The sequence below is a fragment of the Xenopus laevis genome, chromosome 2L (assembly GCF_017654675.1).
Source record: "Xenopus laevis strain J_2021 chromosome 2L, Xenopus_laevis_v10.1, whole genome shotgun sequence".
Lineage (NCBI taxonomy): Eukaryota > Metazoa > Chordata > Amphibia > Anura > Pipidae > Xenopus > Xenopus laevis.
The window spans coordinates 182,984,289-183,056,377 of record NC_054373.1 but is presented as its reverse complement, the minus strand read 5'-3'; the positions used below and the strand labels follow the sequence as shown (position 1 = coordinate 183,056,377).

General features: G+C 42.1%; 2 protein-coding genes across 2 annotated transcripts; one reads left to right on the top strand and one right to left on the bottom strand.

Annotated features, from left to right (window-relative positions):
- Positions 1–2,028: 2,028 nt before the first annotated feature.
- Positions 2,029–20,958, bottom strand: p4ha3.L (prolyl 4-hydroxylase subunit alpha 3 L homeolog). Its single transcript, XM_041582786.1, has 13 exons — positions 20,008–20,958; positions 16,463–16,605; positions 15,830–16,053; positions 15,135–15,284; positions 10,793–10,844; positions 10,462–10,628; positions 10,203–10,379; positions 8,647–8,711; positions 6,866–7,025; positions 4,857–4,919; positions 4,573–4,641; positions 4,123–4,219; positions 2,029–3,580 (listed from the first exon to the last, which is right to left on the bottom strand). Exons 1-13 carry the CDS (start codon positions 20,208–20,210, stop codon positions 3,510–3,512), a joined length of 1,641 nt encoding a protein of 546 aa, XP_041438720.1. The 5' UTR covers positions 20,211–20,958; the 3' UTR covers positions 2,029–3,509.
- A 5,654-nt stretch (positions 20,959–26,612) lies between these two features.
- Positions 26,613–63,739, top strand: LOC108708826 (protein Atg16l2). Its single transcript, XM_018247890.2, has 18 exons — positions 26,613–26,878; positions 40,735–40,804; positions 41,106–41,196; positions 42,532–42,605; positions 42,877–43,119; positions 43,297–43,362; positions 44,787–44,867; positions 45,215–45,277; positions 48,360–48,468; positions 48,562–48,667; positions 48,762–48,832; positions 52,190–52,258; positions 52,454–52,574; positions 58,054–58,159; positions 58,754–58,903; positions 59,451–59,498; positions 59,770–59,871; positions 61,759–63,739. Exons 1-18 carry the CDS (start codon positions 26,680–26,682, stop codon positions 61,850–61,852), a joined length of 1,863 nt encoding a protein of 620 aa, XP_018103379.2. The 5' UTR covers positions 26,613–26,679; the 3' UTR covers positions 61,853–63,739.
- Positions 63,740–72,089: the final 8,350 nt, after the last annotated feature.

The following is a 72,089-nucleotide window of genomic DNA, read 5'->3' as shown; positions in this document are numbered from 1 at the left end:
AAGTAGTAATAAGGTTTGGCCTAAACTTAGAGTTACCAAACCATTTACTGAGAACTGATAAAACAAGCTGTAATGCCGTAGGCAGACATTCAGAGCACTGCTCTTCTGCAAAATGCATTGTTATGTGAATATTCATGTCTGCACTGCAGGGGTTAATATGGCCTGTGGGTTAACATGCAAGATGCAATACTAGTCAGCAGTTCATATGCACCGGCACCTGCACAAAAATCAAATCCTCAAGATGTAGAACTGTTTAGTTATTCCTTCTAATGCCGCTGCGTGACTGCTAGACACCGGTGAAACCAGTAACATGGAGCAGATTTGAAGGTAAAACCTTCAAATGCAGGAAGAGGTTTCTCCTGTTTGATCGGTTTAAAACTCCAGATTAATAAAGGATCAAATATGGGTCCTTATTTGGGTCAAAATTTATGGCACGAGTGCAACCGCACTTGCTGCGCAACCTAAGCCAGTGGCACCTACAGCACCTAATGCTCGTTACAATGGGGAGCAATGGACCTTAAATATTAAAGGGGGGCTGTATATTGGACTTGTCATCTCTGATTGGATGTCTGCAGCCCTTTAAAATTGTTCCCCCACTACAGCCTGATTAGACTCTTTGTTTCAATGGAGAATGGTCTTCTCTACTCTATGACCCTCTCATTCAAACCTTAATATTTGGGAGATGGAGGCCACCAGGAAACCCAATTATACCAGTTATTGATTATTTAGTGCACCTATGAAATCGGAATGGTTTTTATTGGCCAGACTTAGAGTTAAGTACCCAGGGCAAGAGGGGGTGCAATTATGGGAGAGGAGCAAGTGGTTGGCAAGAGGGTGAGTTTGCCAGTTAAAGGAGAAGGAAAGCTTCAGAGACAGTTTATTGCTAATAGATTAGCCACAATAGTGCAAGCTGTAAGACTTTATTTATTCTGCAGAAAGCTTTAACATATCTGAGTAACAGCTCTAGACACTCTCTCTGTTTGTTTAGGATAGCAGCTGCCTTATTAGCTTGGTGTGACATCACTTCCTGCCTGAGTCTCTCCCTGCTCACTCATAGCTCTGTGCTCAGATTACAGCAGGGAGGGGAGGAGGGAGGGGGAGAGGAGCAAACTGAGCATGCTCAAGCCCAAGCCCTGGAGGTTTAAGCTGAAAACAAGAAGTGTGATACAGAAGCCCATGAGTACACAATAGAAGGAAAGAAATGTGGTGTTTCTTTTGACAGAGGACTCAGAGCAGCATTACTTTGAGGGGGTAACTGGTGTATTTATATAGACCTTTCTGATAAAGCTTACTTACTTTTAGCCTTTCCTTCTCCTTTAAGGCCTGTGGGGGAGGGGCTTGGCATTGAGAACAATGGAGACCTGTGCAAGACTGAAACTACAAGCTAAGGCAGTAGCACGTTCATAGAAGCTAAGGGAGACATAATTACACACAAATAATGATACATCACCCAAATATATTACATAGTAACATAGTAAGTTAAGTTGAATAAAGACACACGTCCATCAAGTTCAACCTTTTGACTTGTTTTTTTTAACCTGCCTAACTGCCAGTTGATCCAGAGGAAGGAAAAAAACCCAACTGAAGCCTCTCCAATTTGCCTCAGAGGGGAAAAATCCCTTCCTGACTCCAAAATGCAATGGGACTAGTCCCTGGATCAACTTGTACTATGAGCTATCTCCCATATCCCTGTATTCCCTCACTTGCTAAACACCATCCAACCCCTTCTTATACCTATCTAATGTATCAGCCTGTACCACTGATTCACTTCCCAGCTCTCCCTGTAACACCCCTTTCCCTCCTCTAATCTCATTGGCTCCCTCCTGTCTGCTGGGAGGAGCTACTGGTAAATAAAGCATCCGACCCTTCCTTGTACCTATCTAATGTATCAGCCTGTACCACTGATTCACAGCTCTCACTGTAACAAACCCCTTCCCAATATTTAGCTGGAACCTCTTTTCTTCTAATCGGAATGGGTGACCTCGTGTCAGCTGGAAAGACCTACTGGTAAATAAAGCATTAGAGAGATTATTATATGATCCCCTTATATATTTATACATAGTTATCATATCACCCCATAAGCTCCTCTTCTCATTGGCCAAAAACAAAGGGGAAGTTCAAAATGACTTTTCTCTTCAGTATTGTATCAGTAAATGGAATGTGACCCCATAGATGTTACACTGTCAGTCTAATGGCAGCAGGATGGCAGTTGCACCACTGACAAACGAGTGACAAAAAGAGTCTTCACCAGCAATAGACCCCAGATATCCAGTCAAGGTGTCATTGCTTCTCCCCTCTTATATCTGTAGTTTATATAAAGCCCTGCCTGGGCTCAGCAGCTTAAAAACAGCCCATAATGACAATGGGGCAGGTATTCGGTGCATCACTACAGTCTCTTGTGACTGGCATGCAAAGTCTCTTTAAAAATTGGGGGCAGCTTGAGGCTGATGGAACTACATGTCTCTTCAGCACTGCTCATTCCTTGTCCATGACACCCACTTGCTTCTCTCTCATTCCTTGTACATGATAAACAGTGGGATTCATCTTCTCCCTCGTTCTTGGAAGATGATGAGCATAAGGTTCTTTCTAGAAGATGCTATGGTCTGTCTTCTCCATGATCTCAATAACATACACAGCTTCTCTCCATTCCTTGTTATATCATACGGCCGCTGCCTATGTTTGTCCCATGATGCATAGACCAACTTCTCACATTCCTGGTTTGACATACACATGATCTGTTTGTAGATGTTTTTGTCACCAGCTTCTCTGTGTCCCTTGTTGGATCATGTGCACCAACTTCTCCTCATTCCTGGTACATTCCTCATACATACCATCTCTTTGAAGTTTTTCAGTATAAGCTTCTCTCCATTCCTTGTTATAGTAATGTCTATCAACTTCTCTCTCATTCCTTGCTATAGTGTTGTCTAGCAACTTCTCTCCATTCCTTCATCTCATTCCTGGTTTGACATACACATCATCTGATTGCAAATGTTGTTGTCTCCACCTTATCTGTGTCCCTTGTAGGATTATGTGCACCGGTTTTTCCCTCATTCCTTGTATGTTATACATACCATCTCAGCTTCTCACCATTCCTTGTTCTAGTAAGGTCTACCAACTTCTCTCCATTCCTTGTTCTAGTAATGTCTACCATCTTCTCTCCATTCCTTGTTCTAGTAAGGTCTACCAACTTCTCTCCATTCCTTGTTATAGTAATGTCTACCATCTTTTCTCTATTCCTTGTTATAGTAATGTCTACCAATTTCTTTCTCATTCCTGGAAAATGTTGACCCCCGAGTTCTTCCTTGTTTTTGGGTAGATATTTTCTTCCCAACCCGTCTCATTCCAACCTGCCAGATGTTCCTCAGAGTCTCTTGATTTCCAACTGGGTCTTTATCTCCAGATTCTCTTTCCTCTCATGATGTTTCTAATCTCTCTCTGATACCATCACTGAGCCGTACTATGTTGCCTGTCCCATCACTTGTGTTACTGGTAATCAAGCCTCCCTTCCTTCAGTCTTCTGGGCTCAGCCCACACGGGCGCTTGAATTCCTGCCCATAGTCATGGATCCATTTATTGGCAACTGTAGGAAACATGATATCGCAAGTCACACACGAGTTACACCGGATCCCAATATCAGCCCCTGCCCCTGACAATAAATAAAGTTCACTGTTAAGGAAAGATTTGCCAAATGGAACAATGGAAGCTTACGCAAGACTGAAGGCATAAGCCAAGGCTGTAGCCCTATAATACACCCCGGGGGAAAAAGTGGGGGTGAATTAATTATACATCAATAATTATACAATAGGGCTATGGGAAGTGGTAACGAAGGCTATGGCAAACAGGGGAACAACAATGGAGATTTACACTAGACTGAAACTGTACGTTGAATGAGTTACATAGACATTAGGAAAAACAATGCAAGAGTGGAATAATCATACATTTGCCTCCAAATATAGTGGCCCTCCCATTGGCAAAATCAGGCAAAGCTATTTCCAATCACATTCATGCTTTTGTTATAGTTGCACTAGACGAGTAGTTGCCTGCTGATTGGTTGCTTTGGGTTACACAGTGACAACATTATGTGTTTGTTGGTTACAGTGATAGGGAAGAGACATCACGTACCCCACTTGTTCCCGATGATCACGGGGCACCCGGCGTGGAGAGTATCCTCGTCCCCCTGCCCATTCCTGCGCAGATTCCACCAGAAAACAGCAGTGTTCTATAGAACAAACACCAATACAATGAGAATACTTCCCCTTTAGATGCAGCTTCTATTCCTTAGTGTGTTTCAGAGAGAGATACTCGCACCCTTCAATATAATAATAATAATAATAATAATAATAATATTAATATAAAGTGATATTTCACTTCCTCTCTGGCACTTAGAAACCTTTACAGTCAAAGGGGTTACTATTGGGGGGACAGGGTGTAAAGTGCTTTCTCTGCTTCTGCACTAGACTTACATGGTGCCAATGGTGCCAATTTAATGGGGCAGTAAATTAAGACAGGGGGTGTAACTCATTTCTTCATCGGTCCCTGTTCCACCAGCAGCCAATGGCATGCTAGACTTACCTTGACCACAGGAGAGCTGAAATTGGCATAGACAAAAGCCGTGGATCCCCCGAAATCTACATTGCTGAGCTGAAAGAGCAGAGCAGTGGGTCAGACACATCTATATAAATATATATATCATGGGTGGGAAATACACATAGAAAGCCTCCCATTACCAGCTCATATGATCAGTCAGATCGTGGGATAGTACTGTGGGCCAAAGCATTCCTTCCCCCCTTGTATTTGCAGGTGGGAGCTGCCATATTGTTTCTTAGGAATGTTATAATACCCAAAAAGAGACTTACATAAATCATGAACGTGGCTAATCTGTTCCCAGTGTTGGTTCTGTAAAGGGGACTTTTTCTGGACTGAAACAAAATAAAAGATAATAAAATAGAACAATAGAAATTATGATAATTCCTGTGGTTCAGGTCAAATGCCCAAGAAAGAGAAGAAACGCAAGAGAAAGAGAAGAAACGCAAGAGAAAGAGAAGAAATGCAAGAGAAAGAGAAGAAACCCAAAAGAAAGAGAAGAAACACAAGAACAAGAGAAAAAACACAAGAGAAAGAGAAGAAACCTAAAAGAAGGAGAAGAAACCCAAGAGAAAGAGAAGAAACCCAAGAGAAAGAGAAGAAACCCAAGAGAAAGAGAAGAAACCCAAGAGAAAAAACCCAAGAGAAAGAGAAGAAACCCAAAAGAAAGAGAAGAAACACAAGAGAAAGAGAAGAAACAAAAGAGAAAGAGAAGAAACCCAAAAGAAAGAGAAGAAACCCAAAAGAAAGAGAAGAAACCCAAAAGAAAGAGAAGAAACACAAGAGAAAGAGAAGAAAACCAAAAGAAAGAGAAGAAACACAAGAGAAAGAGAAGAAACCCAAAAGAAAGAGAAGAAACACAAGAGAAAGAGAAGAAACCCAAAAGAAAGAGAAGAAACACAAGAGAAAGAGAAGAAACCCAAAAGAAAGAGAAGAAACACAAGAGAAAGATGGCGCTCACAGGACTGGCAGAAAATATTCAGACCCTGTTATACTGCCCCGTAGCCAGGACGACCTAAATACAATATTTGGCTCTATAGAGAAGGAAACGGCTCTAATGTAAGTGAATGTTTGGGGGTTCAGTGGATAAAGGGCAGTTGGACAAGTTGGGTTTACATGGACCAGTGCTCTTAGAATCGTATAGATCAGTGTGGGGGTGCCCTTCTCGGGGGAACTTGAAACAGGGTGAGAATTCGGGAGAATGGACATGTGATCTCCTAAACACATCTGAGAGGACAGTCTGAAGTTCAGTTAGGGTGACATGCATTTGCACCCTACATATCCTTGGAACTATGGATAAATGACTGTATTCTACATACAAACCCATTTTATGAGCTGGGGGACTGGCTAAAGGCTGGGCCTTCAAAGGAGGTTGTGACCAAAGTTTGACCTTCAAAGAGGCCCTGACCATTGGATGGTTTGAACTGAACTGGGCATGAACAGTGTATAACAGGGCAGGGTATAACAGGGAATAACAGGGCAGGGTATAACAGGGACTAACAGGGCAGGGAATAACAGGGCAGAATATAACAAGGCAGGGTATAACAGGGAATAACAGGGCAGGGTATAACAGGGCAGAATATAACAGGGCAGGGAATAACAGGGCAGAATATAACAGGGCAGGGAATAACAGGGCAGAATATAACAAGGCAGGGTATAACAGGGAATAACAGGGCAGGGTATAACAGGGCAGAATATAACAGGGCATGGAATAACAGGGCAGAATATAACAGGACAGGGTATAACAGGGCAGGGATTAACAGGGCAGAATATAACAGGGCATGGTATAACAGGACAGGGTATAACAGGGCAGAATATAACAGGGCAGGGTATAACAGGGCAGGGTATAACAGGGCAAGGGTATAACAGGGCAGGGATTAACAGAGCAGGGTATGACAGGCCAGAATATAACTGGGCAGGGTATAACAGGGCAGGGTATAACAGGGAATAACAGGGCAGGATATAACAGGGCAGGATATAACAGGGCAGGATATAACAGGGCAGGATATAACAGGGCAGAATATAACATGGCAGAATATAACAGGACATGATATAACAGGACAGGATATAACAGGACAGGAATAACAGGGCAGGGAATAACAGGGCAGAATATAACAGGGTAGGATATAACAGGACAGGATATAACAGGACATGGAATAACAGGACAGGGAATAACAGGGCGGGGTATAACAGGGCGGGGTATAACAGCGGGTACAGGCGGGTCAGAAACCTCCTGGATCTTGGTTGTGTCTGGAAAGAACGTCACACATTTCCAACCTACCGTGGCATGGTCAAAATGAGGCTCGTAGTGGCCCCCTAGTCCATAATTCACCACCTGCAGGTACTCGGCATACGGGGGCTGGACGTTTAAACCAGTCACGGCCGAGATCCGAGTGTCCAGATTCCGGACAATGGGATGGACAGTATCCTTCAGCCAGGCACTAAACACAGCAGGGAGAATATACAATTAGCCATCTGATCGACCCCCATGTACAGCGAAGCACCAACGAGTAACAGGCATTATATAGTGAATAAAATACCCCCTCTTGTAAAATATAAGGATATTATAAGTTACCGAGGAGTTTCATGACCATATAAAAACACGAGGCTGAAGGCCGAGTTATACAAGTCATGGAACTCCAAGGTAACTTATAATATCCTCATATTTTACAACTGGGGGTACTTTATTTATTATAATACACAAGTTTCAGTGAGTCATGTGACAGAAATGACATCACTACTCACCGTTTATAACTGATGACATCAGAACTAACCGTTTATAAGGATATAATTTACAGGCTATTCATGGCTTTTGTGTATTATATATAAATATAGTGAATAAAGTACCCCCTTTACCAAAGAGTTCCATCTAAAAGGGCGATTATATATATATACACACACACACAGGTCAGGAACTTCAAGGTAACTTCTAATATCCTCATATTTTGCATCAGGGGGTACTTTATTTATTATAATTCACAAGTTTCAGTGAGTCATGTGACAGAAATGACATCACTAAGCTCCGATTATAACAGATGACATCACTAAGCACCGTTTAACAATCTTGTGTATAACATACAGTATATATATATATAATACACAAAAGCCATGAATATCCTGTAAATTATATCCTTATAAACGGTGAGTAGTGATGTCATCAGTTATAAACGGTGAGTATGATTCATTCTGTCAATGACTCTCTGAAACTTGTGTATTATAATAATAAAGTACCCCAATTGTAAAATATGAGGATTTATAAGTTACTCGGAGTTCCATGACCTGTATAAAAACACTCGGCCTTCGCCTCGTGTTTTTATATGGTCATGAAACTCCTCGGTAACTTATAATATCCTTATATTTACAAGAGGGTACTTTATTCACTATATAATACACAAAAGCCACGAATATCTTGTAAATTATATCCTTATAAACGGTGAGTTCTGATGTCATCAGTTATAAACGGTGAGTTCTGATGTCATTTCTGTCACATAACTCACTGAAACTTGTGTATTATAATAAATAAAGTACCCCCAGTTGTAAAATATGAGGATATTAGAAGTTACCTCGGAGTTCCATGACCTGTATAAAAACACTCGGCCTTCGGCCTCGTACTTTTATATGGTCATGAAACTCCTCGGTAACTTATAATATCCTTATATTTTACAAGAGGGGGTACTTTATTCACTATATATCTGTACAAGGTAAAATATTGCATTGCACCTGTCAGCACCCCAATAAATGGAGTGACCCCCAAACAATCCAGTCTGTGCAGGAGTCTGATCCTTACTGTGCATTGTGTTTCTGTAGGGGTTACACTAGATACAGGAGGTAAATATTTACCTACAGACGAGTGTCAGTTCCTTGGTGTCACTAGGGTGGGAATTTGACTCCTTATGGCGGATATTTATTATTTGGGGTGCAAAGGGGAGTCGGCGGCCAATGGGAAGAGGAAAGAGTTAATTGTAGGACTCAGGCCTGGGAATATAACCTCGTTCCTATGGGCATTAACATCAATCTGGGGCAATAAATAAATAGAATTGAAGGAATGAGGGAAATAATTACCTTTTACTTATTCGATATTCAGCCTCTGCCTGATTCTCCCCCGAGGCCACCACTGATCTGTGTAACTGGGAGACACAAAGGAATATCAGTGAGTGGGTTCAACTCCCCACAGGTCTCCACTTGCCATTCAAACATTTATTATTATTATTATTATTATTATTATTATTATTACAATATGTTCTACATGCAAAGTCCAGTTGGTCCCAGAGAGGTTTAATTGCAGCTTTTCTGGGGCCCAGTGTCCCCCTCCTGCTCCATCACTTCCCATATCTCCCCCCTCCCACCCGCAGATTTGCTGGCAGCCAATGAGAGCAGGGAAAACGCTAGTCATTTTGGGAAAAGTTTCCAAACTTCTAAGAATGTGAAATTAAGAAATTTTATGAGCTGTTTTTATGGCAAAATAATTTCATCAGTACCAGATGTGAGTTTGTTTTGTAACCATAGCAACGGGATTAGTACTTACTATAAACATTATTAAATGCTTCTAAATCCTCATCCAATCACTAATATAAGGTGGCTGGACATGCTGTATCCATGAGTCATAATATCTTATTTATGCAAATGCATAACAATATCTGCAGATTTATATAATATAACTTCAGAATAATTTATAGTTTAAGAAACACAAATTCACTGCAGAGAACAGTCCCTAAGTTTGCTCATAGTCTGTACAGAGAGATCCCATATAAAACAAAATATGCAGCATAGGTATTCCCTGTACTAAGCACAATTCAGCAGGAACAGTCCCTAAGTTTGCTCATAGTCTGTACAGAGAGATCCCATAAAACTATGGCACATAGGTATTCCCTGTACTAAGCACAATTCAGCAGGAACAGTCCCTAAGTTTGCTCATAGTCTGTACAGAGAGATCCCATAAAACTATGGCAGCATAGGTATTCCCTGTACTAAGCACAATTCAGCAGGAACAGTTGATAAAATTGGGGCCCTGTGAATAATGTTCCTCTCTGTGTGACTCATGAATGTCTCTTTGGTACAGTCTGAAGCTCTTTCCTTATAAGCTCAGATTTGGGTCCCATTACTCATGTTCAGTATAATGATTAGTAATTAGTATTAAGATGGAATCCTTTTTATGTTTTCTTCAACATGAAAGGCCCTTTAGATTTAGGTATTTGCAGTATTTTGTAGGAGAGGCTGTCTGACCCGGAGCAATGTTATATCCTCATTATAATTTCCCTTCAGTCTGACAAATAAGACATTAAGAACTAAAAGTGCAATTTTGGCAGTGAATACAGTTCTGCTGGAATGTGGAGCAAATAGTGTTGCATTGTGGGAAAATAAACATGGCAGATTGAGCTGCACAATTGGGCACTTTTCCAGCAAACTGAGCCCTATAGCCCAATGGACTCTAATAGTCACATGACTGTCTGTACAGGAACAGCAATCCTTACCTGCTTTATGGCAGTGATTGTGACCATACAGTCTGAACGTGAGCTCACAAGACACACATAATGGAATGGATAATAACTATGGAATGTGGCAGTTAAAGCTATAGAGGTGGGAGGGGAGCTATAATGTAAGTGAGGAGGGCACCTTACCCAGGGAGATGCCAGGTCTTTTATCGTCTCTGCCTCCGAGTCACTGACAAAGTCATGGTAGAGGACTACAAGTGGGTGGAGACTCACAATCTCTTTCTTCATTGGCTGGAGGACTAGGTGAGGGTGTCTGCTTGTGTCGTACATACACAACATATTGGGGTCTTCATAACTTGTTGGCTGAAACCAAAGCAGATTTTCAGCATTTAACACAAAGTCCCACAGGGTCACCCATAGGAGGCAGTGCAGGGGGGGTTAATACCTGGGATCCCAGAGTCTGACACAATCCTTCATACAGGTCCCTGGTCCTCAGGTGGGTGACGTTGGGTCTCTGCAATTTTATCTCCTCTACATCATTGCCAGCAGGTTTCTCATATAATATCTGCTCGTACTTGCCAATGTTCCGTGCCACCCTGCCATTGTCTGGATCTGGGGCAGAGTAAGAGGTGCAGAGTAAGAGCCTGATGTACAGAGCAGTAATGAGTATTTCCATTAATTTAGAGCCTGATTGGCTCTATAAACAGTTGTACTGTTCTACCAAACCCATTCCAGCAATACTGTAGCAATACTGTGAGGAGCGAGGGGCCACATACCATAGAGGAGGTACTCCCTGGAGAGATCTAAAGCGTGGGATATGTTTCCTGCCTGGGGGGAAGAGCATATTATAATGTAGGTTAATATCTCATTATTGCAACTGTTATTAATGGCAGTGTCACTTATGTAGAGATATGGGGTTAGGGGTAGACAAGAGGCAAGATGAAAGAAGGAAAGAAGAGATATGGGGTTAGGGGTAGAGAAGAGGCAAGATGGTTAGGAGGAAAGAAGAGATGGAATAAGGGGTAGAGAAGAGGGTTAGGATGAAAGAAGTTACATGGGGTTAGAGGTAGAGAAGAGACAAGACTATAGAAGGAAAAAAAGAGATATGGAGTTAGAGGTATAAAAGGGTCTAGATGGTTAGGAGGAAAGAAGAGATTTGTAATTCAGGGTAGAGAAGAGGCAAGAGGGTAAGGAGGAAAAAAGATATTGGGTTAAGGGTAGAGAAGAGACAAGAGTATAGAAGGAAAGAAGAGATATGGGGTTAGGGGTAGAGAATGGGCAAGAGGGTAAGAAGGAAATAAGAGAAATGGGGTTAGGGGTAGAGAAGAGGCAAGATGAAAAGAGTAGATCTGGGGCTAGGGGTAGAAAAGGTGCAAGAGGGTTAGGAGGAAAGAAGAGATATGTGATTTGGGGTAGAGAAGAGGGAAGACGATAGAAGGAAAGAAGAGATATCGGTTTAGGGGTAGAAAAGGACCAAGAGTGTAAGAAGGAAAGAAGTGATACATGATTTGGGGTAGAGAAGATACAAGAGGATAAGGAGGAAAAAATATATTGGGTTAGGGGTAGAGAAGAGACGAGGCAAGAGGATTAGGAGGAAAGAATATATATGTTATTAGGGGTAGAGGAGGGGCAAGTAAGTAGGAGGAGAAGGGAAGAGGTAAGTGGGTAATGTAGGTGGGGTAACTGTCAGTCACTATGAGAGAGGGATGTGATTGGGGCAGATTAAGCAGATAAAGTTGGGAAGATTTTCTCAGGCAACATGAGGAACAGAGGCAGGGGGGGGGGATGCCTGAGGGAAAAGTATTACCAACTAGGGGCAACAGTGGGAGTAAGATAAAATTAAATAAATCTTCTGAAAAGGTAAAAGAGAGACATGTGGCTGTAAGTGAGTGGTACAGACACATAAATAAACTTCACACTATTGTTCTTGTTCCTTTTAGTTCTCTCTTGTGTCATTACTACTAGAATTGCCCAGGTCTCTCCTGAAACTCAACTGTCGAGCCAAAGAGAAAAAGAAGAAGAAATCGAGTGAAAGGAGCTGCTCTGTATTTTGGATGTTACTGGATCGGAGCATTTGCCAGAGGGAGCGCAGAAGAAACAAGATATTTTGCAATATGGAGAATTTCCCCCATATATTTGGCAGAGGGACAAGAATGAGCGAATGGCAGGGGATTATTTAACATTCAGAACCCGAGCTCAGTCCCCTGGATCTGCCTTGGATGAAATTCCTGCTCTTGCTGCTCCCAGGAGTCATAACAGAATTCTGTCTCGGCCGCTGCCATTCCCTATACATTAACTGCTTGTTCTCCTTAGAGGGGAAATAAATCATTTCTATACGTTTATAATTTCTCCCTTCCTCAGCTTCCCTGAATTTCATCCTGAATCCTTTCCATCCTCATCCACCTTCTCCTGCCATTGTTATTTGCTCCCACTTTCTATGTTCTCTTTCATCCCTTTCCTTGAAACATTCTCCTATTCACATCTTTCCTTTTCATCATCATTTATTTATATAGCGCTGTCAAGATACTTTTCCCAATCAGTTTCATGTTCCCCTGTAATATTCCAACACAAATATTAAGCTTGTGCAGTGTAGGCTGCAGCAGCACCTAATGCCAAAGTGATCGGGGGGAGTCTGCCCCCATCATCTCCTTTCCCACGTCTGTCTGTCTGTCTCCCAGAACTGACATTTTACTCAGCCAACTAGCTAACCACAACTGCCATTTCCCCTTTAACCAAAGCAACTAGAGAGGCGCGTAGGAAGCAGCCCATGGTGATACTCAGTACTCACTGCCTCTGGAACTGGGCCAGGCCTTTCTTAATCAACTCCATTCTCCGCCGTGAATATGTTCTGAATTTATCCAGTGGCTCTAAAGCCCTGTCTTTCCACAGCTGTCACTAATTAAAGCAGATAAAGGATCCTCCATAAATAGAGCACCCCATTTAATTTCTATTATACCTATAAACTTCTCTCTCCTTTCTATATTTCTCCTCTCCCCCATTTGTCTCTCTACTCCCTAACCCCCTTTCCCTTCTCTCCTTCTGTCTCTCATCCCCTCTCCTTTCTTTTTCTATTCCCCCCAACTGTTTGGCCTTACTCTCCCCCATCCTCCCTCTTCTCTCCCCTTCTATATTTCTCCTCTCCCCCATTTGTCTCTCTACTCCCTAACCCCCTTTTCCCTTCTCTCCTTCCGTCATTTACCTTTCTGTCTCCAATACCTTCTTATTTTTGTACCCTCATTCGCTCACCCATACTGTTTCCCCATGAGTTTTTATTTCCTTTAAGGCACATTCAGCTGTACAATGTCCATCATCCCTGGGGCATGTAGAAATATTACTTTAAAACGTCAGACACCCAGGTGTCTAAATGGACAGCAAACTGTGATTGTAAAGTTGGCGGCAAATCTCCTCTTCTTCAGGGGCGACTAATTTCCCTGAACTGCCTCCCGCCTGCTGGAATGTAAATCACCGGCGGGATGGAACTTGGAGCATTTAGTTTTCGCTTCGAGTTGCCTCACGAGGAAACTCTGGGCGACTTTGGAAAATGAAGCTTTCCGAGTGCCATCCCACTGGCGATTTACATTCCAGCCGGCGGGAAGGCAGTCCAGGGAGATTAGTCACCCCGAAGAAGAGGAGATTTGTCGCCGGGCGACTAATCTCCCCAAATCTGAGCTGACCCCCTGACCCTAAAAAGTGTTTTGAGAAGAAAAAAGTTGAACAAGAAGGGAGAGAGGTGGTAAAAGTACCAAGAGATGAAAGCGGGTGTAAAAAAGGTGTAATTATGGTGAATGGGGGAGAGAGAGGGAACGATTAGTGATGGGCGAATTTGCCCGAAAATTTACGAAATTTGCAAAACGGCGAAAAATTTGCGAAATGGCACCAGCGTCTCGTTTTTTGACGCCAGCGCCCATTTTTGACGCTGGCCCGTTTATTTACGCCGGCATACGTTTTTTTTCGACACGGCTAAAAATTATTTTGACACCGGCGAATTTTTTTGGTCGAATTTTGGCGGGCGTTACGCAAATTTATTCGCTGACGGATATAAATTCGCCCATCACTAGGAACGGTAAAATGGAAATAATCATCCAGTCCTGGTATTTTTAAGACCATATTCCACACCAAATAGAAAAATGGAAGAAAGAATAATCTCATAACTGGATCATTATCTGCAGATGATATTTAGGTTTTTGGGAAGTAAAGTGGAGAAGGTAGAAGAGAAGGTGAATACAAATAATGGGCCTGTGACTCTCAATGCACTATAACCAGTGTCCTTCCTTGAATGTTCTTCATACAACCTCTCAAATGGAATGTTCCACACTTATATTGCAAATATGGGGCAGACATTAACCATTTTACTTTTGCAACTGAGTTTTCCCTGAGTCACTAACCAGTTTGGTTCCTTTACTTAACCCCTTCCCCTCTAGCCTTGACCAAAGCCCCTTCCATTTGTTCCTAATTATCCTCTTTCGGCCTCTGGTTCCTCAGATTTCTGCAGCTGGAAATCTGATACGTTCCCCTTCATAAAGTGTCAGCGTTGGAGGAAACAGAGGGATCGTCTTTCAGGGAATTATATGGGAAAGCCATGAGGTTTATGGAAAGTGTTGGCCAGGCAAAGTAACCAATAACATCTGCAGGGCTGAGTTGGGGTTTCCAGGGGGGACACGTGGAGCAAACTGTGATTTATGGGACAGACTGAGCCATATGTTGCTTGGGTGGAACAGAGAGCAATGGAACAGCCGCACATAAAGATCTCACAATCTATAGATAAACTTTAGGTCCCAAGGAGGCAGGTGGAGAGAAGCTTTGTCCCTGTATGAGACCATCTCTTATATCTACTCTTATCAAGGACAATTTCTGGCCAGGGGGTCAATGCAGAGTGTTAGTTCTATGGCACAAGGAAGAATTCTACACTCAATCCTTTATAGTTGATGGCCATGGCCACCTCTAATTTGGCCTAAACTCTAGTGAGAAGGAACCAAACTCTATCTGCCCAACCATGAAACCAAGCCTGATCCCAGAAAGCCTGTTAGGGTGAAAGTGTTGAATAAGGGACCATACAGTATTCATGACATTTGACAAGAATATGATATAAAGCAGAAATCTCATGGTTTTGTAACTTACTTTAAAATAAGAAAAGGCCAAGTAATCCAGAGCTTCCTCCAAACTCCCTTCGTCCTCTGTGAACCAGTCCCCATAAGAACCATGAAACAGACTGACGGCCTCCTCCAGCCACGGAATGGAGTGGTAATAATCTTCCATGTCATAGGCCACCTGCAAATCAGGGAGGTGCCTTATATGAGATTGATCTAAGCCATTTGGGGACTAGATTGGGACAATAGAGAGGGTGTAGGGTCCAGATGATCTTAAGAAGGTTCATTTGCAGATGCAAATCGTCATGTTTTTACCCACAATTCAGTGGATTTTTCCCAGTCTGAAGGTGGGTCATACATAAGCTCCCAAACGAAGGTATACTGGGGTATCAGTCATTATTATAGATGCAGGAATATCTTAGATACAACATAATGTTACACTCATTGACTACAGCCCTTTAAAATGTGCTTCATGGAACACCCAGGGCATCAAAAAATCAATCACCCTAAATATAATTCTAACTGGTCTTCATGCTGGGTCTCCTATCAACTACATGAAGCCTCTAAAGGGGGCACATCCCCAATTGTTGGTAGGTATATGCAGTTTGGGTCCATGTGACCTTTAACTGAGCAGGTTATTGGAGTGTGTTGTGGAGTGAGTTGGCAGTGAGGAAGGAGGCCATGCATTAAGAGATGAACACCCCGTTAGTAGGATTCTGCTTGTACCTTGCCAATCTGGAAGCAGTCATCAGCAGACATTTTGGAGGGGCGCAGAGGGGTGTACAAGAGCTTGCTTTCCGAGCTGCTCGATCTTTGGAATATTCCCTTCACCAGTCCATTCACATTCAATGAGTAGACGTCTTGTAACCTCATCAGAGCCTTGGCCGCCCCTTCCACATCCTCAGATATGGGGAGGTTCTTCTTGACTTTCTCGTATCCATCCCTCAGTGCTACAAAGAAACAAGACACGAATTCTTAACCAACGGGTCAGGAGTCAATAGGGGGTCCCCATGCTGCTTGGGGTGGGTCCTCTCGATCCCCACGGCTTCCTACCACAGCAAATACCCAATAGAATTAGCTGCATAACTGATTTGAAACCAGTATTTGGGTCACAGAGCTAATTCCCAGACGTGATTTGGTTCCCCCAACAATAAAGATTAACAAAGCCTAAAATAAAATTTCAGAACCAAGACATTGATACATAATAAAAAACTACAAAAGGTGAACTCAAATAGGTATTTCTACATAAAGTAGGAGCGAGTAGCCCCCAGCAACTGGACCATGCAATAAAAGGATGCTGTGAGTTGTAGTTCTGCACCACCTACAAATTGAGGAGGTGTCTTGGCTGAACCCCAGTACCTTGGATATTTTCATCGGCTTCTGAACTGTAAACCACATTCATCCACTCTGACTGCAGCCTCTTTAATAGGGTGTAGGCAAGAATGGGGTCTTGCACCGGCGAGTGGGAGGCTTGGTGGGAGGCCTGAACCTTCTCATAGAACCTGAAAACCAGAATAAAAACTGACTGTGACTCCATGTTTGTGACTTGCTAAGCCTCCCTCACACTTACTATAGAGTGTCACCCCAATCCTCAATCATTATTGCATGCAAACAGAGCTCACAATCTAAAATATGATTTTAACATTATGCATTAATGTGAAACTGGCTGTTTCTGTCCTGTGCACTGCTGGTTCTGACCAGAGAACAGAGAGGAAGAAACAGAAACTGATTTGGCAGTTTATTTCATTAGACATTAATCAATGTCTGGGTGCAGTTCCCCTTTAAATGTTATAGGGCTGTATATGCATGCAAGGGAAAGTCTGAGGCTTTCACTCACTGATTTTAATAGGGCCACCAACTCACTCCTCTAATACCAGCCACATATTGGATCCACATTCTGCATAGCCAATAAGCAATTCATTTAGATTCATGCTGCAGACTGAACTGATTTATGTGCGGCTATGCAGCATGCATTTCTATTAATTGGTGTCCCACAGGCAGGGGTAACTCAGATGGAGGGGCAACAACAATAGAGCAATGAACATAAATAACCCAGTTCCACCCACTGCAATGGGAATGGTAATTGTACAGATGTCAGTGAGGAAGGGGTTAAATGCTGAGAGTCTGAGTCTGTTCCTGCCAGAGTCTCATTGACATCAGATATGAGGAATCTCAATGAGTCACTGGCACAAAAGCTTCTTCCTATTGCAGATTGAGACAAATGTGGCCCCAGAGGAACAGGATCCGGGGACACAGATTCATTGGTTACTTACACTGATGTCACATGTGAGGGTGCCAGGGGGCAGTGACAAGTGGGTGGCACAGAAGTCAGGAGTGTGAGCTTATTGGCTGGTATTGGTCTCTTCACTGGCCAAAAGCACATAACACCTTTAGAATCTCTAATTGCCCCGGCCCTTACTGTCCCTTTAAGGACTATTCCATTCCAGTCCTATAAAAAGTCACCTAAAGGCTCAGTATTTAACTTTAATTTACCCTTTGTACTGATGTGGGATCTGTTATGCAGAAAGAATGGGGCCATTGTCTCGGGTGTCTGATAACAACCTTCCCTCCCAGAGCCCCCCTGTAGTGTCATAATATTATTGCCAGCGGGGGGTGTCACCCCAGGTACAGCCTGACATCTCCCACATGTGGCCAGTATAAAACTGACAGTATCTCACAACACAACACAGTACTGAGGGAGAAGGTAGAGTTACTTTAGCACCATGAGATACTGAGAGAGAGAATGAGAGTTACAGTTGCCCAATGAGATACTGAGAGAGAGAGAGAGAATGAGAGTTACAGTTGCCCAATGAGATACTGAGAGAGAGAGAGAGAATGAGAGTTACAGTTGCCCAATGAGATACTGAGAGAGAGAGAGTGAGAGAGAGAGAGAGAGAGAGAGAATGAGAGTTACAGTTGCCCAATGAGATACTGAGAGAGAGAGAGAATGAGAGTTACAGTTGCCCAATGAGATACTGAGAGAGAGAGAGAGAATGAGAGTTACAGTTGCCCAATGAGATACTGAGAGAGAGAGAGAGAATGAGAGTTACAGTTGCCCAATGAGATACTGAGAGAGAGAGAGAGAGAGAGAGAGAGAATGAGAGTTACAGTTGCCCAATGAGATACTGAGAGAGAGAGAGTGAGAGAGAGAGAGAGAGAATGAGAGTTACAGTTGCCCAATGAGATACTGAGAGAGAGAGAGAATGAGAGTTACAGTTGCCCAATGAGATACTGAGAGAGAGAGAGAGAATGAGAGTTACAGTTGCCCAATGAGATACTGAGAGAGAGAGAGAGAATGAGAGTTACAGTTGCCCAATGAGATACTGAGAGAGAGAGAGAGAGAATGAGAGTTACAGTTGCCCAATGAGATACTGAGAGAGAGAGAGTGAGAGAGAGAGAGAGAGAATGAGAGTTACAGTTGCCCAATGAGATACTGAGAGAGAGAGAGAATGAGAGTTACAGTTGCCCAATGAGATACTGAGAGAGAGAGAGAATGAGAGTTACAGTTGCCCAATGAGATACTGAGAGAGAGAGAGAGAGAGAGAGAGAGAGAGAATGAGAGTTACAGTTGCCCAATGAGATACTGAGAGAGAGAGAGAGAGAGAATGAGAGTTACAGTTGCCCAATGAGATACTGAGAGAGAGAGAGAGAGAGAGAATGAGAGTTACAGTTGCCCAATGAGATACTGAGAGAGAGAGAGAGAGAGAGAGAGAGAGAGAGAATGAGAGTTACAGTTGCCCAATGAGATACTGAGAGAGAGAGAATGAGAGTTACAGTCGCACCATGAGATACTGAGAGAGAGAGAATGAGAGTTACAGTCGCACCATGAGATACTGAGAGAGAGAGAATGAGAGTTACAGTTGCACCATGAGATACTGAGAGAGAGAATGAGAGTTACAGTTGCACCATGAGATACTGAGAGAGAGAATGAGAGTTACAGTTGCACCATGAGATACTGAGAGAGAGAGAATGAGAGTTACAGTCGCACCATGAGATACTGAGAGAGAGAGAGAATGAGAGTTACAGTCGCACCATGAGATACTGAGTGAGAGAATGAGAGTTACAGTCGTACCAGGAATGTGACGTGGGGATGTGATTTCTGACAGTTTAGTGAGAGACACCATGCAAGCAATACCCGTGAACTTCCCCTTTAAGGAGCATGTTGGTTTATTTCATCCCTACATACAGACATTCCCCACTGGCATTTCACTAACAAGGAGCTGAGCTGCAGGTTGCGATGAAATGAGATTCCTAGTGAGGCATAAAATGTAACCGACTGTATTTTTGGGGGGATATTAATGGATCTTCTTATTACCCCCCCACCCCAATATAATGTAGTTGCCCCTGAAATTAAAGGAACTATTGCAAAAATTAAAATTTAAAATAAGATGCAGCAGTTGGGTGTCAGATATTCACTGACAGTTAGATCCAATATATCTTATAGGGGGGCTCCTTTCCTAGCAGATGAATTAGAGCTCACTCAAATAACTGATTCCAGTACAAACAAAATGTAACAAAATAACTGCCTTTTGCACAAATCCTGCATGTAGAGAGACATGATGTCTGGTGAGTTTAATAGAGTGAGCTCTAATACATCTTCTAGGCAAAAGGAGCCCCCCTATAAGATATATTGGATCTAACTGTCAGTGAATATCTGACACCCAACTGCTGCATGAAGAGAGAATGAGGAGAAACAGATGCTGCGAGAGGAATAGTGAAGATAAACTTAATTATTTCAGAAACAGTACAGAATTTTTAATTGATTGTATTTAGAAAGTTTCTTATTTCAGTATGATGAAGCTTATATTTTTATATTATTTTTATACTTTTCATTTTTGCGATAGTTCCCCTTTAAGTAGGAAGACTTAACCCTGTAATGACTGCTCGGGAGTTAATGCCATTACCTTGTCAGGTGGTTGAGTCTGTGGTTCTCCTGCTGGAGGTACAGAGTCAGATGCTGCAGGAGGGCCTGCTCCGTGCCCACTGCCTGCTGGATACTCTCCATAGAGCTGTACATATCTGCCAGGACAGGCTGGAGACAAGCCAAACACAGCAACAAGGGCCACAGGCTCACCCTGGGCATCAAGGGGCCACAATTGGAACCCATGTAAGAGATGAGGCTGATCAGGAACGTTGTTCCCTCTTGGAAGAACAGTCTGGGAATTCTCTGTATCTGCAGCCAGACTTGCCCTTTACTACCTTTCTGTCAATCACGTCTGTCTTTGCAGGGAGTTGCACTAATTGCAATGGAATCTCTTCTCTTTCTGCAGGGAGTTGTTTCTTGTCATGCCTTGGAGTGTAGCCTTAATAAAGTCAGAGTTGCAGGGAGTTGCACTAATTGCAATGGAATCTCTTCTCTTTCTGCAGGGAGTTGTTTCTTGTCATGCCTTGGAGTGTAGCCTTAATATAGTCAGAGTTGCAGGGAGTTGCACTAATTGCAATGGAATCTCTTCTTTTTCTGCAGGGAGTTGTTTCTTGTCGTGCCTTGGAAATGGAACTGAGCGTTGTATTAAAGTCAGAGTTGCAGGGAGTGTTGCCTGTCGTTGCTCAGCCAGGTGCAGGGAGTGTTAGTTTTCAGCTAGTGATGCTGCTCAGGGGGAGGGGTGGGATTGTGCTGCAAATCTCCGTCTCCTCCATTCACTCCCTGTCCCTCTACTGCCCCCACACCCACTGTGATCCATTGAGTGAGTGTCCGTTATCCTACAGTCTTGCACTCGTGTCCCTTCTTCTCTATAATAGACTGTGACCTGCCTGTGTTTATTTGGGGTGTGGGAGGAAACCGGGGTACCCGGAGGAACCAACACAAGCACAGGGAGAATATACTCACTCCTTGCAGATAGTGTCCTGACTGGGATTGAACCCAGGACCCCAGTGCTGCAAGGCTCCAATGCAATTTCAGCAGTCTGGTTGCTAAGGTCCGAATTACCCTAGTAACCATGCACTGATTTGAATAAGAGACTGGAATAGGAATAGGAGAGGCCTGAATAGAAAGATGAGTAATAAACAAAAGCAAGAACAATAAATGTGTAGCCTTACGGAGCATTGGGGGCAGTGACCCCCATTTAAAAGCCGGAAAGAGTAAAAAAGAAAAAGGCAAATAATTGATAAACTATAAAAAAATAAAAAAAAAATAAAAAATGAAGACCATTTGAAAAGTTTCTTAGAACTGGCCACATACTAAAATTTAATTTAAAGGCAAACCACCCCTTTAATAAATGTGACAAATCTCTGATCATTTTAATTACGTTGCCTATTCTGGGCTTCTGATTGGCCACTGACATTTTCGACTTTGGCTGCACAGCAGTGCCACCTTGTGAGTGTTTTAGTGTAACACATGTACAGCACACGCGTGATCAGAATGTGCTCAATGTTCTGATTTACCCTCCGCGGCTCTATAAAGAGGCGGCCTATTGATTCCAGCAACTGATGGTATGTAAGTGTGTCCCATTCCCTGCGACAATACCATCCATGTGACTCGCAACAGTACAGAACGATTATCCCTATACACTAGCACCTCTATGCTGACGATACTCAGATCTATCTCTCATCTCCTGATCTCAACCCAGAACTCCTAACTCGCGTCTCCTCCTGCCTGTCCGCTATCTCTACCTGGATGTCGCAACGCTACCTTAAATTAAACCTCTCGAAAACTGAAATGGTTCTCTTTCCTCCAACTAACACCAGTAACATCCTGGAAGTATCCATCATAGCTAACAATTCCACTATCACCCCCTCTCCCCAGGCCCGGTGCTTTGGGGTTATCCTACATTCTGCCCTGTCATTCACTCCTCATATCCAGTCACTTATTAAATCATGTTACTTCCACCTAAGGAACATCTCCAAAATACCATCATTTATCACCCAAGATGCTGCCAAAATTCTTATTCACTCTCTCATCATATCACGTCTAGACTACTGTAACTCTCTTTTAATTGGCCTTCCCCTCCAGAGACTGTCACCTCTCCAGTCCATAATGAACACTGCTGCGAGGCTCATACACCTCAGCAACCGCTCCTCCTCTGCCTCGCCATTCTGTCAATCTCCCTGCACTGGCTTCCGCTACCTTTCAGAATCAAATTCAAATTAGAGCCTGACATTCAAAGCACTTCATAACTCTGCCCCACCCTACATCTCTGAACTCATCTCTATATACTCACCCAACCGCTTACTATGCTCCTCTACTGACCTGCTACACAACTCTTCTCTCATTACCTCCTCACATGCTCACATTCAAGACAAGGGCTGCACTGGTGATCAGCACAATGTACCAGTAAGGGGCTTCACCAACGTGCTCCTGTCGACCCTACCTGACCCCGCCTCCTTGTTCTGGTCTTTGGTGGAGGAGCAGCGCCTGTGCTTCTCTGCAGCTCCTGCTGGTGGTCGCACAGCTCAGCGCACAGAACGGGGTCCCTGACAACTCAAACCTGTCCTATGGACCCCTGGAATACGAGATCCTTGTGAGAGATCAGGGAAGACACAGCACAGGGAGTCTGCCCAAGCTTTTGGGAACACGAAGAAGGAATAATTGCTACACAGTTACACTGATACAGTTCCACTGACACTGCCTTCAATCAAACGGGGAGCAGATCATTGCAACAAAGTATCCCCCACAACTCAAGCAGCTTTGTTTGTTTCCCTGTAGAGCAGTTGTCGACTGTGTAGAGATTTGTATTGGATTTTATTTTTGCCTTTACATCCCCTTTACTGTTTACAACTCCAGCTGCAGGGACAAAGATCATGGAGCCAGATTTAAACAGATAAACTGGGATTCTATTTGGAGGATTATTTTGAGTTGGAGAAAGTTTATATTAAACAATACAAAAATGATAAAATCCACATTAGATTACATGACAACACAGGACCCAGTGCAGTCTGTATATTCTGATTATTAATCGGTCTTGCTGTATTGGCTTCTGGCAGATATTATTTGACTTGTGCTGTTTTGATAATTTATGATGATCCCTAAGCAGCCCAGACCACACTGAGCATGTGCACAGTCTTGGTCTTGCAAAGATGTATAACAAAGTTACAAGATGGTGACCCCCTCTGACTAACTTTGAAAGCATAAATCATTTGTTTGATTAGGCTTGTGGTACAGTTAGTTCATGTTTATGTTTAGTACACAAAATACAACATTTCTAGCCTTATTCTATTTTAGACTTTACTTCCTCTTAAATGCGCTACCAACCCATAACTGTATCAAATGAACAGCGTCTGTCTGTGGTGCTAAGGCTCCTGCTGGGGAAATGCGGCATTATGGGAAAAAATGGCAGTTGCTCAGAAAATGTGCACTGCTGGGGTGGAGGCTAGTGGCCTTTATAATGTTCTGTACCCCCCTGTACAATGGGCAGCACTTCTGACACAACTGGGTAGTTAATTTCCTATAGAGATCATATGGAGATCAAATAGAGATCCTATAGAGATCATATAGAGATCATTTAGAGATCATATAGAGACCATAGAGAGATCATATAGAGATCATATAGAGACCATAGAGAGATCATGTAGAGACCATGTAGAGACCATAGAGAGATCATATAGAGATCATATAGAGACTATGCAGAGATCATATAGAGATCATATAGAGACAATAGAGAGATCATATAGAGACCATGTAGAGACTATGCAGAGATCATATAGAGATCATATAGAGACCATATAGAGATCATATAGAGATCATATAGAGACCATATAGAGATCATATAGAGATCATATAGAGCCCATATAGAGATCATATAGAGACCATAGAGAGATCATATAGAGATCATATAGAGACCATAGAGAGATCATATAAAGATCATATAGAGACCATAGAGAGATCATGTAGAGATCATATAGAGACCATAGAGAGATCATGTAGAGACCATGTAGAGACCATAGAGAGATCATATAGAGATCATATAGAGACTATGCAGAGATCATATAGAGATCATATAGAGACCATAGAGAGATCATGTAGAGACCATGTAGAGACCCTAGAGAAATCATATAGAGATCATATAGAGACTATGCAGAGATCATATAGAGATCATATAGAGACAATAGAGAGATCATGTATAGACTATGCAGAGATCATATAGAGATCATATAGAGATCAAATAAAGACCGTATAGAGATCATGTTCTGCATGATGGGGCTGCCCTGCCTGATGTCACTGTGTATGTCCCAATCTACTGCTTTGGGCGACATTGGAGGAGTCACATGTTTATTCAGTGGATTTCGATGGAGGGGTCAGTTAGGTGCAAATTACAGTAACAGTGGGTGACGGGTGAAAGGGGCTGTCCTTATAGTAAATGTTGTGGGTGAGTGATTCATTGGTACGAAGGAAAGGAGATCTCACCATCAGCATAGGAAGGGGTTCTTTACTAAGGGCAGTCAGGTTGTGGGATTCCCCCCGTTGGACAGCCTTGTGCTAGAATAGAAACTGGGGATAAAGGAACTTTAAGTAAATCCCATGGCCCATATATGTGTCATATATGTGCAGCTCATGCATCAGAATATAGCCAGTGTATGAGAAGTGTGTGGCCTACAGGGCTGCTGGGAGTTGCAGAGAGTTGTACAGCAATATCTCAACCAATGCAGCTTGTGCCTCCCTCCTCTAGTTACCCCCCTGGGGCAGATTTAATTCATGGGCATAGTTTATGTTTTACATATAACAGTGACCATTGCTGGTAGAAGATGATATAACAATCATTTTATGATTTGCTCTGTTCATATATAAAATCTGTGGAGCTCCCAGACACAGTGGATGGTGATGTTGTTTAGGCTGCCTGTGCATACCTCCCAACTGTCCTGTTTTTTCGTGGGACAGTCCCGATTTTGACAGCTCAACCCCGCAGTCCCGGATTGTTACTGAAATGTCTTGACTTTCTCTTTGATCCCCTGCACTGAACAGCCAGAAAAAAAGATAAACGTTTCTAAAACTTCATTGGCTTTTGACAGAGAGCCCAGAATACGTGACAGATGCACTTAGATACTTAGATATTTGTAACAATTTAAGATAAGCAAAGAAACAACTGTAACAATTTAAGATAAGCAAAGAAACAATTGTAACAATTTAAGATAAGGTCTCTTGGGGAAACTGTGACTTGCAGCTTAAAGGAGAACTTAACCCCCTTGCTAATAAAAACCGCTCCCCTCCATAGTCTCCCATCCCTGCTCCCCCCGCACAGGAGTTAACACAAGTAAATGCCCCTAAGCCGGTAATTACTCCTCGTTGTAGAGTCAAAACAGCATCTTCCTGCGGTTCGGTAATTTTCGCCACTTTTGGCGCATGCGCAGTTGTAACAAAATCAGTAAAATGCAGCAACTTCGCATGTGCCGATACGGCGCTTACTGAGATTACCGAAGCGGCTAAAGGTGGCGCCCGTGAGCTCTGCCAAATTTTGTAAAATTAAAATGGTAAGTAGGGGGTGTGGCCACAAAAATAGGCGTGGCAAATCTTTTTGTCCCTCTATAAGCGGCAAAGGGAGACGAAGAAGTTTCATGTGCTCCACTTTGATGGGGGGCCCTGACCCTCAATATTTTTTTAATTTGTTGGGGGACCCTGGCCGCCAATTTTAAAAAACTTTTTATTGGGGTCCTGATTACCAAAGGTTTTTTAACTTATAGGGGGGACCCTGGCCGGCGTTTTTTTTCTTTTAATTTTGTGGGGACTCTGACCACTAATCTTTTTTTAAAAAAAAGTTAAAGGGGGGGGGGCTGACCGCCAATTTTAACTCGTAGGAAGTTTGTTCCCTGATGTGGCTGCAGATTTAATAATAAAAAGTGTTTTTATTGTTTTGGCAAAGAGTTTGGTGCCGGGTGTGATTATCTGTATTCAGAGAACTAACATGAAAATAATGTGTACGCCACTGACTGCAATTAATGGGGTTGTTCACCTTTAAATTAACTGTTAGTATGATATAGAGAGGGATATTCTGAGACAATTTGCAATCAGTTTTAATTTTTTATTATTTGTGGTTTTTGACTTATTTAGCTTTTTATTCAACAGCTCTCCAGTTTGTAATTTCAGCCGTCTGGTTGCTAGGGTCCAAATTCCCCTAGCAACCATACATTGATTTGAATAAGAGACTGGAATATGAATAGGAGAGAGGACAGAATAGAAAGATGAGTAATAAAAAGTAACAATAACAATTCATTTGTAGCCTTACAGAGCGTTTGTTTTTTAGATGGGGTCAGTGACCCCCATTTGAAAGCTGGAAAGAATCAGAAGAAAAAGGCAAAGAATTAAATAAATATAAATACTGAAGACCAGTTGAAAAGTTGCTTAGAATTAGCCATTCTATAAAATAGTAACAGTTAACGTAAAGGTGAAGCAGCCCTTACACCCTCTGATTAGTGATAATAATAAAACTGTCCCTCTCTCTCCTTCCCTCAAAACTGTAACAAAGTGGGGAAAACCACGCAGGACACCTAGGGGAGATACGCGCTATTATTGACTCAGCCCTGACATTAGGAGAGGCCACTGCCTTTATTGCACACCCCCGTGCAGTTGGTTTTGTCCGGTGACTGCTCTGCCCCCTGGAGATGTCAGTCGGTGGGCGTGGCTCCCCGCCGGCCCGCCCCCTTCCCCAATGTGTCAGCTCTTGTTGTTTCCAGGTGGGACGATGTCTGCGCACGGGGGGGAGATCGGGAAGCGACAGCAGCAGCAGCAACAACAACCGGGCGCGACATCCAGGGGCACCGGCGCAGGCTGGAAGCGCCACATCATTGGGCAGCTCAAGCACCGGGACAGGAACCAGAAAGGCCGCTTCCAGGATGTCATCCAGTCGTGTAAGTTCCCTACCCGGAGCGAGAGTGGTACAGTCTGCCAGTCGTGCCCAGCAATGCCCGGGGCTGTTACACTGCGGGTCGGGGGGGGGACTGTCACTGTCACACGGACAGTCCCTGTATCTGATTCACTCGGCAGCATTTATTTGTCACTTCCTACTTGCCCTTTAACCCCTGTCTCGGACTAGAGTGTCAGCTCTTGTGACCACAAGCAACTCCTTCCTGCTTAGTTATATCTGACAGGAGCCAGACTCACGCCCACTTTCTGTTTCTCTTTTGCCAGCGCCACTTCCTGTCCCTCATTGAATATCCTTCTCATTCCTCCTGGCCTTTCTTATCTGCAACTCCCAGCACCCTCTGATGCTACAATTCCCAGCATGTAATTGTTTACTGCAACTCCCAGCACCCTCTGATGCTACAATTCCCAGCATGCCATTGTGTACTGTAACTCCCAGCACCCTCTGATGCTACAATTCCCAGCATGCCATTGTGTACTGTAACTCCCAGCACCCTCTGATGCTACAATTCCCAGCATGCCATTGTGTACTGCAACTCCCAGCACCCTCTGATGCTACAATTCCCAGCATGTAATTGTTTACTGCAACTCCCAGCACCCTCTGATGCTACAATTCCCAGCATGCCATTGTGTACTGCAACTCCCAGCACTCTGATAATCCTTCAGTGATTGACTTGATTTACTTACAGTGACTCTGACTTTCCAGCTGCTGAACTACAATTCCCAGCAGGCCATTGTGATGTCGAGATGTAGTTCATCCGTAGCTGGATACTGGCAGATTGAAGACATTTATGTTTTTAAAGGGGTTGTTCACCTTTAAATTAACTGTTAGTATGATGTTAAGATTGATATTCAGAGAGAATTTTTAATTGGTTTTCATTGTTTTAATATTTGTGGCTTTTGAGTTATTTAGCTTTTTATTCAGCAGCTCTTCAGCTTGCAAGTTTAATAATGTGGTTGCTAGGGTCATAATTACCCTAACAACCATACACTGATTTGAATAAAACACTGGAGCATTTGTTTTTTAGATGGGGTCAGTGACCCCCATTTGAAAGCTGGAAAGAGTCAGAAGAAGTAGGTAAATAATTTTAAAAAAGCCTAAAAAAAAAAAATGAAGACCAATTGAAAAGTTGTTTAGAATTAGCCACTCTATAACATACAAAACGTCAATTCAAAGGTGAACCACTCCGTTAATTGAACGAGGTGCAGGTTGCACCACCCACTTGCACTGGAACTGGAATTCATCCCATTCTCCTATAATAAAAGGTGGTGGAGAAATGGTGGGAATTGTAGTTCATCAAGTGCAGAGTTGCAGGTTGCACTATAACTAATGTGGAACTGCAGTGACAGGTAACAGGTGTGTAGAGGTGGGGAAGAAACTGGGACACATTGGGGCAGTCTAACAAGAATCCTCTATCTTTTGTTGTACTACAACTCCCAGCATCCTTGGAGCTGTTGTCTGCCAGGGCATTATGGGAATTGTAGTCTGACAGCAGAAGAGTTGATAATAATACTAATGCCCCACAGCAACTGCATTGCCCCAGTACTGAAAGCCTTCTGTTGAGAACCCTATTATATACAATTATTCCCCATCCGTTTAAATTGTAAGCTCTTGTGTGCCAGTATTTTATTCTGTAAGCCTTATTGGTTAATGTAGGGTAAAATCCCTGTTTGTGATGATCTGGTAACATGACAGTGTGTGTCGCAGAACAGTGCAACAGTCTCTGTGCATCACCCACTGTGCACTGCTGTGCCTGACTCAGTAGCAGATACACTGTGTGTGGCCATTAACATGAGGAACCTGCAGTAATAATATTGTGTGTGACTGGCAGTTTTACTAACATGACTCGTTTATAAGTGATTTTAATGGGTGGTAAATATCCCACAATCTGATCACAGTGTGACCTTTCCCTGCGGCGCTGAAATCAGACTCACAGATTGGGTTTTAATGACTCCTGTGCTCGTTAAACCTGTTTCCTGGCTGAACAATAAGTCTGAGTGTAGTTACCTTTTAATTGGCACATATTGTAGTAGCTACATTCTGAGGAATTCCTCTAGCCCTGCTGTCTCCACCTTGTCCTACTCTCTCCACTTCTTCCTACCTTCTCCACCTTGCCCCACAGTCTCCACCTCGCCCCACAGTCTCCACCTCGCCCCACAGTCTCCACCTCGCCCCACAGTCTCCACCTCGCCCCACAGTCTCCACCTCGCCCCACAGTCTCCACCTCGCCCCACAGTCTCCACCTCGCCCCACAGTCTCCACCTCGCCCCACAGTCTCCACTTTGCCCCACAGTCTCCACCTTGCCCCACAGTCTCCACCTTGCCCCACAGTCTCCACCTTGCCCCACAGTCTCCACCTTGCCCCACAGTCTCCACCTTGTCCTACTGTCTCCACTCCTTCCTACTGTCTCCACCTCTTCCTACTGTCTCCACCTCTTCCTACTGTCTCCACCTCTTCCTACTGTCTCCACTTCTTCCTACTGTCTCCACCTTGTCCTACTGTCTCCACTTCTTTCTATTGTATTCACCTTGTCCCACTGTCTCCACCTTGTTTTACTGTCTCCACCTTGTCCTACTGTCTCCACCTTGTCCTACTGTCTCCACCTTGTCCTACTGTCTCCACCTTGTCCTACTGTCTCCACCTTGTCCTACTGTCTCCACCTCGTCCTACTTTCTCCACCTTGTCCTAATTTCTCCACCTTGTCCTACTTTCTCCACCTTGTCCTACTGTCTCCACCTTGTCCTACTGTCTCCCCCTTATCCTACTGTCTCCCCCTTATCCTACTGTCTCCACCATATCCTTCTGTCCCCATTTTTTCCTACTGTCTCCACCCTGTCCTACTGTCCCTAATTCTTTCTACTGTCTCTCGCTTGTCCCACTGTCTCCACCTTGTCCTACTTTCTCCACCTTGTCCTACTTTCTCCACCTTGTCCTACTTTCTCCACCTTGTCCTACTTTCTCCACCTTGTCCTACTGTCTCCACCTTGTCCTACTGTCTCCACCTTGTCCTACTGTCTTCAACTTCTCCCACTGTCTCCACCTTGTCCCACTGTCTCCACTTTGTCCCACTGTCTCCACTTTGTCCCACTGTCTCCACTTTGTCCCACTGTCTCCACTTTGTCCCACGGTCTCCACTTTGTCCCACGGTCTCCACTTTGTCCCACGGTCTCCACTTTGTCCCACGGTCTCCACTTTGTCCCACGGTCTCCACTTTGTCCCACGGTCTCCACTTTGTCCCACGGTCTCCACTTTGTCCCACTGTCTCCACTTTGTCCCACTGTTTCCACTTTGTCCCACTGTCTCCACTTTGTCCTACTGTCTCCACTTTGTCCTACTGTCTCCACTTTGTCCTACTGTCTCCACTTTGTCCTACTGTCTCCACTTTGTCCTACTGTCTCCACTTCCTTCTACTGTCTCCACCTTGTCCTTCTGTCCCCATTTTTTCCTACTGTCTCCACCCTGTCCTACTGTACCTAATGTCCTAATGTCTACACTTTTTCCTATTGTTTCCACATTTTCCTGCTGTCTAAACCTGTTCTTGCTGTCTCCACTTTGTCTTATTGTCTCCACTTTATCCTACTGTCTCCAACTTGTCCTACTGTCTCCACCTTTGTCTTCTCCTTTATGATACTATGTTCAGAGAAGTCACACTACCTTGCACCCCTAAACTCAGAACACATCTGATTCTTTGTGTCCCCGGAGTCCATGGGTGGTGGGTGCTTGACTCACACGTGTTCATGTCCAACTTGTTGTGAAGAGACACCTGTAAGAATGTGTGTGTGTGTGTGTGTGTGAATGTGTGTGTGTGTGTATAGGATGCTCCTGGATGTGCATATGACACACAGTTGTTAGGAATAGTAGGTAAGTGTCACTATTAGACAAGACACACCAGAAGCAGAAGCAGCAGCACAGAGGCAGGTTATGTCCCATAAAATCTACTAAATAAAGGCAAAGTTGTCCCAAACCCTGTCCTTATCTGCTGCTCGTGGTTCTTGATTGGTTACATACAAGATTAAGGTATCTATATATATATATATATATATATATATATATTTTTTATTTTTATTTTTTTTTTATTTCCCCTTTAAGTCGAGCATGTGGTGCTGTTCCAATTGCAGGAAAAATCAGGCCCCCCAACAAGTGCTGGATCTGCTTCCATCGTAATTTGACTCTTGGGGGCATATAGCGGCCTGAGCACCAGTTTATTAACCCTCTGCTGGTGTTAAAGGGGTGGTTCCCCTTTAAGATAACTTTTAGTATGTTTTAGTATGGTTGCTAGGGGAATTTGGACCCTAGCAACCAGATGGCTGAAATTACAAGCTGGAGAGCTGCTGAATAAAAAGCTCAATAACTCAAAAACCACAAATAATAAAAAATGAAAACCAATTACGAATTGTCTCAGAATATCCCGCTCTACATCATACTAACAGTTAATTTAAAGGTGAACAACCCCTTTAATACACTTGCACTGCTGGGGGACACACTAACACTCTTTGGGTACAATGTGCCCATTTATCCACCAGGCAGCAGCTGAAAGACTCTCTGTATAAGGGGGAGGGGCAACCACAGTGAATTTAACCCCTTCTGACCTCTCATTTTTGTGTTTGTTGCCCATTGTGTTGTACTTACACACACTGCATGTGCAACAATTTAGCTTTACTTGTCTCCATATTCTTGTCCGTTGATAACCCTGACACCCAGATGAAAATTAGGGACAAGTCAATGAAATGTGAGCTAGTTAGTAATGTATGTGTTGCCTTTCCATTCTGACTCTCTTCTAAGGTAAACTGTCAGGTTGCTAGGGTCATTGTCCCTGGCAACTAGTAAATAGAGAGGCCACAAAGCTGCATTTCTGTTATTAATTTCATTGTTTGCCTTTCTTTCTATTCCTCTCGTCTCCATTGCTTATTCTGCCACTCACTAATGCCTGGTTACTAGGGTCCTTAGCAACCAGGAGGCAGATTAAATTCCCAATTGCAGAGTTAATATATATCAAGTCAAACAATGTAAAGACTCATGAATTGTATTCTTCTTCTGTTTCATTGTTTCAAAACCTAGAGTACAGAAAGCACCAGACATAAAGTGAGAGACCAACAGACAGACACATAATAGCAATGTCAGTTACACAGAACTATAAGAGTACGAGGAATGAATGGATATTGGGAAGTTGTATCAGGAGTCAGAGGCAGCAGTGCAGAGAAAGGGACAGACACAATGACAGTTACACAGAACTATAAACCCAGTGAGAATGAGGAATGAATGGATATTGGGAAGTTGTATCAGGAGTCAGAGGCAGCAGTGCAGAGAAAGGGACAGACACAATGACAGTTACACAGAACTATAAACCCAGTGAGAATGAGGAATGAATGGATATTGGGAAGTTGTATCAGGAGTCAGAAGCAGCAGTGCAGAGAAAGGGACAGACACAATGACAGTTACACAGAACTATAAACCCAGTGAGAATGAGGAATGAATGGATATTGGGAAGTTGTATCAGGAGTCAGAGGCAGCAGTGCAGAGAAAGGGACAGACACAATGACAGTTACACAGAACTATAAACCCAGTGAGAATGAGGAATGAATGGATATTGGGAAGTTGTATCAGGAGTCAGAGGCAGCAGTGCAGAGAAAGGGACAGACACAATGACAGTTACACAGAACTATAAACCCAGTGAGAATGAGGAATGAATGGATATTGGGAAGTTGTATCAGGAGTCAGAAGCAGCAGTGCAGAGAAAGGGACAGACACAATGACAGTTACACAGAACTATAAACCCAGTGAGAATGAGGAATGAATGGATATTGGGAAGTTGTATCAGGAGTCAGAGGCAGCAGTGCAGAGAAGAGAAAGGGACAGACACAATGACAGTTACACAGAACTATAAACCCAGTGAGAATGAGGAATGAATGGATATTGGGAAGTTGCTTAGAACAAAGTTTCTTTTGCTGGAGAAACACTGTACTTTGGGTTTATATCCATGTGAATGTGATTGCAGTAGAAGTGTCATCTTACAATTCAGGGAAAGTTCTTCTCATTGAGACACATTCAGTTTAATGAATAACCCAGCACTTTGGGTTTGAGATTTTATTTGAACTTCACTGACACAATGTTGCACTCACTCACTGAACCCCATACACTTTCCTTTTTGTGTGGGTTTCCACATTTCCTTTACATTCCACATTCTGCTTTACTGCTTAACGCTGTCAGATATGTATCCCTGCTTTATGGCAGCTGAGATTCTAGCTATCTGTATAACAGAACATTCTGTACAGTGGCTGCACAGATCCTATCTGATCCCCATTGTAAGCAGCAGTCCTGTCCTGCTTTATGGCAGCTGAGATTCTAGCTATCTGTATAACAGAACATTCTGTCCCAGTGGCTGCACAGATCCTATCTGATCCCCATTGTAAGCAGCAGTCCTGTCCTGCTTTATGGCAGCTGAGATTCTAGCTATCTGTATAACAGAACATTCTGTCCCAGTGGCTGCACAGATCCTATCTGATCTCAATTGTAAGCGGCAGTCCTGTCCTGCTTTATGACAGCTGAGATTCTAGCTATCTGTATAACAGAGCATTCTGTCCCAGTGGCTGCACAGATCTTATCTGATCCCCATTGTAAGCAGCAGTCCTGTCCTGCTTTATGGCAGCTGAGATTCTAGCTATCTGTATAACAGAACATTCTGTCCCAGTGGCTGCACAGATCCTATCTGATCCCCATTGTAAGCAGCAGTCCTGTCCTGCTTTATGGCAGCTGAGATTCTAGCTATCTGTATAACAGAGAATTCTGTCCCAGTGGCTGCACAGATCCTATCTGATCCCCATTGTAAGCAGCAGTCCTGTCCTGCTTTATGGCAGCTGAGATTCTAGCTATCTGTATAACAGAACATTCTGTCCCAGTGGCTGCACAGATCCTATCTGATCCCCATTGTAAGCAGCAGTCCTGTCCTGCTTTATGGCAGCTGAGATTCTAGCTATCTGTATAACAGAACATTCTGTCCCAGTGGCTGCACAGATCCTAGCTGATCCCCATTACTGGATGAATATACACTGGGGCTCATTTATCAACACTGGGCAAATTTGCCTGTGGACAGTTACCTATAACAACCAATCGGTGATTAGCTTTTTAAAGCCAGCTTCAAGTAGAACAATGAATGCAGCAATTTGATTGGTTGCCATGGGTTACTGCCCATGGGCAAATTTGCCCGGTGTTGATAAATGATCCCCACTGTGTTTATTTGCAATTGAAGCAGAGGTGCATCTGTGAAACATGTATTAGGTTTGCTGCTAATGTGAGTAAAGGGGTGGTTCAACTTTAAATATGTTATAGAATGGCTAATTCTAAACAACTTTTCCATTGGCCTATGTTTTTTATTTTGTGTAGTTTTTTAATTATTTGCCTTCTTTTGACTCTTTTTACAGCTTTCAAAAATCACTAACCCCCATCTAAAAACAAATGCTCCGTAAGGCTACAAATGTGTTGTTATTGCTACTTTTTATTACTCATCTTTCTATTCAGGTCTCTCCTATTCATATTCCAGTCTCTTATTCAAATCAGTGCATGGTTGCTAGGGGAATTTGGACCCTAGCAACCAGATGGCTGAAATTACAAACTGGAGAGCTGCTGAATAAAAAGCTAAATAAGTCAAAAACCACAAATAATAAAAAATGAAAACCGATTACAAATTGTCTCAGAATATCTCTCTCTACATCATACTAACAGTTAATTTAAAGGGGGAACAACCTTTTTAACCATTTCCAGTACTGAGATTCCCCTACAGTTTATAATTTTACCCCTGTGTTATTTGAACTGAATTGCCCCCCTGTATCTTTGTTATGGTTCATCCCTGGTCTGTACTATCAGTGCAGGGGATTTAGACTAAGGGTCACTGCACATTGAGTTCTTTCCGGCACTTTCAGCTCACAGACCTGTAACCCGTCCGATACTAAAGTTCATTGTAAATTTCCAGTGTCTCCCTGCGGATTCTATGGCCCATTATAATGGAGTCTCCTGGTGATTCCCCCCAATACTCCTTATCTCTAGAAATATCTGAATTTGTCTTCTCAAACGCTTCTGAGACTGAGTACAATAACATTTATAGGATGGATTTCTGGAGATCTTTAAATTTCTTAGATGTGTAAATTTTAGGTTCTTATACGATCTTTGCTCAATATCCCTCCTTTGTGCTGTTACAACATCCGAGTTCCCTTATAGAAATACTGGTATAACGGGGTACCCAGGGCACAAATAAGCACTCACCCCAAATCTCCCCCTAACTGACCTTCAGACTGGGCCCCCTTAGCTCATAACAAGGTTACAGATATATAGAAACATTGGGGTGTCACCCTGCTATAGTTCAAGGGGTACCCAGGGTACAAATAAGCACTCACCCCAAATCTCCCCCTAACTGACCTTCAGACTGGGCCCCCTTAGCTCATAACAAGGTTACAGATATATAGAAACATTGGGGTAACAGTCACCCTGGGTACAAATAAACACTCACCCCAAATCTCCCCCTAACTGACCTTCAGACTGGGCCCCCTTAGCTCATAACAAGGTTACACATATATAGAAACATTGGGGTAACAGTCACCCTGGGTACAAATAAACACTCACCCCAAATCTCCCCCTAACTGACCTTCAGACTGGGCCCCCTTAGCTCATAACAAGGTTACAGATATATAGAAACATTGGGGTAACAGTCACCCTGCTATAGTTCCAGGGGTACCCGGGGTACAAATAAACACTCACCCCAAATCTCCCCCTAACTGACCTTCAGACTGGGCCCCCTTAACTCATAACAAGGTTACAGATATATAGAAACATTGGGGTAACAGTCACCCTGCTATAGTTCCAGGGGTACCCGGGGTACAAATAAACACTCACCCAAATCTCCCCTAACTGACCTTCAGACTGGGCCCCCTTAGCTCATAACAAGGTTACAGATATATAGAAACATGGGGTGTCACCCTGCCTATAGTTCCAGGGGTACCCAGGGCACAAATAAACACTCACCCAAATCTCCCCCTAACTGACCTTCAGACTGGGCCCCCTTAGCTCATAACAAGGTTACAGATATATAGAAACATTGGGGTAACAGTCACCCTGCTATAGTTCCAGGGGTACCCGGGTACAAATAAACACTCACCCCAAATCTCCCCCTAACTGACCTTCAGACTGGGCCCCCTTAGCTCATAACAAGGTTACAGATATATAGAAACATTGGGGTGTCACCCTGCTATAGTTCCAGGGGTACCCAGGGCACAATAAACACTCACCCCAAATCTCCCCCTAACTGACCTTCAGACTGGGCCCCCTTAGCTCATAACAAGGTTACAGATATATAGAAACATTGGGGTAACAGTCACCCTGCTATAGTTCCAGGGGTACCCGGGGTACAAATAAACACTCACCCCAAATCTCCCCCTAACTGACCTTCAGACTGGGCCCCCTTAGCTCATAACAAGGTTACAGATATATAGAAACATTGGGGTGTCACCCTGCTATAGTTCCAGGGGTACCCAGGGTACAAATAAACACTTACCCCAAATCTCCCCCTAACTGGCCTTCAGGCTGGGCCCCCTTAGCTCATAACAAGGTTACAGATATATAGAAACATTGGGGTGTCACCCTGCTATAGTTCCAGGGGTACCCAGGGCACAAATAAGCACTTACCCCAAATCTCCCCCTAACTGGCCTTCAGGCTGGGCCCCCTTAGCTCATAACATGGCTACAGAGTCAGATATAATATTTGGTGGCTGGGCAGTATGGCAGGTAGGATGTGATTATGTTGTTCCTCAGTGAGTTGCGACTCAGTAGTGTAATTTAGTAAAACTGTATTTGGGATTTCACATGTGGGAAAAGCAAAGTCTGCTGAGAGTGAGAGTAATAAGAGTAATAATGAGAGAGCCTGACACTACATTACATTGTCCCTGGCAGAGAAATAGAATGTACAGCTGTAGGACTGTTTAACCCCTTTAGGTGGCGCCAGTGGGTAGTTTCCATTGCACAGGCGTTTGCACTTTATCCTTAACCCACAGTTGCCCCTAGTTGTGCATCTCCCTCACTGTTAATTTGTTATTATCCCTTTGAGCCCTAAACTGCACAGTATATTCACTATGGGACTCACTAGTGTAAAGGGGAAGTATAACCTTTTCCTCCTGTAGGTCGATACCCTGTTTAGTACAGGAAAATGCTGAATATACAAGTACTCCCAGGTCCTTCTGCTTCAAGGAGCAACTCCCTGCGGGGCCAGATTGCTGCTGACAGTCATATAACCTGATGACTCCAAGTTGTTGTTGTGCAAGCAGAGAGAACTTGCAATTCAAATGCCACGGGAACTGGCAAAGCTCTTCCTTTTGGGGCCCGTCTGGTGTCCTGGGGCGGTTTATTGACCCCCAAGCAATACCTGGGCCAACTCAATAGAAGGGAGTCGCGTCGGTAACATCGTGTGCGCTTCATGCCATGGGATTTTCCACGGGTGGAGTTGTCCTTTAATATGTTGAAGAACAAAAGCCATTGGTTCACTTCTGGTTTCTTTTGACACATTTTGTAACTAAGATGTTTATGCTATTTGGAGGCAGTGGCCGGGCTGTTCCTGCAGATTTTACCATAAAATGTAAAGTAAAATTTATGCAAAAACAGAGAAAGAATTTATTGCTGTATCGTCGGTTCCTGCACTCAGTAGGCCAGTTCTGGCTGTTTCTGGAAAAGCATATATACTGAGATGGATTATTTAGGGGCAAAGTTTGGCCGTACCTCAGATTTAAAAGCCAAGAAGTAGCTGGTTGGGGCTAATGCATGTTTTCTGCATATTTCAAGGGGAAGTTAACATTCTAGCTTGAAGGATGTCCGGTGGATGGAAAATACTGTAGCATTTGGGCTTATAGCTTTTTACCTTTCAGTGTTACAACTGCCCAGTTTGGCATTTAATCTGCTCTGTGGTTGCTGTGGATGCAGAGACCATAGCAACCAGGCAGGTCTGAACACAAAGTCACTATTATAATGTAGATGCTGCGGCCGCATCCCCCAGACAGATCTGCAGACGCTTTACTCTAGAGCTGAATGAGGATTAAGAACAAAACCCACAAAAACCTCAGTTGCTCAGATCACTTCCAGACTTGCCAATTTCCCCTTTAAAGGGGTTATTCATGTTCAAGTTAACTTTTAGTATGTTTTAGAATGGCCAATTCTAAGCAACTTTTTAATTGGTCTTCATTATTTAATTTTAATCATTTTTTAATTATTTGCCACCTTCTTCTGACTCTTTCCAGCTTTTCAAATGGGGGTCACTGCCCCCATCTAAAAAACAAATGCTCTGTAAGGCTACAAATGTATTGTTATTGTTACTTTTTATTACTCCTCTTTCTATTCAGTCCTCTCCTATTCATATTCCAGTCTCTTATTCATATCAATGCATGGTTGCTAGGGGAATTTGGACCCTAGCAACCAGATGACTGAAACTGCAAACTGGAGAGCTGCTGAATTAAAAGCTAAATAAGAAAAAAACACGAATAATAAAAAATGAAAACCAATTGCAAATTGACTCAGAATATCCATCTCTACATCATACAAACAGTTAATTTAAAGGGGAACCACCCCTGGAGTGAGAATAGTGAGAATAGTGTCGTTCCCCTCTAGTCACAAAGTAGGTCATGTGAGTCTGTGACTTCTGAGGTCTCTCTCTGAGAAAAACCACTTCCCCCTGCACCTGTGAAGCTGGAGGGCCACACGTTGCCCCGTATCGACTGATTCGCTTGTGGTGTGTCGCCTGTGAGCCGCAGTCCTGCAGAGAATCGCTCCGTTATCGCTCAGTGATGTAAAACTGAAACTCACTTAATCGACAGCTTTTATTTTTAACTAAACCCCCCGGGGGTCCCCCAGGAGAATATGGGTCATAGTTAAACATGAAATAACATTAAAAATGCTGAAGAACGCATGCAGTCTTGGAGCTGCACTAGATTCTTAATCTGAGCTCAGTTTGCCCAAATTCTGTGTGTACATATGGACATTATTTTCCTGAGGTTTTGTACCACTCATAATCCGGTCCATCTCTTGCACAAACCCACAGCACCCTGTCCTGCATCTCTCCTTCAGGCATTAAGCACCAGAATGAAAGCTATTGGGGCATTAAACCCGGGGTATTTTCTACCAACCTGTAAGTGGCCACTTTCTCTGCAACTGCCGACTCTACTTGTAGCCAAACAGCAGGAAGTACAAGTGAGGTCAGTAGAACTGGGGAGGGCAGAACCGATACAGAGAAAAACCACTTCCCTGAGGCCAGTGTAAATCAACTCTTTAAAGGGGAACTAAAGCCTAACTAAAGAAGTGGCTAGAAATGTTGTACATGGTGTTTTGTGCTTCTGTACCAGCCCAAGGCAACCACAGCCCTTTAGCAGTAAAGATCTGTGTCTCCAAAGATGCCCTAGTAGCTCCCCATCTTCTTTTCTGCTGATTCACTGATCACATGCTCTGTGCTGCTGTCACTTACTGAGCTTAGGGAGCCACTCACAATATACAGGACACATAGAATAGAAATGTCACAATATAAGGCTGATTAGTAATTAATACACATAATTACTACATGGCAGCACAGAAACCAGTGCAATTAGCATCAGAATTGAATAATCAGCAAACCTGTAGCATCAGCTTATATTACATCCAGGGAAGCTCATTTTCTGCTGGATAATTAGTGACGAGCCCTAAGCTTAGCTTCTCAACAGCCAATCAGAGCCCACTGAGCATGTGAGTGTCACAGACACTTTCCAAGATGGTGACCCCCTGTGACAAGTTTGAAGTCCTGGATCATTGCTGCTATGGACAAGCTGAAACTTTAGCCTCGTGCAATAAGTTCACTATATAAAATATGACATTTTTAACCATAATTATTTTTAGGGTTTACTTGTACTTTAAACAGCAATAGTGAGACAGGGAAATTAACCCCATTGTCACTATATAAGTGCAGGAGGTGCCTGCAGGATTAGTAATTGACAAGCCAATGCTGGGGGGATGATACCCCCTACTGAGGTGTATGAGCCTTAGGGTGTTTCTACCTGAAATTGGGGGGCCCCCAACCCTTTCTTGTAACTATTTTATCCTCCAAAACAGCTGCTGGGGGGGGGGGGTCACACATAGTGAAGCTCCATGGGACATCAGCAGCAGCTATAGGTATTGGGGCTTGTAGGTATGGTGACATGATGATAACGCTGCACTTAGGGTGTCTATTAAATAACACTGACCGTTCCTCACTTACATTTCACTCCTTTTTGAAGTCTATGAGAAAGGGGGTGCGGAACCCATTTGTCACATGGGACACATTAAAGAGGTGTTGTAATGCAGTTAGGGAAGGGGTGCACTGGGAGGTGGGTGGAGAGAGGGGAGAGGGGAATGAGGTACCGTGGGGTTTGATCAGCTGGGATCAGTGGTGGGGTTTGCAGCCAGGGCACCAGGTCAAGTATTATTGCCTCGTACCAGTCTGCTCCTCATCACTTCACACTGGCTAATACGGTTCATCAGCAGATGAGGAAGCGAAGAGCAGCAGAAGTGGGTCGGGTGCCCTGCCTGCGTGTCCCCACCTGCTCCCTCATCTCTACAAATACTTCCTGCTCGGTGCTTACACCAACCCCCATATACCTACCAAAAATTATACAGACTTCACTATGAGCATGGCCACCTTTAGGGAACAGCGATGCTGGCAGATGGTTCCTCAGTAGAGGAGACAACTACAGGGGCACCTTCTGATAGCGATACCTTATTTACTACCTCTCCATTCCTAAAAAAATATATTTCTTTACATTTGAACCAGAAACCATTGACCTCATTGTGTCTGTGATTTGGTTTTCCAGACAATAAACTGCTGGAGAAGTCAAGTTTACTGAAGCAGCTGACAGAGAACATACAGACCGAGCCGGCCAGGTAATGCACCGGAATAAATGTTCTCACATCTGCAGCTGTTGTCCCTCATTTAGTCTCAGTCTTGAAATGATGATCCGGTGAGTGCGTGGGCCTTATTTAAGAGTGGGTGGGGCTTATTTAAGAGTGGGTGGAGTGAGGAACAGAGTAGCTGGACATAGTAGGCCAGTGGTGAAGTTCTGTAAAGTCCACATTGCTGGACTCAATAGTCTTTTCCCAGGTACTGTGAATCCAGTTAGTGCTCCAATCAACCCAATGCATAAAACTGTAAATTCAGTATTTAATTTTAGACTCTTCTAAGCAGATTCCATGAGGAGGTGCTGGGGCCCCCCAGGTTACCAGATATTGATGTGCAACAGAAAGAAATTGAAGAATTGGAAGCCTACAATGGAAAGGTAAGGAATTTGGGGCAAACACAGTGTCACCCACATTGCCTGTAGGGTCTGTACATGACTCAACTATGGGTTTTCCATACCTAAAGACATTGTTGCTTAAGGGGTGTCTGAGTACACTGGTGTGTCCATCCATGGTCCATCCGTGGTCCAACATTTCATAGTTCTTATACATGACATGGGCTAAATATAAAGTGAAGCTAAGGATCAAACTTGGATCTATACATTAGCTTCCCTGCTCGGGTATGTCATCGATCAACCTATATAGGGTGGTACTGGAATATGCCATTGCTCAACATATTATGGTGTTACTTTTGTATGTCATCATTTAACCTACATATGGTGGTACTAGAGTATTGCATCAACTAACGTAAATATGGTGGTAATTGGCTATGTCATTGTTCAACCGAAATATGGTGGTAATGGGTTACGTCATTGATCGACCTATAAATGGTGGTACTAGAGTATTGCATCAACTAACGTAAATATGGTGGTAATGGGTTATGTCATTTATCAACCTAAATTTGGTCGTAATCGTTTATGTCATTGATCAACCTAAATATGGTGGTACTGGGTTATGTCATTGATCAACCTAAATATTGTGGTACTGGGTTATAGCATGGATCAACCTAAATATGGTGGTACTAAAGTATGGCATCAATTAACATAAATATTGCGGTACTGGGTTATGTCATTGATTAACATAACTATAAAGGTACTTGGGTATATCATTTGTCGGCTAAATCAGTTGTACTGACTGATACATTAGATAGGTATAAGAAGGGCTTGGATGGCTTTTTAGCAGGTGAGGGAATACAGGGATATGGGAGATAGCTCATAGTACAAGTTGATCCAGGGACTGGTCCCATTGCCATTTTGGAGTCAGGAAGGAAGTTTTCCCCTCTGAGGCAAATTGGAGAGGCTTCAGATGGGTTTTTCGCCTTCCTCTGGATCAACTGGCAGTTAGGCTGGTTATATACAGACTTAAGGTTGAACTTTATGGACATGTGTCTTTTTTCAACCTAACTTACTATGTTATAGATCAATATCTAAAAACAGTCCATTGGTTGAATGTCACCTTTGTGAAAACCAATGGGAGCCACACAGTTGACAGTAAGGTCTCCCAAGACTGGAAACATCTACTGTTGGTTTCTTGCAGTAACCTTGCACCATAGGAGGTGGTCTTGTGTGAGTCTTATGGTACTTTGGGGACCAGCAATGGCAAACTGTATGGAGGGTTGATACGCCCAGGCAAGATAGGCTAAGGCTAATTTGTTTTGAGACCAATAGTTACTAGTTGGTAATGGTAAAGGTGTCCATTATCTCTTGTTGTTCCAGTTAGCAGTTGAAGCCTGCCAGTTGAGAGCACGAACTCAAGAGCAAGAGGATATAATGAGAATCCAGAGTATTAGGTAAGAACAGATCATTATGCCTGGTCTTATACCCATTAGCCCTACTTGGAATCGCCCCAACCCCCCAAGTAAAGTCTTCCCCAGGCACAGAGCTCTGCTTCTCTGTACTTCCTGCACCTTGGCTGCTCTCTTTCCCATGGGTGAATCCAATGGGTGAAGGGGTTCCTTACTGAGCTAGGTATGAATAAAGATATTCATACATAGATTTCTGTAAATAAATGCTAATTATTATTATTTTTATTATTAATTAATCTCACGACCCCACTGGCAGGGTGACTGATCTCTCCGATACGCTGGAGTCGCGGATAAACCACAAAAATCAGCTGCTGGACGACTTGGCTTTGATTGTTGCCACCAATGCGGACCTGAAAGAGGACTACGACCACATTCACAGTCAGAAGCAGCGGCTGGAAGCCGAGTATCAGAACAAAGTGGTGGCGCTCATGTCGATAACCGATGACATTATGAAGAGGAAGGCGGCTGACGCAGAGAACCAAAATAAGTTAAACGACAGGTTGGAACAACCAAGTTCTTGTAATTTTACTCCTTGAGGGCAAGTGGGAATTGCAGAATTCCTTCCACGGGGATTTTATTCTATTTCTTCTCCATGGGTGACACAGTTGCACCTCAAGGTTTATCTTCTGTAATGAGATGTAAGGGCTTAGATATTTCTGTCTCCAATTTGTTACAGGAGGAAAGAAGAGCTGTGGAGACGCCAGATTAAGAAGGCGCTACGGAAATCTGTCAGCACTGATGCGTGAGTTTCCATGATGATACACACTAGCTTTTTGTTTGGGCCCAACTTGTAAAGGAGAACATTCTCTATAATGAACCCAGAGCCAAAGGGGGTGTCATAGAGGGTATCATAGCATTCTGTCATTTTATCTCAATTTCTCACCCGCCAACCTGCCATTCTATCTTATTTTTCCACCCACCAACCTGCCCTTCAGTCTCAGTTTCTCAGCCACCAACCTACCCTTCTATCCCATTTTTCCACCAACCAACCTGCTCTTCTCTCCCAGTTCCCTACCCATAACCAGCCCTTCTATCCCAGTTTCCCACCCATCAACTTGCCCTTCTAGCTCAGTTTCCCACCTACCAACCCGCCCTTCTAGCTCAGTTTCTCTATCATCAATCTGCCATTCTATCCCAGTTTCCTACCCACCAACCTGCTCTTCTTTCCCAGCTCCCTACCCACTAACCAGCCCTTCTATGCCAGTTTTCCACCCACCAACCATCCTTTCTAGCTCAGTTTCTCTCCCACCAACCTGCCTTTCTATCCCAGTTTCCCAACCACCAACCTGCCCTTCTATCAAAGCTTCTCAACACCAAGCTGCCTTCTACCCCGGTTTCATATCCACCAACCTGCCCATCAATCCCTGTTTATTACCCACCAACCTGCCCTTCTGTCTCAGTTTCTCACCTACCAATCTGCCCTCCTATCCCAGTTTCCCACCCACCAACCTGCTCTTCTATCCCAGTTTCCTACCCACTAACCTGCCCTTCTATCCCAGTTTCTCACCCACCAACCTGCCCTTCTATCCCAATTTCCCACCAACCTGCTTTTCTATCCCAGATTTCTACTCACCAACCTGCTCTTCTTTTCCAGTTTCCCACTAACCTGCGCTTCTATCTTAGTTTCTCACTCACCAACCTGCCCTTCTATCCCAGTTTCTCACCCACCAACCTGCTCTTCTATCCCCGTTTCCTACCCACCAAACTGCCCTTCTATCCCAGTTTCCCACCACCATCCTGCCCTTCTATCTCAGTTTCTCACCCACCAACCTGCCCTTCTATCCTAAATGTTCACCCATCAACCAGACTGTCAGCATCTGAAGGGAAGCAGGTTGGAGTATTACAACTCTTTTTAATAAAGTTTTACTGTTTGATCTTGCTACTGTTGCCACTGCTGTCTCGATGTGGACCTTCTGACTCCATCTTGCCTTACTGTCTCCATTGTCCTTCTGTTGATATCAGTCTCACTGTTTTCTTACATTCTCCATCTTGTCGTTCTGTTTCCATGCAGTATTAGTGTCTCCACCTGGTCTTCTCCCCCTCTTGATCTTTCTGTCCCCCAGCCATATTCCACCCCCTAATGACAGCTCCCCTATACTGTATATCAGTGAGTGGGTTACAAGCCACAAACAGGCTGTTTATTTCCTTCTTCCCGTGTCCCTGCAGAGGCTTGGAACATGCCCAGACATCCAGAGGCACGGAGACTCCTGGCAGCCCAGAGGTGGAGGGGACAGTTAAAAAGACAAGGTACGTGAACCCCATGCAGCTCTGATACTGTGTGTGTATCACTAACCTGCATTGGTACAGAATAATTTGCTCCTATATTATTAGCAGTTCTAGACTTCAGTTCCCAAATTCACTAATATAATAATAGTAAATATATAGATAACCCTAAGAATATTTAGAATTCCTGGCACCCCCCCTTTGGTTATGGTTATTAGGATACTGTAGCAGTACAAGACTGTATGTAGAGGTTTGTTGTACGTTAGGATTAATCTTTGAGATAAATGACTTAGAGGCAACACAGGATTCAGGATGTGTAGAGTGCAAAGGAATCAGTGCTGTTCTCATCCCATTAACTGTTTCTCCTCCAGGTCTCAGTCCATGATCTCCCTGGGGACCTCTAAATTCATGGGCACCATAAGAAACGTTTTAGGGTGAGTATGCTCTCATATCTCTCCCCGCTTCTCACTTTTTCAGACTGGCCAACCCTCCAACGTATTGCAAGAGTCACCTGTATTTAAACCCCTGGAGGGGGTGGAGCAAGGGGAGTGGTCAGTTGCAAAGTGGGCCACAAGGAGCTCATAATGAAATAATCCTTATCAGATTAAATGATTTTTTGATGCTTCCTCTGCTTTGAGGTTAATGCAGGCATTCACTGCTTTATACATATGGCTGAGTCTCTGTAAGTTCTCTGTCCAAGCCGTTTTGTGCCCACACACAAACTGTGATACCAGCACACCCCGCAACTTGTGGAGTTTACAAAAATGTATGAACACAATCTCATAGACTGTAAGCTTCTGGGGCAGGGACCCCATCCTGTATGGCCAGCTTTACACATTCTGATCTTTAAAAAATTTTAAAATTCCAGCATCTGTCTTCCCTCTGGATAAGACTTTTCTGGCTTTAAATTTAAATTTAAATGAATTTGCCTCTTTTAGATTTATTTACATAAAAAACATATACAGATGGCCTGATGGGGTAAGGCATAGGATTTTCACCTGTGGAAGGGAGGTGGGGGTTCCCTGAAACATTGTACACCCCAGCTTGCACTTTTAAGTAAAGTAAAAGATTTTAATGGAAGGAGTAGAAGTCATCACAGGAGAGTGGGGTGTTTGCCTCTGTCCTATTTTATGTAATGCTCAGGTATCACAAGTCTCCGGCTCAAGCCCCTCTTTGTTCCCATCATTTGCTCAGACTCCCCATAACTCATAATAAGGGACATGAAAATGCAACTGTGCTGCTAAAATGTCAGGATCTAAAAACACCCTGGGGTACAGTCACTCATGTTATAAATAATGGGGTCCCATAACACTTAGCAGTGTCCTCTGCCAAGGGGAGGGGGGCTGTCTAGACCCCTGGGTATAAATCCATTCTCCTCCAAGTGTTAATCAGCCGCTTCTGATAATGGTTTCAGTAATGCAGAGAATGTAACAGACAGACAGACAGACACTGCTTTCAGTTATTTAGGAATCAGTAATAGTTTATGGAAGTGAGTAAAGTTGATAAGGGATTGTTGGCTCTGCAGGTTCCCTCTGGGGATTCCTGGGTTGCTGCTTCGGCAGAAATAAATGTTTTATTTAATGTGCAGATGTTTGTGCCTCTCACTGAGTACAGCTGACTATTGAGTAGAATGGGACTGGTTTGTGCTAGTTCTTGGCCTGTTTTGGTAAACATACATACTTAAATACATATATACATACTTAAATACATACACATACATACTTACATACACATACTTACATACACATGCATACATACATAGTTGCATACATACATTCTGTACATATATATACATACATACACTTACATACTTACATACATACATACATAGTTGCATACATACATACATACTGTACATATACACACATACATACACATACATATTTACATACATAGATATACATGCATACATACATGTACGTACTTACATACATACACAATTACTTACACATACATACATATACATGCTTACATACATACATACAAACAGTTACTTACACATACATACATACATACATACACACATACATACATACATACAAACAGTTACTTACACATACATACACATATACATACATCAGCAGTAATTGTATGACTAGCGCAGGGTACGTTGTGAGTGCAGCACAGGCAGGAGCGCAGCACGTTACTAATGTTCCGCACCAGTGTACCTTACTAACCAGAGCCAACATGGCTGCCGTATGTACAACCACATTGAGTGATACAGCCCAGGCACCTCACTGTAAGGCAACAAATACAAAATGATCACTGCAGGAAACAAAATCATGTGAGGTCTGTGTGCACAGGAGCTTACAATCTAAAGTGGAACATAAACCAAACCCTGACTTGGAAGCTCTGGAAAAGTCAATTCTACAATTTTTTGTTCAAAACTGATTAAAAATGTAGTATTTTCTCAAAAATAAATCTGCAAATTAGGGTTCAGATTCGGCTCAGGATTTGTTGGAATCCTTTTGTGGAGGATTCAGCCGAGTAAAAAAATGATACTTCCTGTGCATCCCCGAGCTTCCTGATCTACTTATTTAACTTCCTGTTCCACTTCCTGTTTTACCAAGTCAACATCCTGTTCTACAATCTCAATAATTTCTCCAAAGCATGCTATTCAATAAAAAAATATTTTATTCACATCAGTAGTTAAAAAACATGTATAGTAATCCCTCTAACGCCTATACATGTTTTTTAACTACTGATGTGAATAAAATATTTTTTTATTGAATAGCATGCTTTGGAGAAATTATTGAGATTGTGGTTTTGCCTCTTTTTGGTCACTAGAGGTCTCCAACATGCTTACTAATAGTATTTACTACTTCTGCTCCCAATTTGATTTAAATAACATCCTGTTCTACCCTTTCAGCTTCCTGTGTGCACAAGAGCTTACAATCTGAAGTGAAACATAATCCAAACCCTTAAAGTGACTTGGAAGCTCTGAAAGACTCAATTCTACAATTGTTTGTTCAAAACTGATCAAAATTTTCAAGTTTTCCCAAACTTCAATGTGCAAATGTGGCTTCAGATTCAGCTCGGGATTTGTTGGAATCTTTTGTGTCTAATTTTTTCAGCTGAATCCCAAAATGATGGTTTCTGTTCATCCCTGCAACTGATACAGCTTCCTGTTCTGCCCATTCAACTTCCTGTTCTGCCTGTTCAGCTTCCTGTTCTGCTCATTCAACTTCCTGTTTTACCTGTTCATAGGGTTGCCAAAAAAATACAGTCCTTCATATATTTTTATGGTTTTTCCCTATAAATAACATTGGCATCAAGCTATATTTTTACCAGCCAGGCCGGGGAAAGAAAACGGCCAGGAGGCAACCCTACCTGTTCAGCTTCCTGTTCTACCCGTTCCACTTCCTGTTTTACCAATTCCACTTCCTGTTCTACCCCTTTATCTTCCCTGACAGGCTGCATTATGAGCTGTGTAGAGTACAAGTTTCTCTGAGCTTGTGTGTGTGTAAATAATTACTCTAATTAACCCTGTTTGTATAAATGATGTTTTCTTTTTAGTCTCAGCTTCCGAAAAGAAACGGTGGATTTGCCAAATGAGGGGAACTGGCACCATTCTTCAAATGTCTGTGTGCTGTGCTGTGTGCCCACCAAGGCCCTGTGCAATAAGGTAAGCCCCGGCCATGCACTCTATATGCAGTATGGCAGCTCCCATGTGGATAAATACAAGATACCTATATAGGAGTATATCTCTTATCCATAGGAAGTCCATGAGTCTGAAGTGCATGCTGTCCAGTTCAGCCCTAATTCCAGGATGGTGGCCACAGGAGGGGCAGATAGAGTCATTAAGATCTGGAATGTAAATCATGGTGAGAACCTATTGCTCGTGTTTATTATTCCTCTAACAGCCGCCACTGGGAATATTTTTGTTCTTAACAACTTATTTGTTATTTGTTGGGGCAGGAATGTTGCAGGTCTGTCGGACACTGGAAGGCAGCGGTGGTGGGATCACCAGTATAGAATTCGACCCCTCCGTGAGTAAAACCACTGACTGAGCTGCTGTATTCACCATACAAAGGAACTCTGAGTATTACTCAATTATTATAAGGGATAATGTACCCCCTACTGTAAATTATAAGGATATTAGAAGTCACAGAGACCATATAAAGGCAAAAGGCTGCAGACTGAGTTATACAGGGAACTCTGAGTATCACTCATGTATTATAAGGGATAATGTACCCCCTACTGTAAATGATAAGGATATTAGAAGTCACTGAGGGGTTCTGTGACCATATAAAGACACAAGGCTGCAGGCTGAGTTATACAGGGAACTCTGAGTATCACTCATGTATTATAAGGGATAATGTACCCCCTACTGTAAATGATAAGGATATTAGAAGTCACTGAGGGTTTATGTGACCATATAAAGACACAAGGCTGCAGGCTGGGTTATACAGGGAACTCTGAGTATCACTCATGTATTATAAGGGATAATGTACCCCCTACTGTAAATGATAAGGATATTAGAAGTCACTGAGGGTTTATGTGACCATATAAAGGCACAAGGCTGCAGGCTGAGTTATACAGGGAACTCTGAGTATCACTCATGTATTATAAGGGATAATGTACCCCCTACTGTAAATGATAAGGATATTAGAAGCCACTGAGGGGTTGTTCTGTGACCATATAAAGGCACAAGGCTGCAGGCTGAGTTATACAGGGAACTCTGAGTATCACTCATGTATTTTTAGGGATACATGTACCCCCTACTGTAAATGATTAGGATATTAGAAGTCACTGAGGGGTTGTTCTGTGACCATATAAAGACACAAGGCTGCAGGCTGAGTTATACAGGGAACTCCGAGTATCACTCATGTATTATAAGGGATAATGTACCCCCTACTGTAAATGATAAGGATATTAGAAGTCACTGAGGGGTTGTTCTGTGACCATATAAAGGCACAAGGCTGCAGGCTGAGTTATACAGGGAACTCTGAGTATCACTCATGTATTATAAGGGATAATGTACCCCCTACTGTAAATGATAAGGATATTAGAAGTCACTGAGGGGTTGTTCTGTGACCATATAAAGGCACAAGGCTGCAGGCTGAGTTATACAGGAACTCTGAGTATCACTCATGTATTTTAAGGGATAATGTACCCCCTACTGTAAATGATAGGATATTAGAAGTCACTGAGGGGTTGTTCTGTGACCATATAAAGGCACAAGGCTGCAGGCTGAGTTATACAGGGAACTCTGAGTATCACTCATGTATTATAAGGGATAATGTACCCCCTACTGTAAATGATAAGGATATTAGAAGTCACTGAGGGGTTGTTCTGTGACCATATAAAGGCACAAGGCTGCAGGCTGAGTTATACAGGGAACTCTGAGTATCACCTGAGTATCACTCGTGTATTATAAGGGATAATGTACCCCCTACTGTAAATGATAAGGATATTAGAAGTCACTGAGGGGTTGTTCTGTGACCATATAAAGGCACAAGGCTGCAGGCTGAGTTATACAGGGAACTCTGAGTATCACCTGAGTATCACTCGTGTATTATAAGGGATAATGTACCCCCTACTGTAAATGATAAGGATATTAGAAGTCACTGAGGGGTTCTGTGACCATATAAAGACACAAGGCTACAGGCTGAGTTATACAGGGAACTCTGAGTATCACTCATGTATTATAAGGGATAATGTACCCCCTACTGTAAATGATAAGGATATTAGAAGCTAGTGAGGGATTCTGTGACCCCCTGGTGGAATTAATTGGCAGGAGCATGACCATTTAATTGGCAGGAGCATGACTGTAGTCTCATGTGTGGAAACATTACATATAACAATATACTATCCCAAATAAATAGTGTTACATAATAATAGTGTTTTGGTTGTGGGTTTCTGTAATACCTTGTCTCTCCAGTAGGTGGCAACAAAACAAAAAAAAATGTATAAGCCATAACACATTTAGAGATTTGCATCACAGAATATATTTTTAGAGGATGATGCTTAAGGTAATGTAAGGTAAGGTATTGTGCATTCCAGTATAGGACATAGTGTATGACCCTTGGTTAATTACCCTATGAGTCATTGTGCTGATAGTGGGACAGACCCTTAAATATCAGTAACACTTGGGTTTCAGATTTCCTAAAGCTCCCCAGTCTGCTGTAATAGTTACTATAGGTATGGTCTGTACTAATAACAGAACTACTCTTTGATTTCCAAGCATAGTAAGGGTCCTGTTCATACTTTGGGAGCTCAGCCTTATATTTTGGGGCTTAATGAAGCTGAGACTGTGTGTCCTATTCAGGCCTGGACTGGCAATCTGTGGGTTCTGGCAAATGCCAGAGGGGCTGCTGCAAGTTGCCATAAACAGTCACTATTTATTGTGAGTTGTTTGGGCCTCTGTGTACTTGATATGTCAGGGCCAATAGTTCAGAACTGGTCCCATTCCCCATATCTTTCATTTTTAAATTAACTTTTAGAGTAAGAGTTGTTTTTTCCCGAAACAAATATTTGAGTTTTTCTAGGGTAGTTGCAGTAAAAACTTAAAATTATCAGGTTCAAATTAATTTTCAAGATTTATTATCCTGAAATCCGAAAATACTCCAAATAACCTGTCGAGATCATGTCGGAGTCAATGGCAGGGGCCCCTTTATCCATCTGAAGATGTTGGTAGCCTTCATGATGTTCAGATTTCTTTCGGTGGTTTCACTCGAAACGTGATCAAATCAAGTTTTTCCCCCTCCGATTGCACTGATTCAAGGTTTTTACATTCGTGTTTTTTCATACATAAGCCAGCATTCAAATTGTAAGTTTATTCAAGGTATAAAAAACCTCACAAACTCGACCTTTGATTAATGACCCCCCTTAGTGTGATGTAGAGAGTCATAGTCTCAATTTGACATTTTTTTTTTTGTGCTTTTTGAGTTATTTAGTTTTTTATTCAGCAGCTCTCCTGTTTGTAATTCCAGCCATCTGGTTGCTAGGGTCCAAATTCCCCTAGCAACCATGCACTGATGTGAGTAAGAGACTGGAATATGAATAGGAGAGGCCTGAATAGAAAGATGAGTTATAAAAAATAGCAATAACAATACATTTGTAGCCTTACAGAGCATTTGTTTTTAGATGGGGTCAGTGACCCCCCATTTGAAAGCTGAAAAGAGTCAGAAGGAACAGGCAAATATTTCAAAAACTATAAAAAAGAGAAAATGAAGGCCAGTTGAAAAGTTGCTTAGAATTAGCCATTCTATAACATACTAAAGTTAACTTTTAACTGAACCTCCCATGTAGATCTTCACTAATTCCCATTGCCCATAATACTCAGCTTCTAATACTCCGATAAAGAACGGCTTCTATTGTATTTTCCTTCTCTATATCTCCAGGGCCTTCATATTCTGGCTGCGTCGTTTGATGGTGCCGCCCACCTCTGGAAATTAGACGGTAAAGCTTATGTAAGGTTCTCTTTTTACTATTTCTGTAATTATTATACATTTTGTTTTTGATGTTTTTAGTTTCAATGTATTATTGATTGATTTATGTATTTAAACAGATAAACAGTACAGGCCACCAAAGGGGCTATATGGGCAAGTGGCCATGGGATTTCCATACAGACAGCTCATAGCCATGTCTCTGCTTGTCTCATTTAGGAGTCTCTCACTGGCCACACAGGGAAGGTAACGGCTGCTAAATTCAAGATGTCCCTGCACCGGGCTGTGACCTGTAGCTTGGACAGGACAATAAGGGAATGGGATCTCCAGAAAGCAGCGTGTGAGTACATTAGCTTCAAGTGAAATACACTATAAATATATCCAATATACACATAGATATGCAACAACTGCTTGTTCTACAAGCCCCAGCCCTATGTTTCCTGTTTTTGAATCCAGGAAATCTAGCAACTTATTTCCTGTGTGTTGGTTGAAGTTAAGCAGTATATTCCCTGTTTCTTGTAGGATGTTAAACAGTATATTTTTTGTTTGTTGCAGGAAGTTAAGCAGTATATTTCCTGTTTCTTGTAGGATGTTAAACAGTATATTTCCTGTTTGTTGCAGGAAGTTAAGCAATATTTTTTCTCCTTGTTGCAGGAAGTTAAGCAGTATATTTCCTGTTTCTTGTAGGATGTTAAACAGTAGATTTCCTATTTTTTGCAAAAAGTTAAGCAGTATATTTCCTGTTTCCTGTAGGATGTTAAACACTATATTTCCTGTTTGTTGCAGGAAGTTTAGCAATATTTTTTCTCCTTGTTGCGGGAAGTTAAGCAGTATATTTTCTGTTTGTTGCAGGAAGTTGAGCAGTATATTTCCTGTTTCTTGTAGGATGTTAAACAGTATATTTCCTGTTTGTTGCAGGAAGTTAAGCAATATTTTTTCTCCTTGTTGCGGGAAGTTAAGCAGTATATTTTCTGTTTGTTGCAGGAAGTTGAGCAGTATATTTCCTGTTTCTTGTAGGATGTTAAACAGTATATTTCCTGTTTGTTGCAGGAAGTTAAACAGTAAATTTCCTGTTTCTTGTAGGATGTCAAACAGTATATTTCCTGTTTGTTGCAGGAAGTTAAGCAGTAAATTTCCTGTTTCTTGTAGGATGATAAACAGTATATTTCCTGTTTGTTGCCAGAAGTTAAGCAATATTTTTCCTCCATATTGCCGAAAGTTAAGCAGTATATTTCAGTTTGTTGCCAAATGTTAAGCAGTATATTTCCTGTTTGTTGCCAGAATTTAAGCAATATTTTGTCTCCTTGTTGCCGGAAGTTGAGCATTATGTTTTCTGTTTGTTGCAGAAAGTTGAGCATTAAACAGTATATTTCCAGATTTTTGCTGGAAGTTAAGCAATATTTTTTCTCCATATTGCCGAAAGTAAAGCAGTATATTTTCTGTTTGTTGGCAGAAGTTAAGCAATATTTTTTCGATTTGTTCATGGAAGTTAAGCAGTATATTTCCTGTTTCTTGTAGGATGTTAAAAAGTATATTTCCAACTTGTTGCTTGAAGTTAAGCAATATTTTTTCTCTTTGTTCCTGGAAGTTAAGCAATATTTATTCTCCATATTGCCAAATGTTAAAGCAATATTTTTTCACTTTGTTCCTGGAAGTTAAAGTGGACCTGTCACCCAGACACAAAAATCTGTATAATAAAAGTCCTTTTCAAATTAAACATGAAATCCAATTTCTGTTTTTTATTAAAGCATTCATAGCTGTTGTAAACTCATTTAAAAATCTCAGCTGTCAATCAAATATGGTCTGCCCCTCCTCTATGCCAGTGGCATAGAGGCGGGGCAGACAATTACTTTCACTTTCCATTCAGCACTTCCTATATGTCACTGCTCTCCCCACATTCCCCCGTTCTCTTAAACATTTAATTGTGTAGCCAGGGCATGGGGATGGACATTGGGTTCCCCATTCTGGTGCACAAACAAGATTCTGAGATGATACAAGACTTGTCTTAATAACAGTGTCCACAAAATGGCTCCTGCCTGCTTGTTATAATTATGAATTCCCAGACTGAAGGAAGCAAGATTCAAATAATTTATATCGTGTAATTAAAGTTAATTTTGCTTGACTAATCTGATAAAATAGGATTTTGAATAATTTTTTTGGGTGACGGGTCCCCTTTAAGCAGTATATTTTCTGTTTGTTGCAGTAAGTTGAGCAGTATATTTCCTGTTTCTTGTAGAATGTTAAATAGTATTTTCCTGCTTTTCCCTGCCAGAAGTTAAGCAGTATTTTTCCTGCTTGTTGCGGAAGTTAATATTCAACATTTAATTAAAGTTTACAATAAACATGCAAATTACACAAATTTTCCTGAAGCAGGGATAATAGGATAAGACTCAAATACTAATCTTGCCCTTCAAAGTTAAGGACAAAATATACAAAGATTAAATATAATATTCATGCATAAACAATTAGATAGGTTAGAAAATAAAGTAAATTAAAACAAGATTAAACAAAATAAGGCCCGATGTTTGGAAAAACAAAGTAAAGAATGAACTATTATTTCCTGAGGAACACAAACTTGGATAAATTTGACAAGTATAGAACAGAGATGACTCTCAATCAGACCTGCAAGTTTAAACATGAAGCATTTTAAAAATCTGATATTTATTTGTAGAGTCAATAAAATCAAATTAGAGCGACTGTGTCTTTTTAAACAACACTTTACATTTTGCTTTAATGGCTTCTTGCCAGCTCGGCTCAGTAAGATAAGAAATGATATCAGATGTCGAGGGAAAATCTTTTTATTTTAACCAATTGTAAAATAAGACTTTCTTGGAGGCAGCCATAAATAAAAATCGCAATTTATGTATTTGTTTTGCTAAGGAATCTGACTGGGAGTTGGATAATAACTCACTGTTATTAATATGCAATAAAACCTGGAGATAACTTAACATTTGTTTTCAGTTTAATATTCAAAGAACTTTCCACATTGTTCCAAAAATGTCTTATTTTGAACAGGATCAAATATAATTAAATAATTTAAGGTTAACTTTTTCAGAGATTTTGCTGACAAATGTTTTTCGATAACCTAGATGAACAAGTTGAAACGTTTGGACCCTCCAGCTCTCAGAAAGAATCATCTTGTTATATGTCTGCATAGAAGTAACAAGAACAGAGGGCGACACAATTTGTTGTCCATTTAGAAGACACAACTGCTAACGCATGATTATCCTTTGAGAAACATCCCAAAATTGACCAGATAGTTTAGCTGTATTCATATTTGTTGTTGTTATTCAGAGCCTGAGTCAGCCCATGATTTCATACCACAAGGTTACTTTTGTGCTCGATCGATGAAAGACCACAATAACATGCTAAATAATAGTATTTATCCATTTCAAGCATTTTGAATTTGTCTTTAAACGCCGACAATGAAATTAAGGATTTGACACTGGTATCAAATTCATCATTACTATGACTCCTTTAGCATCTCGGGGCAAAAAGAAAGGAGAGGACTTTTGGTAGTGTGATTCTTTCAATAAGAGTTTTACTGGCAGAAAAGGAGTTTGTGAATTACTAAAGCCATGACAATAAAATAAATATTTACAAACAAATATAGAATCCCAATCATACGGAACATTTTTCCAGTTATAATACAGATAGAATATCAGAATTGTCTGAACCATTTCAATATCTGGATTTGTAAAGGTATTGCCTTGACAAATCCATTTCATCAAATACCTTGTTACATAGTTACATAGTTCGGGTTGAAAAAAGACAAAGTCCATCAAGTTCAACCCCTCCAAATGAAAACCCAGCCCCATACACACACCCCTCCCTACTGTCACATAAATGATATATACCCATATCTATACTAACTATAGAGTTTAGTATCACAATAGCCTTTGATATTATGTCTGTCCAAGAAATCATCCAAGTCCCTCTTATAGTCTCTGCACTCTCTCCAGCTCATTTATATCCCTCTTAAGGACTGGAGTCCAAAACTGCCCCCATACTCCAGATGAGGCCTCACCAGGGACCTATAAAGAGGCAGAATTATGTTTTCATCCCTTGAGTTAATGCCCTTTTTTATGTAAGACAGAACTTTATTTGCTTTAGTAGCCACAGAATGACACTGCCCAGAATTAGACAACTTGTTATCTACAAAGACCCCTAGATCCTTCTCATTTAAGGAAACTCCCAACACACTGCCATTTAGTGTATAACTTGCATTTATATTATTTTTGCCAAAGTGCATAACCTGCATTTATCAACATTGAACCTCATTTTCCAGTTTGCTGCCCAGTTTTCCAGTTTAGACAAATCACTGTGCAAAGTGGCAGCATCCTACATGGAACCTATAGTTCTGCACAATTTAGTCTCATCTGCACAAATAGAAACAGTACTTTCAATGGCCACCTCCAGGTCATTAATAAACAAGTTGAAAAGCAAGGGACCTAGTACAGAGCCCTGCGGTACTCCACTAACAACACTGGTCCAATTAGAAAATGTTCCATTTCCCACCACTCTTTGTAGTCTATCTTTTAGCCAGTTCTCTATCCAGGTACAAATACTATGTTCCAGGCCAACATTCCTTCATTTAACCAGTAACCTTCTGTGTGGCACTGTATCAAATGCTTTAGCAAAGTCTAGTTCTAGTCTCCTTTGAATTTCCTCATGTGTGAACCATGCATCATTAGTTGTATTACTAGAATTGCGACTATTAAGAAGAAAACCTTCATTAACTGGTTCCTCATTTGTGTAGACAGACGAAAAATATGAGTTCAGAATCTGCGCTTTTATTTTGTTTTCATCAACCAGCTGGTCCCCCTCTGATAATAAAGGTCCCACCCCTTCCAAACGTTTTTGAGATTTTTGAGAGTTATTTCTTTAAAATACAGCTGGATATAGACTCACATACAAGATTAGAAGTCAGCAGTCACCCTTAGGGTATATTAGATGAGGGTGCAAGTCTTAAGTGGCCTCTTCCACCTGTTCCGTAAACGAAATCGATGAGTAGACAGCACCACTGATGGTGTGGTCTACTCATCGATTTCGTTTCTATACTCACATACATTCATTATCTTAGTTTTATCCACATTGATCTTATAACCTAAGAAAGATTGAAAATCACTGAAAAGACAAAAAATATCCTGAGGTGTAAAATTGGGTTTCTGTATTATTAACAGTGTCATCAGTATTTGCTATAACTTTTAGCTCTTTCTCATTGATCTCAATGCCCTGGATAATTTTTTGAAGATTCAAGAATACAAATTCGTGGTTCTAACGCAATGTTAAATAATAAAGGCGATAAGGGGCACCTTTAAAAATTCTAAAGGGTAAAGATCGGGCCCCCTCTAAAATAACTTGAGCTTTAGGATTAGAGTAAATATATTAGATTGCCGATCGAACAGACTACTGATACCAAACTTTTCTAAACAAATAAAGAGATGTTCCCAAACAATATTATGAAATGCCTTTTTGGCATCAATATTAGTTATGGAGCACGTAATCTTGTGTTTTTTGGCAAATAATATTGTGTTTCCTTATTGTATTTAATAAAATCATTTTGGGCTTCAGAAATCACAGAAGGTAAAATCAGAGATCTGCCAATACTGTGATTTAATAAAGATATTGACCTATAGGATAATGGAAGAGAGTTCACTAGAGGGCAATTTCTTGTCAAAGGGTGAGTTAAAAGGGTGAACTTTTGTCTTTGCCAATTTTTTTTGCAGATGAGGAGCAGTAACAAGGCAGATATACAGAAGGGTGCTGTTCTGTGCTTAACTATCTCATATTTACCCTTTAACCATTTGTTTCCTCAGGTACAAGGAGAATTTCAGTGTCTTCGTATTGCAGTGATGTGGTTTGTTCTGATTACTACATGATCAGTGGGCACCATGACAAGAAAATCCGATTCTGGGACAGCAGGTAAATTCTGCAATTACTGCGTGGCTGCACTTTTTTGAGCACTGCTAGTTATTTAAAATATAGTTCTGCTGTAGATGTTGTGGGTATTTGCTTGTTGCTATAAGGGATTTGGGTACTTATGTCTACTATATGTTACTCTGTGGTTCACAGGTACTCATGTCCTCTTGTTATGATTTGTGATTACTCTTGTCTGCATGTTACCGTATGGTTTGTGGGTACTGGTGTCAGCTTGTTACTCTATGGTTTGTGGGTACTCCTGTCTGCTTGTTACTCTATGGTTTGTGGGTACTCCTGTCTGCTTGTTACTCTATGGTTTGTGGGTACTCCTGTCTGCTTGTTACTCTATGGTTTGTGGGTACTCCTGTCTGCTTGTTACTCTATGGTTTGTGGGTACTCCTGTCTGCTTGTTACTCTATGGTTTGTGGGTACTCCTGTCTGCTTGTTACTCTATGGTTTGTGGGTACTCCTGTCTGCTTGTTACTCTATGGTTTGTGGATACTCATGTGTCCTGTGGTTGCTGTGAGAGCTGTGTATTTGAGTGCTGGATCCAAGTGTACTGGGTTGGGTCATATCTTCCTGATGTGGTTCATGTAGGTCAGAGAACTGCTTTAGGGAGGTGACACTGGAGGAGAAGATCACTTCTCTTTTCATGGACCAAGAACAAGGCCAACTGCTAAGCTGCTCCCGGGACGATGTTCTGAGCCTCTTCGACTTGCGCACAAGTATCGTCCGGCAGGTATTCAGGTAGTAACCAGTTACCCAAACTCTATAATGCACCTCTCTTCTTATTCCCCATCTGGTGCCATCCCCTGGCCTTGACACCATGCTAGTCTTCTCCTGTGTAGAGCACAACATGTCCAACCCCTGTCCCCTGTCCCCTGTCTCATTAAAAAATAACCTTCTACACAAAGCTAATGAAAAAGAGGAGGTGGGCTGCAGGGAGCCCAACACCCCCAATATAAATATTTAACACTACCTAACTTTGGTTCAACATTTAATCAAAAGCAGTGACGCCCAAACACACCCCAAATCTCTTTGTATGCAATTGTATTTAGGGTGAATCTGTGTAACCAGTTAGAAAATCACTTTGTGTTCATTCAGATTGTTTAGCCAAGTCACTTACCTGTTGGCCTATACGTAGGCCCCCTTCCCAAAATAGTTATTGGCTACGGGTATGATCTACATGTAAAAAAAAAAACCAGATGGCACCTGACCCTGGTAGATGTCTTCTCAACTGACCCCTGAGAGCAGCCCTAATCAGATCCCTGATCCTCTTTATTATCTTCTTTAGAGCGGATGGCTTCAAGTGTGGATGTGATTGGACTAAAGCCATACTGAGGTAAGTCCTGTCCTTATGATCATACAAGATCCTTGTTGCACCTACAGCAGGGCAGAAACCTTCATAGGGCTCTTGGCTAGGAAAAGCCCTTGGACATACCATGCCTTTGTCCTACGGGGGAGCCTTATAAAGGTGGTTTCTTTATTATGTTATTCTTACTGTGCAGCCCCTGGGGCATAGGGGCAGTATTTAGCTCTTCATTTGGCATGTGCCCAGGTTTCTTTCAACACTGTCTCTTCTAGCCATTTGCATTGTCTCTTTCTGCTTGTAGCCCCGATGGGAATTACACCACAGCCGGCTCTGCGGATGGCACCATCTTCATATGGAACACACGCACAGGATTACTGGAGAGGAGCCTCAATGGGCAGCATAAGTAGGTCAAACTGCTTGTAACTGATTATTTACCCTTCTCTATTGGGCCCTAGCACCCCCAGACTGACATTGGCCATGTACCTGTATTATTATTATTATTATAAAACTCTAAAAGAAAATTGTGTTTTTTTCCTGAGCTCCACCCATTGTAATTTGTTTAAATAGAGAAATGAACTCTGAAAAATTCCTCTTTTCTCTAAGCTGAGCCCTGGTTAAAGGAACAGTAACATCAAAAAATGTTTTTTTAAAAATTCGTTACTATACAACGAAAAAAAAACACCAACACCAATTAAACTTTAAAATCACAAAGTCTTTATTAAGAAATAACTTACAGAAACTCCACTTCCTGTCCTCTTCAGAAAAGGCGACAGGGCGACCATCGATCCTGCTGTGCTCCATTTCTTCTGCCTGGCTATTCTTACTGACGGCATGCGTCTTCTTCTCCTTTTTGGATTCGGTGGATGAAGAAAGAAGACACTCTGGCAAGGCAGTGGTGGTGCGTTGGGCATGTTTTGTAAGAAGCTGGGGCTCCCTGCAGCATACGCGCAGATACAGTACAGTAGGAGAGCTGTCGGAAGAGCTAAAGCAGCAGCGCACAGACGGCAGGGAGCCCGATAGTTCTGATCAGAGCAATTGCCAACCCAAGCCCAGAGCCTGGCTCCTTCCCATCTCTGCAGCATCGGGATTCCAACCAGCGCCAAGCAAATCGTCCATAGGTGCACCTAGAATTCTCTCCGGTTAGAACTCTAATCATCTTGTCTCTGTGGATCCTCGGCACCCCCACCCCTGCTGCTTGTCTCACTAGCAGGTCGGCAAAACATGCCCAACACACCACCACTGCCTTGCCAGAGTGTCTTCTTTCTTCATCCACCGAATCCAACAAGGAGAAGAAGCTGCATGCTGTCAGTAAGAATAGCCAGGCAGGAGAAATGGATCGATGGTCGCCCTGTCGCCCAGGAAGTGGAGTTTCTGTAAGTTTCTGTAAGTTATTTCTAAATAAAGACTTTGTGATTTTAAAGTTTAATTTGTGTTGGTGTTTTTTTTTTCGTTGTATAGTAACAAATTTTTTAAATATTGTTTTGGATTTTACTGTTCCTTTAAGCTTTGAGATAAGGAGCAGCTCTTATATAGTAGGCATATCTGTGGGCTGTTAAAGGGTTGGTTCACTTTTAAATTTTAGTATGTTATAGAATGGCTAATTCTAAGCAACTTTTCAATTGGTCTTCATTATTTAGTTATTATTGTTATATTTTTAATTATTTGCCATTTTCTTATGTCTCTTACAGCTTTGCAATGGGGGATATTGACCCCATCTAAAAAACAAATGCTCTGTAAGGCTACAAATGTATTGTTATTGCTACTTTTTATTACTAGTCTATCTATTCAGGCCTCTCCTATTCATATTCCAGTTTCTTATTCAAATCAATGCATGGTTGCTATGGTAATTTGGACCCTAGCATCCAGATGGCTGAAATTGCAAACTGGAGAGCTGCTGAATAAAAAAACTAAATAAGTCAAAAACCACAAATAATAAAAAATGAAAATCAATTGCAAATTGTCTCAGAATATCACTCTCTATATCATACTAAAAGTTAACTCAAAGGTGAACAACCCCTTTAATCTGTGGGCTGGTAATATTTTGTTTCACTACCATCTCCTTCTCAAACAATTTTTGTTCAGTGCAAGAAATAACATAATTAATAGATAAGTCAGACAATAGGCACAATATTATGATCAGTGCAGGCCCTATTCATTGATCTCATGTTGAAAAAGAGAGTATACTGCCCCTTTAGTGCCTGGTAAAACATATTGGGCTGTGAAGCTGCTTGTAATACTCTTTGGGTAGTTTCAGTCCTAAAGTGTATTTCTTTTGCTATCTGGTCTGCAGAACCTCGGTGAATGCGGTGACTTGGTCAGTGTCTGGAGACTATGTGGTCAGTGTAGACCGGGGTAAGATGGCCGTTCTGTGGAGCGACTATTAAAACCTTCACAATGTCTTTCCGCTTCCTGTACATGGGATGAGTCTCAGTGGGACAGAGAATTTGGATAATTTTGACGACATTGCAACAAAGCTGCTAAAAACCATATGGACGAGCCTTGGTGACGTCACTTCCAGTCTCCGTGATGTAGGAGCCTCTTGGTGCCATCATCAGTGAAGTGACATCATATCCAGCCTCTGTGACATCAGCACAGTGACAGCATTCAGATCTCCGTGATTTTGGAATCTTCTGATGACACAAACCCAGTAAAATTAGTACCAGGCTAATGCCAAACTCAAACCAGCCAAAGAGTCACATGGGCAGATATGGCGCCACTGTAGCATACACCTGTGCCAAGTCTCATATTGACATGAACATAAGGCTGTGTTTAGCAGGGTCCAAGCTGGGGCCACCACCCTTGGTCCTTCACATGTTGGGCCTTATATTTTGGACAATGCTGCCAAAGACTGCACACACTCTATAGAACACCTGTGCCAAAGTCTTTAAGATGAGTGTGTGGCCGGCCTGTCTCATGGTGCAGAGTAAGGACATTTTTATTAATTTATCTCTCATGCTCTATGTATTATGGGATAGCGTATTCTGCACTCTCTTGACCATTTGCACTTACCCGTCTAGCCTTAATGTGAAGACCACAAAAGTCGCCAAATCATTAACCTCCTACCAAATATGTCTGTCTCAAACAATCATTTCTGGACTGTTCATTCACTTTGCTTGGCCTGTGAGATATACACCATTTCAATATGGCCCCACAAAAGAGGTTCCATAGGTTCTATGGAATCCCTAGTCACAAACGAGGTGTCACCCGTCTAGGGAAATGGGCCACGGATGGCACCATAAATAATAATGTGACTACAATAATAAGATAAAAAAAAGGGGATTCTGAGAAGTTCGCCTGGAATGTCACTGATCAGTATAGTTAAGTGAGCCTGTGCCCAGCATTGGGCAGCGAACCTGGGCTTTTAGCTAAACAGACCACATAACCATTCTCAGCACCCTAGATTTGTTTTTGCCTTTGCAACAATGCACCGCTGAGAGGTTCTCTGATACTTTGGAATGGTCAGAAGGATAGGTGTGTGATTATTGGATAACCAGAGGGCAGATTAAAGCTCAACACCTTTGAAAACCCATAGGTAAATTTTTCATTGAATTTGATGTACCTTATGGTATGTTAAAGTCTGATTGGTTGGATAGATTGGTGGGTCATTGTGGGCAGACAGACCAATGTTTTATGAACAAAAAGCAGCCGTTCACCACAAACAAAGTCAGAACTGGATACACGGTCAGGCTAGATGCTTGACAGACTTGATAGTCTTATTTGGATCATGTTGGCCCCCTATAATAATTCAATGTTTTAATAAGTATGTTTGCCTTGAAATAGTTTTGCCATACTATACAGAACTGGCTTTGGGGCTCTAATATGAGTGGTTGACATTGCCTTATCACATAAGTGGACCCCAGTATAGCTGCAGTTGTAGGTAGGTGGAGGTTGGTCTAGTAGGGCAAGGTGGTTTCAAAAGGACAAGATGTTTACAATGGGGCAAGATGAAGAAGGTAGCACAAGAGGCTATAGTAGGGCAAGATGGGGACAGTAGAAAAAGATGAGGTAGTAGAACAAGATGGAGATAGCAGGACAAGGTAGTGATTGTAGGACAAGGTTGGTTACAGTTAGGCAAGGTGGAAACAATAGAACTAGATGGATAAAGTAGCGCAAGATAGTGACAGTAGGACAGATGGAAATTATAGAACGCAATGGAGACAGTAGAACAAGAATGTGACAATAGTACAAGATGGTGGCAGTAGGACAAGATTGAGACAGTAGGACAAGATTGAGACAATAGGGCAAGATGGAAACAGTAGGACAAGATAGTGACAATAGGATGTGATTGAGACAGTAGGACAAGATTGAGACAAAAGGACAAGATGGAGACAGTAGGACAAGATGGAGACAGTAGGACACGATTGAGACAAAAGGACACAATGGAGACAGTAGGACACGATGGAGACAGTAGGACACGATAGAGACAGCGGGGAAAAATGATGACAGTAGGGTAAGATGGTGACAGTAGGGCAAGATGATGACAGTAGGGCAAGATGGTGACAGTAGGACAAGATGGTGACAGTAGGACAAGATTGAGACAGTAGGACAAGATGAAGACTGTGGGGCAAGATGGTGACAGTAGGACAAGATGGAGACAGTAGGACAAGATGGAGACAGTAGGACAAGATGGAGACAGTAGGACAAGATGGAGACAGTAGGACAAGATGGAGACAGTAGGACAAGATGGAGACAGTGGGGCAAGATGGAGACAGTGGGGCAAGATAGAGACAGTAGGGCAAGATGGAGACAGTAGGCCAAATGGAGACCATAAGTCAAGATAGATACAGTAGAGCAAGATGGAAACAGTAGGGCAAGATGGAGACAGTAGGACAAGATGGGGACAGTAGGACAAGATGGAGACAGTAGGACAAGATGGAGACAGTAGGACACGATGGAGACAGTAGGACACGATGGAGACAGTAGGACACGACGGAGACAGTAGGACACGATAGAGACAGCGGGGAAAGATGGTGACAGTAGGATAAGATGGTGACTGTAGGGCAAGATGATGACAGTAGGACAAGATGGAGACAGTAGGACAAGATGGAGACAGTAGGAGAAGATGGAGACAGTAGGACAAGATGGAGACAGTAGGACACGATGGAGACAGTAGGACACGATGGAGACACTAGGGCAAGATGGGATACAGTAGGGTGAAGAGATTAACAGTAGGTCAAGATGAAGACAGTAGGACAAAATGGAGACAGTGGTGCAAGATGGAGACAGTAGGACAAGATGGAGACAGTGGTGCAAGATGGTGACAGTAGGACAAGATGGAGACAGTAGGACAAGATGGAGACAGTGGGGCAAGATGGAGACAGTGGGGCAAGATAGAGACAGTAGGGCAAGATGGAGACAGTAGGCCAAATGGAGACCATAAGTCAAGATAGATACAGTAGAGCAAGATGGAAACAGTAGGGCAAGATGGTGGCAGTAGGACAAGATGGAGACAGTAGGACAAGATGGAGACAGTAGGAGAAGATGGAGACAGTAGGACAAGATGGAGACAGTAGGACACGATGGAGACAGTAGGACACGACGGAGACAGTAGGACACGATAGAGACAGCGGGGAAAGATGGTGACAGTAGGGTAAGATGGTGACAGTAGGGCAAGATGGTGACAGTAGGACAAGATGGTGACAGTAGGACAAGATTGAGACAGTAGGACAAGATTGAGACAGTAGGACAAGATGAAGACTGTGGGGCAAGATGGAAATAGTAGGGCAAGATGGAGACAGTAGGACAAGATGGAGACCATAAGTCAAGATAGGGACAGTAGAGCAAGATGGAAACAGTAGGGCAAGATGGTGGCAGTAGGACAAGATTGTGACAGTAGGACGATATGTAAACAGTAGGACAAGATAGCGACAGTGGGGCAAGATGGAAACAGTATGGTAAGATGAAGACTGTAGGACAAGATGGAGACAGTAGAACATGATTGAGATAATAGGACATGATGGAGACAATAGGACACGATGGAGACAGTAGGACACGATTGAGACAATAGGACACGATGGAGACAATAGGACACGATGGAGACAATAGGACACGATGGAGACAGTAGGACAAGATGGAGACAGTGGGACAAGATGGAAGGTAGGACAATATGGTGACCGTCGGACAAGATTTAGACAGTAGGACAATATGGTGACACTGGGACAAGATGGAGCCAGTGGGACAAGATGGAGACAGTGGGACAAGATGGAGCCAGTAGGACAAGATGGAGACAGTGGGACAAGATGGAAATGGTAGGACAATATGGTGACCGTAGGACATGATAGAGACAGTAGGACAAGATGGAGACAGTAAGACAAGATGGAGACAGTGGGACAAGATGGAGACAGTAGGACAATATGAAGACAATAGAGCAAGATGGAGACACTAGGGCAAGATGGATACACTAGGGCAAGATGGATACAGTAGGGTGAAGAGATTAACAGTAGGTCAAGATGAAGACAGTAGGACAAAATGGAGACAGTGGTGCAAGATGGAGACAGTAGGACAAGATGGAGACAGTGGTGCAAGATGGAGACAGTAGGACAAGGTGGAGATAGTAGGACAAGGTGGAGATAGTAGGACAAGGTGGAGATAGTAGGAGAAGGTGGAGACAGTAGGACAAGATGGAGAGAGTAGGGCAAGATGGAGAAAATAGGACAAGGTGGTGACTGAAGGTACAATCTGGTGGGGACAGCAGGGTGCTTTATATAAACAATGACAAGGACATTTAATAAGGTTCATAACACTGATTCATATAATGTATGATCTTAAAACATCAAACTATTGCTGACCTGTGTGTAGTGGTGGGTCAAATGGAAGTTATGGATTGTTTTTTATCTAGATTGTCTTCCAGTGGCTCTCCAGAGCAATCAGAGTAAATCAGGGTATTTTTGTCAGTGATAGCGATGCATAGGGGCCATTTCTGGAATCCCTTATGGAACAACCTCTGCCAAATTCCTCCTATGTATTATAGTGCAGCATGCTGGGAATTATTCCATCAATATTCAATCAAGTGGTTTCATGGCAGCAGCAGAGGACCAACGGCCTTCTAGGAGTTATTTTAAAGTATTTCACCTGGTGTTTATAGAGTACTGTCACTTATTGCTATAATTATTGCTATCCCCTATGTGTGTTGTTCCTGTGTATGAGTCTGATATATGTAAATATAATAATGTACGTAATGACTGTAGGGTTATAAGAGCTCTGTATGAATATGGCCTGTTCTTCAGTGCAAGGGGGTTCACTCTCATAGATAAAGGGGATATAAACCCAAAAAAATGTTTGCCCAATGAAAGAAAATCTAATTCTAAGCAACTTACAGATATCCTTTAATTTTTTATTCTCATTGGGTTTATAGCTGTGTGCAACTGTCATAGTGTCTGTCTGTAACTGTCTGTCTGTCTTATTGTCTTTCTTTTGGCAGATTTTCATTTTTGACTGTAGAACCCCTTCAGAGTTGTATTTTTTTTCCCCTCCCCTTCCCTCCAAGCCTTAAAATTTCCTTAAAACCCCCACCAGTTTAAGAAGAAGCTGCCTGTTGTATCAGATATAAATAGTATATACAGAATTATTATCACCCTTTCAACAACAGCTGTTGCCATCTCTTTAGACTGTAAGCTCTTGGGAGCAGGGCCCCTCTGTTCCTTCTGTTCATTCTATCACCCTTGTTTATTTATTGTCATTGTAAAGGGAAAACACTATTCTAGTTATTCATTAAAACGGTTATTTTAAACTGAAGCTGTTGCCTCGTTACCCATGTGTAATTGTGTAAATGGCTCCTTGTCTCTGTGGGCGGGGCATTATTATATGTCAATCAGAGCCACTGATTTTTTTGTGGCACCAAATGAGCTCTATACTCACTACAATTGGTTTAGCATGGACACAATAAACCTTGCCTTGTGGTTTTGGGGTGAGGGTGGAAAGGCAGATCATCAACATAATAAGGGGATAGTACCCTGATGGGAGTTGAACCCATGGCTGCTAGGCTCCAGTGATAGACATTGACTAATGTTCCACCACTTGGATACTTGGCTCATAAAACATAGTACTTGTTTTACCTGGTGCCCTGCATGACATCTGCCTGTAGCTGGAGCATGTTGGATGGTTAATGTTCTCCATGTATTGTCCACCTTGCTATTGTATGTTGCTGTCAATTCTTCTGCAGGATCTTTGTGGAGGTATATATCTCCTGCCCATAATAGGTCTTCCCAATAACACACTAGTTACAGGGCCCTAAGGGAAGATCCCTAGTCAGAGATGAATTTCCAACATCTGATGGGACATCTAGACAACGGGATACCTAGAAAAGCAAGAATGATCTTCTAATCTCCGTCTTTATGTTTAACGTTTTAACTATTAATCATAGGTTGGTCTCCATGCAAAGATTATTCTGTAAGTCCTTTTGGAGTCAACAAGAGTTTCTAGATCTTAATCTGGATTGGAATTGTGGGCCAAAGACCCATTTGTTTGACTCCACTGCTGATCTGCTCCATCAAGATGCCCAAGTTGCCATCCTTCTCCATAGGTTGGTCTCCATACAACGATGATTGTGTATGGCCTTTTGGAGTCTAATGGGTTTCTAAAGCTCAATTTGGATTGGAATTGTGGGTCAAAGAGCCATTTGGTTTTACTCCACTGCTGAGCTGCTCCATCAAGATTCTCAAGTTGCCACCCTTCTCCATAGGTTGGTCTCTATGCAAAAATTATTCTGTATGGCCTTTTGGAGCCAACATGGGTTTCTAGAGCTCAACTTGGATACGAATTGTGGGTCAAAGACACATTTAGTTTGACTCCACTGCTGAACTGCTCCATCAAGAAGCCCAAGTTCCTTATCCATAGGTTGGTCTCCATACAAAGATGATTCTTTAGATACATTATATTCACACTTCTGTATTAATTATTAATTCTGGCCAGTAGGCATTAATGACGATGCCCAGTGCAAACCATGTGTTTCCAGGGGACAGTTAATTGTCAATTTGAAATCCAATCAGTAATTATAATTGGCTGTGTCTGTTCCACACATTAAGGAAATTAAGCTGCCATGGCAACCCCCTAATTGCAGTGAAAAAAAAATAAACAATTTAAAAAATGTATTAATTATGCTTATCATGCCATTTTTTTGGCAGGTGATGGTTTCTTAAAGGGCCAGGCTTAATGAGAACTATTTCTGTGAATTGGACCCATCCTATTTATTAATGAAGCCTGAATTTAACCCCCCCCCCTGGCTTCTGTAGAAACTTACCTGCCAAATGTTTTCCTTCGAACTTTTGAGATTTATCGGTCGTGGGGTGCTCCATTTCTCCTCCCTGCCTTCCTTATAGGAGATAGGCAGGGAAGATAAATCGAGCGCCGCGCCTGTTATCCAGAATGCTCGGGACCTGGGGTTTTCCAGATAACGGATCTTTCTGTAATTTGGATCTTCATCCCTTAATTCTACTATAATCAAGTACAAGCTACTGTTTTATTATTACACAGAAAAAGGAAATTATTTTTTAAAAATTTGGATTATTTGGATCAAACGGAGTCTATGGGAGACAACCGTTCCATAATTCGGAACTTTCAGGATAACGGATCCCATACCTGTACTGTGAATTAACTGAAGCCATCACTCATCTGTAAAAATACCTGTTAAAGTGATTTTAGTACAATTAGTCGCTCCTAGTGTTTAAATAGTTACCAGCCAACATCATGAATTCCATCCGTGAATCTGTGTGTTTTGTCATATTCTGTCATGTTTCTCCTCAATCAACTGACTAGAACCCCCCACAGGAGACCCCTGATTTGTATCAATATTGGGCTCCTAAAGGTTTATTGGACTGACAACTTAATTGGATATTTAATTTCTCGAAACGCGAAACCTTTTCATTCACTTTTCTTCCACCCAATGAATTGATCATTGTATAACGGAAGCTCGACTCCTGCACGAGGAATACAAACCATTAGCTGTTGCTAAATGATAATGTGTATTCTGTTTACTTGACCGTTTTTAATATGATGAAAAATTTAAATTTAAAAATTAAGTTAAATTTCAAATTAATAAAACAAAAAAAAAATTGCTGCAGAACATTTATAGATGTAAAAGAAGTTGAGAAATATTTTTTTTTCCCCAGCACAAATTTTTCCATTGTTGCCCACTGTGACAATTTATCAATTTTTTCTTAATTTTTCAGCTCGGTTCCTAGATTTTTTAAAATTTTATGATCTCAGACCAGACCAAAACCCAACTATGAAGGCAGGAAAATTATGTACAGGTATGGGTATATGGAAAGCTGTTATCCAGAAAGCTTCAAATTATGGAAAGACCCCATAGACTCATTTTATCCAATTAATTCAAATTTTTAAAATGTTTTCCTTTTTCTGTGTAATAATAAAACAGTAGCTTGTACTTGATCCCAACTAAGATATAATTAATCCTTATTGGAAGCAAAACCAGCCTATTGGGTTTATTTCATGTTTACATGATTTTCTAGTAGACTTAAGGTATAAATTATGGAAAAGATCCATTATCTGGAAAGCCCCAGGTCCCGAGCATTCTGGATAATGGGTCCCATACCTGTATTAGATCTATCAGAAAAACAGTATGTGAAATCTGAAAGCACTTATGGAAATTTTTCTTTTTCTCTGAGTTTTTCCATAGATGCCCCTTTTGAGAATCCATCATGAATATTAAATCAAAATTTCCTGACATTGTTTCAACTGGGTCTACTGATTTTTTTTCAGATGTGGTTATAATGGGTTTGCTAGACCAGGCAAAAAAACATTTTAATAAAACCAATAATAGAATGAAAAAAATTTTATTAAATAAGGGGGATAGTATTTTCTTAAAAAAAAAATATGGAGGCTTCGGGAGTCATAGTCGAGTGATTGAGTTGGAGACATCCTATGACTTTTCCCCAATACAAGTTCCCTTCAGTTTTTTTCAGAATTTTTTCCTAGAGATGCATCATTAAAAATATTGATTGTCAGCGACAAATGCTGGTGTGTTTCTCAGTGAACCTTTCCCCTTCCTACTTTTTACAACTTCTTCTGGATGGTAGTCACAAGATAACCCCCCCCATCCCATATCAGCTACAAAGGGTTATTATGTATAATCAGGATTTACTCATTGACTATAGGAAGGTGCCACTTTCACTCTCTGACTTTATCTCTCAAGGACCCTTTACACATAGTAGGGGGGACCATATCAGCCAACAACCCTACTGAAAGAATTTGCTGCATAATTAGCCCTCAGCCTTCATGTTGGCCATCTGGCAACTGCACTGATGACCTGAATGTTTGGCTTAATAGAAAGCTGCAGTAATCACCAGGCTTAGCCAGATACTATAGATTACAAGGGATGTAAAAGGATTAACATGACATTGATATGTATAAGATAAATCCCTCTGGTTTTCTACAAGGGGGATGTGTAAAGGAACAAAGATGTTAAAAAATGTACATATGGTCAGAGCTTTCTTTTGGGAGAGTAACTGGGGTCCATAGCATTGGGCCTCACATATAGTTGTGCCGTGCCAAGCAATAGTTGTAGATTTAAAAATGTTGGATAGCAGATATAGTACAACAAGCTGGAGGTAGTAGGACAAGATGGAGAGAAAAGGACAAGATGGAGTTGGACAAGATGTAGACAGTAGAACAAGATGAGAGAATAGGACAAGATGGAGATAGTTGGACAAGATGGAGTCAATAGAACAAGATCAGAGAATAGGACAAGATGGAGGTAGTTGAACAAGATGGAGACAGTAGGACAAGGTGGAGACAGTAGGGAAACATAGAGACAATAGGACAAGATGGAGACAGTAGGGCAAGATGGAGATAGCAGGGCACGATGGAGACAGTAGGATAAGATGGAAACAGTAGGTCAAGATAAAGACAGTTGGACAAGATGGGGACAGTAGGGAAATATGGAGACAGTAAAGCAAGATGGAGCAAAAGAGAAAAACTGCAGCACCTCTTGTTTGCAAATTGTGAAAATTTATTACAATTGGTCAGTAACAGGCAACGTTTCGGGCCTGGTCTTGCCCTTTCTCAAGCCTGCCTGATAGTAAAGCAAGATGGAGACAGCAGGACAAGATGAAGAAAATAGGACAAGATGAACATGGATTAGAACAAGGACACGATTAGAACAAGGTGTAGGGCAAGATGGTGGCATTAAGACAAGATGAAGTGTAAGGCAAGATGCTGACAGGAGGACAAGGTAGATGGAGTAGAACAAGGAGTAGGGCAAGATGGTAGCAAAGGAACAAGTTGGAGACAGCAGGACAAGATGAAGAAAATAGGACAAAATGGACATGGATTAGGAAAGGAACAAGATGGAGACAGTAGGGCAGGATGATGAGAGCGAGGGAAGCTGCTGACAGTAGGGCTAGGTGGAGGGAGAAGGTCAAGATAGAGGGGGTAGGAGAAGATGAAAGGAGTAGGACAAGATGGAGAAGGTAGAACTTGATGAAGGGACTAGGATGAAATGGAGGAAAAGATGGAGATAGTAGGGCAAGATGGAAGCAGTGATGGTATTTTTAGTAGTACAATTTTTGACCTCGTGTAAGACAAAACTCAGTAAAGGAAAACCTTTAGTAATAGTCAGGCAATTTATTCATACAGAAAACAACATAACAGTTTTGTCTGGGTAAG

Bases quoted from the DNA above. Each gene is read 5' to 3' on its own strand.
- LOC108708826 (XM_018247890.2), top strand. From the start codon at position 26,680: ATGTGTCAGCTCTTGTTGTTTCCAGGTGGGACGATGTCTGCGCACGGG. The intron at 43,120-43,296 runs GTTGGAACAACC...AATTTGTTACAG, and splicing joins CAAAATAAGTTAAACGACAG to GAGGAAAGAAGAGCTGTGGA. The intron at 45,278-48,359 runs GTGAGTATGCTC...TTTTCTTTTTAG, and splicing joins ACCATAAGAAACGTTTTAGG to TCTCAGCTTCCGAAAAGAAA.
- p4ha3.L (XM_041582786.1), bottom strand. From the start codon at position 20,210: ATGGGTTCCAATTGTGGCCCCTTGATGCCCAGGGTGAGCCTGTGGCCC. The intron at 16,606-20,007 runs GTAATGGCATTA...TCTGGTTTTCAG, and splicing joins AGACTCAACCACCTGACAAG to GTTCTATGAGAAGGTTCAGG. The intron at 3,581-4,122 runs GTACGTGATGTC...TGTTTCCTACAG, and splicing joins GATCATCGGGAACAAGTGGG to TTGCCAATAAATGGATCCAT.